Source organism: Ranitomeya imitator, chromosome 4, assembly GCF_032444005.1.
Source record: "Ranitomeya imitator isolate aRanImi1 chromosome 4, aRanImi1.pri, whole genome shotgun sequence".
Lineage (NCBI taxonomy): Eukaryota > Metazoa > Chordata > Amphibia > Anura > Dendrobatidae > Ranitomeya > Ranitomeya imitator.
Genome location: NC_091285.1, coordinates 562,461,621 through 562,533,709, shown reverse-complemented (window position 1 = coordinate 562,533,709; position 72,089 = coordinate 562,461,621).

Below are 72,089 nucleotides of genomic sequence, written 5' to 3'. Positions count from 1 at the left end.
CCACAAGGCCAAACCCTTATTGAAGGCTGGCTGTTTCATTAGGTATTGCACCTGTGCATTTGCTATTTTGTTTGGGTCCACTGCACCCTGCTTGTGCATTTGTATTGAGGCCTGTTTAGACAGGTAAGCATCTTTGCCTGTTTTTGGTGTTTTTTCTTGAATGTGTCCTTTTTTGGTGTTTTTCATGTTAGAGTAGGACTGGCAATACGTAAGGACCCTTGGCGTGGGTTGCCAGCTTCCATATTATGGCCCTAATATCAACTAAGACCTTACATATATTTATATGTTTTTTTGCACGTATATTTTTTGCAGGGTGCAGCTGGGCCCGAATTGTTCTGTACACTGTGGCCTCTGTTCGCACAGGATGTTTTTTAGCACTGGGCAGCCCGCCATAGGGCGTTATTAATAGGCTGTAGCCAGATGCTTTGTATTCCTTGTGTGAACACGCCACATACGGAGTATTTTATCTTAGTGCATTGGTGTACCACAAGGCCAAACCCTTATTGAAGGCTGGCTGTTTCATTAGGTATTGCACCTGTGCATTTGCTATTTTGCTTGGGTCCGCTGCACCCTGCTTGTGCATTTGTATTGAGGCCTGTTTAGACAGGTAAGCATCTTTGCCTGTTTTTGGTGTTTTTTCTTGAATGTGTCCTTTTTTGGTGTTTTCCATATCAGCATGGGTTTATGAGAAATCGCTCCTGTCAAACCAATCTAATCAGTTTTTATGAAGAGGTAAGCTATAGGCTGGACCACGGTGAGTCATTGGACGTGGTATATCTCGATTTTTCCAAAGCGTTTGATACCGTGCCGCACAAGAGGTTGGTACACAAAATGAGAATGCTTGGTCTGGGGGAAATTGTGTGTAAATGGGTTAGTAACTGGCTTAGTGATAGAAAGCAGAGGGTGGTTATAAATGGTATAGTCTCTAACTGGGTCGCTGTGACCAGTGGGGTACCGCAGGGGTCAGTATTGGGACCTGTTCTCTTCAACATATTCATTAATGATCTGGTAGAAGGTTTACACAGTAAAATATCGATACTTGCAGATGATACAAAACTATGTAAAGCAGTTAATACAAGAGAAGATAGTATTCTGCTACAGATGGATCTGGATAAGTTGGAAACTTGGGCTGAAAGGTGGCAGATGAGGTTTAACAATGATAAATGTAAGGTTATACACATGGGAAGAAGGAATCAATGTCACCATTACACACTGAATGGGAAACCACTGGGTAAATCTGACAGGGAGAAGGACTTGGGGATCCTAGTTAATGATAAACTTACCTGGAGCAGCCAGTGCCAGGCAGGAGCTGCCAAGGCAAACAGGATCATGGGGTGCATTAAAAGAGGTCTGGATACACATGATGAGAGCATTATACTGCCTCTGTACAAATCCCTAGTTAGACCGCACATGGAGTACTGTGTCCAGTTTTGGGCACCGGTGCTCAGGAAGGATATAATGGAACTAGAGAGAGTACAAAGGAGGGCAACAAAATTAATAAAGGGGATGGGAGAACTACAATACCCAGATAGATTAGCGAAATTAGGATTATTTAGTCTAGAAAAAAGACGACTGAGGGGCGATCTAATAACCATGTATAAGTATATAAGGGGACAATACAAATATCTCGCTGAGGATCTGTTTATACCAAGGAAGGTGACGGGCACAAGGGGGCATTCTTTGCGTCTGGAGGAGAGAAGGTTTTTCCACCAACATAGAAGAGGATTCTTTACTGTTAGGGCAGTGAGAATCTGGAATTGCTTGCCTGAGGAGGTGGTGATGGCGAACTCAGTCGAGGGGTTCAAGAGAGGCCTGGATGTCTTCCTGGAGCAGAACAATATTGTATCATACAATTAGGTTCTGTAGAAGGACGTAGATCTGGGGATTTATTATGATGGAATATAGGCTGAACTGGATGGACAAATGTCTTTTTTCGGCCTTACTAACTATGTTACTATGTTACTATGTATGTTACTGCTGTGTAACTAGCTCTACATCATTCTTCCTGCCCTCTGTCTGTCTGTCCATCTATCCGATGTAATGCTGCTGCAGTCTTTGTATTTTAGCTTGTGTCTGTAGTGGAGTAGCTGTGTACAGCAGTGTACTGTGCAGTCAGGCTGAGTGTAGCAGACAGTGCTGATGTGCAGAGCTGCCTGTAATCACTGCTCTGTATATGGAGAGCAGCTGTGTACCATACCTCCCAACTTTTCAAGAAGGCAAAGAGGGACAAAGGTGGCGGCACGCACAGCGGCCAATTTTAGGTCACTCTCCTGACCACAACCATTTCACTACTCACACCCATATACACGCCCCAACCACACCCATTTAGCACTGCTGATCATACTGTTTCATAAACAATAATTATAAACAGAAAAAATATGGCCACACAGTGATCCATACTGAATAATGGCCCCACATGATGCTGCGTACAGTATGATGGCCTCACATGATGCTCCAGACAGTATAATGGGCCCACATGATGCTCTATACTGTATAATGGCCTCACATGATGCTGCATACTGTATAATGGCCACACATGATGCTGCATACAGTATAATGGCCCCACATGATGCTGCACACTGTATAATGGCCCCACATGATGCTCTATACTGTATAATGGCCCCACATGATGCTCTATACTGTATAATGGCCCCACATGATGCTGGGTACAGTATAATGGCCCCACATGATGCTGAATACTGTATAATGGCCCCACATGATGCGGTGTACAGTATAATGGCCCCACATGATGCTGCGTACTGTATAATGGCCACACATGATGCTGCATACTGTATAATGGCCCCACATGATGCTGCGTACAGTATAATGGCCCCACATGATGCAGCATACAGTATAATGGCCCCACATGATGCGGTGTACAGTATAATGGCCCCACATGATGCTGGGTACAGTATAATGTCCCCACACGATGCTGCATACAGTATAATGGCCACACATAGTTACCCCACCCCCAACATTGCCCTCACACCCCCATCATTGCCTTCTCCCCCACCCCCATCATTGCTCTCTCCATCACCACAAACACACACATCTACATACATACACACCTACACACACCTCTCACCGTGCACTGCTCTCCCTTGCAGCAGCCGGCAGCTTCCTCTCCCGAAGCACTGAATGATGCCATCCAGCTGCACCATGCCGCTGACTGCTCACATAGCTGCAGCTCCAGTACGCCACTGATAAAGACCTCTCTGTGTCTCCTGCACCAGTCAGTTTCGGAGCGAGGAGCAATATCTGCTCCGATCCGACACAGCTAGCGATCGCGCTAGCAGTTTAAAGCAGCGGTACATTTGGTCTGAGGTGATGCGGGATAAGCAAGATCCCAGCCGTGATAGCGGGACAGAGTCTCAAAATTGGGACTGCAGTGTGCTGCCCTATTTATTTAACTATATACGAGTTGGCGACTCTGGGTTCAGCACCTGTTCACACTCAGTCTGTGTTTGGATGTGCAGGTCAGGTTTTTGAAATGTATTCTCTAGCCTTCTGATCGTGCACTCCCCGCCTCCTAGCTTCAGGTGTTTTAATTATAGTAGGTCCAATACCCCTCCACATAGAGAGAGAATTTGAGTCCAAGAAGAGGTTTTTACATGTACCCATTCAGATGGAGACGTTTATTCTCAGTGAGGTAGGTTAAACGTAGGACCTCGTATAAGAGAGATGCCTTAACGTGGCTACGAGGTACACATAAAATTGGCCATTTTTGTGCGCTAAAAGCTCTCATTTTTCATATTTCTAGTGCAGTAATGCAGTTCAAATTTCGTTTTTTCAAGTTTGCATGTTTTGGCGCTGCAGTGTGCTGCCCTATTTATTTAACTATATACGAGTTGGCGACTCTGGGTTCAGCACCTGTTCACACTCAGTCTATGTTTGGATGTGCAGGTCAGGTTTTTGAAATGTATTCTCTAGCCTTCTGATCGTGCACTCCCCGCCTCCTAGCTTCAGGTGTTTTAATTATAGTAGGTCCAATACCCCTCCACATAGAGAGAGAATTTGAGTCCAAGAAGAGGTTTTTACATGTACCCATTCAGATGGAGACGTTTATTCTCAGTGAGGTAGGTTAAACGTAGGACCTCGTATAAGAGAGATGCCTTAACGTGGCTACGAGGTACACATAAAATTGGCCATTTTTGTGCGCTAAAAGCTCTCATTTTTCATATTTCTAGTGCAGTAATGCAGTTCAAATTTCGTTTTTTCAAGTTTGCATGTTTTGGCGCTGCAGTGTGCTGCCCTATTTATTTAACTATATACGAGTTGGCGACTCTGGGTTCAGCACCTGTTCACACTCAGTCTATGTTTGGATGTGCAGGTCAGGTTTTTGAAATGTATTCTCTAGCCTTCTGATCGTGCACTCCCCGCCTCCTAGCTTCAGGTGTTTTAATTATAGTAGGTCCAATACCCCTCCACATAGAGAGAGAATTTGAGTCCAAGAAGAGGTTTTTACATGTACCCATTCAGATGGAGACGTTTATTCTCAGTGAGGTAGGTTAAACGTAGGACCTCGTATAAGAGAGATGCCTTAACGTGGCTACGAGGTACACATAAAATTGGCCATTTTTGTGCGCTAAAAGCTCTCATTTTTCATATTTCTAGTGCAGTAATGCAGTTCAAATTTCGTTTTTTCAAGTTTGCATGTTTTGGCGCTGCAGTGTGCTGCCCTATTTATTTAACTATATACGAGTTGGCGACTCTGGGTTCAGCACCTGTTCACACTCAGTCTATGTTTGGATGTGCAGGTCAGGTTTTTGAAATGTCAAAATTGGGACTGTCCTGCTGGATCCGGGACGGTTGGGAGTTATGGTGTACAGCAGTGTACTGTGCAGTCAGGCTGAGTGTAGCAGACAGTGCTGATATGCGGAGCTGCCTGTAATCACTGCTCTGTATATGGGGAGTAGCTCTGTACAGCAGTGTACTTTGCCGTCAGGCTGAGTGTAGCAGACATTGCTGATGTGCGTAGCTGCCTGTAATCACTGCTCTATATATGGGGAGTAGATGTGTATGTGAGCATGTTGCGAGATGCAGTAACGGACAGGAGGCAGAGCAAGAACGTTAATTTTTTACTTGAACAGGGAATATTCCCCACAGGGAGGGGGAAGGAGAGGCAGGGTAACGGAGGCAAATAGTATAACAACTATTCATTAAGATCAACTTATCAGTCTGACTGCTTCCTGACTGCAGAGTCTTAGGTTCAAAGGTGGTGTCAACACGGTTAACACGTGTTGAATCCGGTGTCATCCTGTAAGAGTTGATGATCCTGTTCCTGGTAGTGACGAGGAGTCCTTGATGTCTTGCGCGTGCTCCCGGGTCTGGGATTCAGGGTGTAGAGTCAAGAACAGCCAACAATACTGCTGAAGCTTAACGTAGCTCGGCAGAAGTATGCGGGTGAGATAGGGAACAGTTCTCGGTGAGTCACCTGGTATTTCTTAGGCGGCACGCCTACTGACCCACAGCGTTGGGTGTCTTGAGCGGTGGGAGCCAATGGGTAACAGGCAGTTCTCTGGTCACAGTCTCTGTAAGTGGTCACAGGGATTCGATAGCACGGACATGCACTGTCACAGTGCTCAGAGGATGGAGCACCAAACTTTCCCTGCTACACGCTGCGTGTTCCGCCAAGTCTGACTCTCTTTTCACGGGCTCTGCTCTTTTTAGCCTAGCTACGCCCCCTGCTGTCTAGTGCAAAAGTCAGTCTGGGTTTCTAAGCTTTGCCCTAGACAACAAAGGTGACAGTCCCGACAGTTCTGGACCCAGTGCAAGAAAGGTACCTCTGGCCCGATCCCTCTTTTTACTCTCCCTCTCTCCTTTTGCTCGTCATTCCCACCTGCAAGAGTTCTTGCCGTTTGTGTTGACATTCTACTAGTCCTTGAACAATTTTTTTGCCAAATAAATTGGTCCTGATCGTATCTGTTGGGGGGTATCTTGGCTGTGGCCCGTTAGGAGCGCCTTAAATCAGAAGGAGTAGTCGAATCAGGTTTGGTAGTTGAGTCAGGCTGAAAAGATGAGGGCGGGGATTCACCCATTTCCACCAGAGCTACCACTTCAGGAACCTCAGGAACTTCAGTAACTTGTCCCTCTTCTGGATTTACAGGTGACAGATCAGGCGATTCTTCTTTGCAAACAGCAATGGCCAGAGGGAACGTTTCAGGAGCACTTTTCGCCTCTTCAATTTGGACAGGATCTCTCGACAAACAGGGAAGTAACATATTCCAGTGAACTACTTGAGTGGGGGCATTTTCTTCTCCTTCAGGTTGGATTTCATTGACGGACCCTTCCAAGCTGATTCTCCCCTTCACTTGATACGGGGTTTTTCTCACAAGTACTCCAGCTTGTCCCTAGGTCAATTATTTCAGAGCTATCCCTCACAGAGGAGCTGTCTCTAGATGCTCAAGTTCCTGAAACCTGGTCTGCACCAGGCGATGTAGTGTCTGCAGATGATGACGATGTTCTCGGACCCAGATGGACACGCCCGTCTATGGGTAGTCCTCCTCTGGATCCAACTTGTACTTGGCTGTTATACACCCACTCTAACTCAGCTACAAATTTAGGCCACCATGCCATTCGGTCTTCCTCTACTGTTCTTAACAACTGGGTAAGAGTTGGATTGAACCTTTCACATTCTTCATTTCCCTGAGGGTGGCAAGGCATCGTCCGACATTTTTCGATCTGGTACAGGTGGTGCAGTTCTTCCATTACTCGCCCTAGGAAACAGGCACTTTCATTGGAGTGGATTCTCTTTGGACAGCTGTACATTTGAATGAAATTCTTGCAGATGGCATGTGCTGCTGATTCAGCAGTTTGGTCACGTGTCGGAGTCACAACGCGAACTTAGTGAAGTGGTCCGTCATAACTGGACAATCCTCATATTCCTGGTGGGCTGGACCTACCCTCAGATAATCTATCATCAATATTCCAGAGGTGCAGAAGTCACGATGGTCTGTGTGGGAGCTCTCTACTCCTGGGGCTTAGCTAATTTGCAGCTTCTACATCGCTGACATGGCTTTCAAGCGAGGATGGTAAACTAGCTTTTGCAGCCACTGAAAGGTCTTCTCTTGACCGAAGTGAGCTCCTCTTTCGTGTGCTTCTGTAGCTACCTTAGGCAGCAGCGCCTCGGGGATCTCCATCTGCCAGGTGTCACCAGTTCCCGTTGTAACTGAATTTTCCAGTACAATAGCCCATTCTTCAGTTGGAGTCTTTACCACTGCCGAAGGATATGCAGAGTCCCTGGGGACAGGGAGTCTCACTCTCTTTGACTGGGTAATTGTTTCATAGTTACCCACTGTCTCATTTGAGCAAGTTCCCCATCTTCTTGTTGTAACCGGCCCCACTCATCATGGGACCATCCCAGTATGCATTCCCGAGTCACTACCTGTACCTGGTCCTGCATAGCTGCCAACGTCCTGACAGAATCCCGAAACTCAGGGAGCTCTTCAGCCTCCAGCTCTTCGTCACAGTTGGCCCAGGTTTTTCATGTGTCATTCTGGATAAGGCATCGGCGTGAGTATATTCAGCTCCCCTCTTTTAGGTGATCTTATATCAAAACTTCGCCATCCGAGCCACCAAGCACTGCTCCAGGGCCCCAAGTTTCGTGTTTTCCAGGTGGGCCAAGGGTTGTTATCAGTGTGTATCAGAACTTCAGAGCCAGACAAATATTCTGCAAATTTCTCAGTCATGGCCCCACTAATGCAAAGAGCTCCAGTTTGAATGAACTGTAATTGTCTGGATTCCATTCAGAGATGTGTAAGGACTCACTTGCGTAGTTGATCACCTGCTCTTTTCCGTCTTGGATCTGAGACCACACAGCTCCGAGTCCAAGCAGGCTTCCATCAGTGTGGAGAATAAACGGCTGGGAGAAGTCTGCATAGGCAAACACAGGCGCTTCAGTCAGAACTAACTTCAGGGCTCAAAACGCTTTCTCCTGGCCTTCTCCCCATGGAATAGTCCTGTTCTTTGCACCAGATGGAACCCCTTTCAGCAATTCTAGTAGCGGGATCACAATGCGAGTAAAGATTTTTATGAATTGCTGATAATACCCAGTGAGCCCCAGGAAAGCCTGGACATCTTTCACGGTCTTCGGGATAGGCCAATCTTGTTCTGCGGAAATTTTTTCAGGGAACGGTCTCACCCCTTCTGTAGAGACGACATGTCCCAAGTACTCAATCTGAAAAAGAAAAAATAATCTCCAGCATGGATCTTCTAAAAAGTCAATTTATTGAAAACACTTTAAAATGCAAACATTTGCAAAAAAAAGGATGGGGGTCCCAGGTGGTCAACGCCGACGCGTTTCGACCATCAGGTCTTAGTCATGGCATGAAAATGGGACCACATAATAAGTACTCAATCTGGGTGCAAAATAAATGACACTTCTGAGGCTTCACTTTCAAACTGTGTCTCTGAAGACAGCTCAGCACCTGTTCCAGTCTTTGCAGATGTTTCTCAAACGTGGCGGCATACACAATGATATCATCCATATAGCTGAGAGTGGCCTCAAAGTATAAGTCACGTAGACAACTCTCCACAAGTCGTTAGAATGTATCAGGAGCATTAGCCTCACCAAACGGCATCCGGTTGAATGTGTACAAGGCAGCCCATAGGCAGTATAAAAGCCGCCTTCGCTCAGTCGTGCTCAGACATAGGTACTTGCCAAAAGCCACTTGCTAGGTCCATCAATGAGAAGTATTTTGTGCATCCCAATGCAGACAATGATTCCTTAATCCTGGGTAAGGGATATGAATCTCGCACACAGCAGGCATTCAGTTTGCGATAGTCCACACAGAAACCTAAAGTTTCTTCTTTCTTTCGCACCAGCACGATTGAAGCAGCCAACGGGCTCTGACTCTCTCAAATAACACCATTCTGCAACATCTGTGTCAGCATTCCCTTCACCTCTTGGTATATTTGTGATGGGATTTGTTGGTATCGTTCTCTTATGGGTGCAGCATTTCCAGTCAGTATTTCATGGGTGATAGCCGTAGTGCAGCCGAAGTCGTCCTCGTGAAGTGCAAACACATCTTGAGATCGCCTTATTAGAGCTTCCAGCTGTTGGACCTGCTTTGGTGTGAGTTCTCTTAATGCAGCCCGCAATTGCTCCAGAAGATGGCGCCCCTCTCGCAGGTGCTGAGGTTCTCGTGCCGAAGGCGTGTCTACGGTTATGGTCCAAGGGTCTCCCTGTTTCACTGTCAACTGTATGGCTTGTGGTGATATCAGCTCCTCTGGCATGCCCAGAATTTGCGCAATGTCACTCCAAGGTGGGAGCGTGAGATTATCTTCTCTCAGATTAACACATAGCACTGGGACTGTCCCATCATGCACAGTAGCTAACGTCTGCACAACGAGGAGCCCTGGAGGTAGTCTCTCTATACAAGATGGTTCTATCTGTATCTCGACTCCTTCAAGAGGGGTACAAGCTTGGATGGGCAGAGAGCGCATGTTCTGCCATGCAGTAGAACCAGGTTGGCTGCAGCTGGAACAATCACTCACCTTAACATCTTCCCGTCACTAGAGGTTTCTTGAGCTTGGGCCATACGGATTAGCTGCTGGAACACCCTCTTCTGGGGGATGTGAGGCCTCCACTGTTTTAGGAACACATCTGGGGACTCATTGATGAGAAGGCTTCCAAATTTCTTCAATATGCTCATTCCTAGAGTAACAGCATGTCCGTTACCTACGTCTCTGGTGAACAGCACCACTCCCTTTCGGCCCAAGTCTTTGCCACAGACGATGGTTTGCATCCAGACCACCCCTGCGACGGGGATGAGTAAATGATTGGCAATCGTCAACTTTATCACCGGGCCCCATTCAGGCCGCATAGCTTCAGGGAAATGCCTTCAAAAGTATGTTTGAAACATCATGGTCACCGGTGAGCCGCTGTCAACCAAACATCGACCTTCCATTTTGACCCAGACGAGAGGGCACATGGATACTAGACTAGTGGGACTTCTGACCACAAAGAACAAAAAGACAGCACCACAATGGATGGTGAAAAAATAAGAGCTTACATTTATTCTGCCTCCTGTAGCGACGTTTCTTTCAACAGATATTAAGCAAAGGTCTGTTGACCGAAAAGTCGCTACAGGAGGAAGAATAAATGTAAGCTCTTATTTTTTCACCATCCATTGTGGCACTGTCTTTTTGTTCTTTGTGGTCTTGGTACTGTTCAGGATAGGCTCCTTGGTTTTGGACGTGCGCCCTTGTGTCTGCTGAGACCTTCAATCTATAAAGAAAAGGGTGCGGTTTTTACTTTCTTTTGTCTCTAGTGGGACTTCTGATTCTCCTTCTTGACTGTTCAGATTCCAGGCGGCTTCCCCCAGCCTTGGAGCCTCCTAGCTTAACGGACTGCGCTGTAGGGGGCGGCTTTGTCATATACAACTCTGAGCCAAATGTCCAAGCTTACCACAGTCATAGCAAGTAGGGAGTTCTTCTCTAGGGGACGTTCTTACTTCACGACGAGGCTCAGGACCAGTTCTGCCCCAGGCAAGTTTGATGTGCTGGTTTCTTCTTTGAATCAGACAATTCTTCTCATATTCCCTGGATTTCTTTCTACAACTATTCCACTCATCTTGGTTCAGTGGCCATTGTCAGGGATACCTCTCCACTCCGGACCTTTCCCTCCGGGACTGTCACCCCCTGCTCCTGCTTGCGTGTGCGCGCTTCGCTCCCCACTTCAGAAAAAGTCATGCATGGATTTACCCACAAGGCCTGTTTCAGAAGTGCTTACCGCAAGCCTGTCATCAACTGATCTCACAGTACTGTCAGTAGGCCCTATGCCCATGCTGTCTTTTCTAGTAATAGCAGTGTGGATCACCTGTAGTGCATTCATGTACTGGGTCACCGTCTCCCCTCTCCCTTTGCACCCGACAAAATAAACGCATGCGTAACTACCCTTCATCCGTGGGGTCTCTGTGTGTTTCTTGCAGTATCTGTAGTACCTTTTTAAAAGTGTCCCATTCTCGAAAGGGGCTTAGCATAACAGAATCCCTTGCCTCTCCATCTAAAGCCATCATGGCAACCTCCGCCTCTAATGCAGGAGTCATGGGGTGCATCCTCATCATCCCCTGCATCTGCTCAGTCCAGCCCCATAGCATAGTGTTGTTCCCATTAAACTTTGGGAGGTTACTTAACATTGCGCCCAGGGATATACTGGACCTTGCCCCCCACTGCTTGGTCTGCTGCCTCCGTGTTGTTGGACAGCATCCTGCCGACTATGCCAAGTGTGAGCAGGTTGCGGGATGCAGTAACGGACAGGAGGCAGAACAAGGGTTAACATTAATTTTTACTTAAACAGGGAATATCCTAGGCAGGGAGGGGGAAGGAGAGGCAGGGGTATGGCAGGTGGTATGAGCACAAAAGGTATGCTGAGGGAGGTAACAGGGGCAAATAGTACAACAACTGTTCATTGAGATCAACTTATCTGTCTGATGGCTTCCTGACTGCAGAGTCTTAGGGTATGTTTCCATGGTCAGTAAACGCTGCGGGTTTGACGCTGCATACATCCGCAGCGTCAAACCTGCAGTGTCCAGATGTTGCAAACACAAAACCCAGCTGCATTTTAAAAGCAGAAGGGGGATATCACACGGTGGGGGTCCACCCTCAATTCAATTGGCCCCAACTCCAGATGTTACAGCACAGTGGAGGGGAATTCATGAAATCCCATCTCCACTGTGCATTCAGAGACACAGGTGGCAGACCTGTAACGGACATGTGGCGCATCTTTCCAGACCGCAGCATGTCTATTTACGATGCGGAGACGCTCCGTCCCCGCAGCATAAATTTCCCATAAACTAACATTAGATGCAGTAAAACCGTATCTAATTATTAGTCACAAGCATAATAACTGCTTAAACTGCAGTTTGCAGTTCTCGCGATGAGATCAGGTGACCGTGAGAACTGCCGTGCACATGACCGCTGGGGTTACCTCTGATGACTGGGCTGGTTCTCACTATCAGCTGATCATGAGAACTGCCGTCAACATGACCACCGGGCTACCTCCGGTCACTAGGCTGGTTCTCACGGTCAGCTGATCAGCTGATTGTGAGAACTGCAGTGCAGGTAACCACTGGAGCGTTATCTGCAGCAGTCATCTACAAGCTCTGCTGTATCTGGATGTCAGGCATCCAGAAGTAGCAGAGCTGAACTCATAGTGGGACACTCGTTATTAAGGACTACGTCAGAACAGGGAGTATTTGTGTTGGTTTATTATTTTCTTTTTTGCTGGAGATTGAGGGATTTGGGGAATTAGCAGAACAATAAAGATGGAAAAACTGTGTGGTGTTTTATTTCATTAAAAGACTTTATTCTGGCTGCCTCTTTATTTAACATGTAACAACTATAGGATTAGTAATGGATAGGTGTCTTTCTGACACCTCTCCATTACTAATGGGCTTGATGTCACCTTACAATTACAAAGGTGACATTAAGCCCCAACTATTACTCCACTTACCACCACTACAGGTCAAGTGGGAAGAGAGAAGCCAAGTGCCGGAATTGGCGCATCTTAGAGATGCGCCATTTCTTGGCGGCTGTGATCTGGTGTTTGTAGCCGGGGGCAATATCCCTGGTCCCTTCCTAGGCTATTAATATCAGCTCACTGCTGTCTGCCTAGCCTTTGCTGGTTATTAATTATAGGGGGACCCCAAGTCATTTTTTTTAGGTCCCCCTATTTTAGTAGCAAGTAAAAGTTAAGTATACAGCTGTGAGCTGATATTAATAACCTAGGAAGCTCCATTGGTATTACCACCTTGCCAAGCTATAAACATCTGCCCCCAGTTGCTGCCTTTCTCTCTGCTGGTTTGGAAAATTGCGTGGGAACCCACACCATTTTTAAAAAAAAAATTATTTAATTAGTAAAAAAAGGAAAGGACATTACATATTCCTGTGTGGCCGGTGTCACACTTGCAATTGTGATGTGAGTAACTCGCGCGAGTCTCTCACATCAACACCCGGCACTAGGGACCAGAGTGTGCAGCTGCATGTATTTATATGCAGCAGCACATGCCAGTCTGAGTGCCGGTGGTAGTGCCAGGTGTTGATGCGAGACACTCACGCGAGTTTCTGGCATCACACTCACAAGTGTGACCCTGGCCTGTCATGTACTTCACAACTGACACAAGATTCAATATATATAAATTAGTACAAATGCATAGTAAGCTGCACTTCCGCAGTTATTACACATGTGGTTAATAATTAAATGCGGTTTGCCGCCTGTGTGTTTGAATGCATAGTGGAGATGGGATTTCTTGAAATCCCATTATCTATGCTGTAACATCTGGACGCTGCAGTTTGGATGCTGCAGATGTACAAAGAGGCCAACCCAAAGCGTTTACTGACTGTGTGCATGTACCGTATCTGCAAACAGGAAATCACTTTTTTTCCTTCCTAGAAGCAAACTTTCCATAAGCTTTATTTCAAGTGCCAAAAATAGTATGTAATGAAAAAACGCATGCGGAAAAAAATGCATCAAAGATGCATGTAAAAAAACGCATCAAAAATGCAGGTGACTTGCTAGTGACCTCAGATGCAGAATTCACCTGCGGCAAATACTGAGCTAATACTGACCATGGAAACACACCCTTAGGTTCAAACAGTGATGCCAACGCCGTTAGCACGTGTTGAATCCAGTGTCGTCCTGTAGGAGTTGATGATCCCGTTCCTGGCAGTGACAAGGAGTCTTTGATGTCTTGCGCAGGCTCCTGGGTCTGGGATTTGTGGTGTAGAGCAGCCTCCAGTACTGCCGGAGCTTAACGAAGCTCGGCAGAAGTATGCGGGTGAGAGAGGGAACAGTTCTCGGTGTGTGTCACCTGGTATTTCTTAGGTGGCACGCACGCGATATATACTGACCCACAGCATTGAGTGTCTTTTTTTTTTTTTCTTTTTTTTTTAACCAATAAATTTTTATTGAGAAATTACATGTTAAACAGCACATCAGTGAACTTCGGGAAGAGGAGGGGGAGGAAGGGAGGGGAGGGCAGTCAGGGAGGGAAAGGGGACGAGGGAAAAAATCCAGTGCAGAATACATGAAGACCACAGCATAATCAATACACATTACACAATTACAGTGTCAGTTACAGCGAAAAAAGGAAATTAAAGAAATATACGTTTTAAATGAGGGCAAGAGCAGACTGAGAGATGTATGCGGAGGACACCCAGGGGTCCCACCACGAGAGGACCCTAGTTTTCCTCGACAAATCCTGCGCCATAATAACCTCATAGCAGAAGTGTACGTAGATTTTGGCAATCAGTTTGGCTCTGGAGGAGAGGTCCGCGGACTTCCAATGTTTCGCAATACATTGTCTGGCGGCAACTAGGACATTAGAGACCATGGGCCGGAGAGGGGAAGGGAGGTCGATGAGGGAAATACCTCGGACAGCGAGCTGACCACTCAGCGCCAGGGGGAGATGAGTCAAATCGGTAATCAATGCCTCCACCTCACGCCAGAAAGCCCGGATCCGCGGGCATGACCACCAGACATGGGAGGAGGACCCCAGGGAGCCACACCCCTTCCAACAAAGAGAGGAGGAAGACAGGGAGAACTTCGCCAAGCGGGCGTAATATACCAATGCAGCAGAATCTTTTTCACCTGTTCCAAGTGGCCAATACATGAGGTCATAAATTGAAATTTGTCAGTGGAGCCATAGGATATGAGGGCTTTGTAGATAATGGAGATGCCATGGGGCAATACAGTGGCTGGTCTGAAGAACCTATGAGCCGGATCCTCTGTTAAAGGCGGGGGCACCCCGAACGACCGACGGACCTGAGGAAGCTACGAAGCTGGAGATATTGGTAAAAGTCAGAGATATTTAGGGAGAATCTCCCTGAGAGGTCCTCAAATGACAAAAGGCCATCCGATCCAAATAGGTCCGCCGCCCGGAGCACCCCGCGACTCCTCCAGGAGAAAAGAGAAATGTGCCCGATAGCATACTCCAGAGCCTGCAAAGAGACATAATCATACATGAACCCCAGATGGGAGGAGCTAAGCAGTGCCCAGAGTTTAGCAGCATTCCTAACCGAGCGGAGACATGGGCCCACAAGAGGAACCCGAAGTAGCTGAAGTTCTAAGAGTAATTTAAGCGAGTTTTGGGGGGCAAAGTGAGACTCAATACGGAACCAGGGCAAGCAAGAGTTCCCCTCCCACCATATTTTAAGGGGCTCGAGGATCGCCGCCCTATAGTAAGACTGCACCGCAGGGGCACCCAGCCCACCCATAGAGTACGGAAGGGACATAATCTGACGCCTGACCCTATGAGGCTTCTTGTTCCAGATAAACCAATCTATAAGTGATTGGAAAGCTGAAATAAACTTCGAGGGGATAAAAAGGGGGCGGCAGCGGAAGAGGTACATAATTTTAGGCAGGAACAGCATTTTAGCAGTTTGTATACGAGCCATCCATGAGAGGGTCACATTCGATAAATGATCCATGCCTTTCCTGACCTCCGCAAGAGTTTCCTCACAATTTGCGCGAACTATGTTGTCTAACTTAGTTATCCTGATACCTAGGTACGTGAAGCCCAGGGGAGCCCAAATGAACGCGTATTGTGATTGAATTTGGACCTGAAGGGGAGCCAGGAGAAAAAGGGGAAAAATTGTGGATTTAGTCAAATTAAGCTTGTAGTGTGAAACCGCTGAGAACTCAGTTAAGATGGAGGTGATAGCGTTCAACGAGGTTAAAGGTGAGGTGCAGGTCAGTACCACATCGTCGGCATAGAGACCAATCTTGTGTTCAGATCCCCCCACCACAATTCCCTTTATATCCGCACTTTGCCTGACCATCGCAGCCAAGGGCTCCATGACCAGAGCAAAGATGATCGGGGAGAGGGGGCAGCCCTGACGTGTACCATTACGAATGGGGAATGTCCGAGACCCAAAACCCGCCGATCGAACCGACGCACAGGGGTTGGAGTACAATGCCATAACCGCTCTACCAATTTGCCCGGTGAGCCCAAATCTCTCCAGTGTGAGTTCAATATATCCCCAGTGCACCCTGTCGAACGCCTTTTCGGCGTCAAGCGACAAAAATACACTGGGGAGGCTCCCCCTTTCCACCACATCCAAAAGGTCTATCAGGTGCCTGGTGCCATCCCTGGTCTGCCTGCCAGGGACGAACCCAACCTGGTCTGGGTGAATGAGACTAGGGAGAACTGAGAATAGTCTGTTGGCCCAGATTTTTGCATAGATCTTAACGTCACAGTTTAATAGTGCTATCGGACGGAAGTTCCCCGGGGATATTGGGGGTTTCCCTTGTTTGGGGAGAGTCGCAATGGAAGCCTCTAACCCCTCAGCCCTAATACTGCCCGTCGGCAACCAATTATTAAAAAGCCGCAAAAGATAAGGGGAGAGGACAGGAAAGAACTGTGCGTAGTAAAGAAAAGAAAAGCCATCTGGCCCGGGGGAGGAACCCTTATTGGCCTCTCTGACAATCTGTGAGAGTTCAGACTCGACAATGGGAGAGTTTAGGAAAGAGAGCTGCTCCTGGGTGACCGAGGGGAGATTAGCCCTCTCCAAGAACGCCAAAATTGACTCCCGCGAAGGCTGGGGAATCCCTAGGTCAGACCCGAGGTCATAGAGCGAGGAATAATAAGAAGCAAACTCCTCAGCAATCTGAATCGGGTTGCGCACCTGGGAGCCGTCAGGCCTGAGCAAGAATGGGATCTTGGATTGGGCCTCTCTCTTCCTAACACGTCTGGCCAGAACAGCACCCGCTCGATCCCCCATTGTGTAAAATTTCGCTCTAGTTTTCCTCAGGGCCTTCTCAGCTTTATGGAGGAGTAGATTGCGAACATGCATGCGAGCTTTAGAAAGGTCAGAGAGAAGGGCTGGAGTAGGAGATAGTTTGTGGGCAGACTCCAGACGAGATAATTCCTCTAGGGCTGACTGGAGGGCTGCATTGTACTTCCTTTTGGCCTTTGCCGCCAGCTTAATGAAGTGGCCCCTAATTACCGCCTTGTGGGCAAACCAAAGGGTGTCGTCACTTATGTCAGGGGTATCATTAGAGGCAAAAAATTCCCCCAAGGCCACCTCTATACATTGGGAGCTGTATTGGTCAGCAAGGAGAAGGGCGTTGAGACGCCAGTGCGCGGGGGGTCTGATGGCCAGGGGGTCTTTCAGGGTAAGGGACACCGGGGCATGGTCCGACCAGGTAATACCGCCAATGTCTGCTGAGATGCAGTGAGGGAGAGCCATGTCATTCACCAGCACAAAATCAATCCTGCTATAGGAACCGTGTCTGGGAGACAAGAACATGTAGTCTCTCTCGCCGCAGTGCAGATATCTCCAAATATCATGCAGGTTGAAAGAATTAGTTAGGGGACCTGCTTCGCATCTTGACAGGGAGGAGGTGGAACAGTCCAGATCCCTAGACATTGGAGCATTGAAATCACCAGCAATCAATTTGTGACCGTGTTGGATGTCGTGCAAAATTTGGAAAACCCCCTCCAGAAATCTGAGCTGCCCTACATTAGGGGCATAGATCGAGGCAATGGTGTAGGGTGCATTGTTAATAAGGCATAGAACCACAATAAACCTGCCCAGCGGATCCGCTATGGAGCGAACCAGCTGAAAGGAGTTGGCCCTGCTAAAGAAAATGGCTACTCCCGCCTTTTTTGATGGGCCGTTAGCAAAAAACTGGTGCGGGTTTAAACCTGAGTGCATTCTGTGGTTATCACATTCCAGCAGGTATGTTTCCTGAAGACACAAAATATCGTGGCGGGATTTACCCAACTGACGCCACACAACAGACCTCTTGCCCGGGGAGTTGAGACCATTAGCATTAATTGAATACAACGAAATACTCATAATGAGGTCATATAAACAGTTTTGCAATCATCTGGACACCGACAACCTGTGTATGAGAATAGACGACATGTGGCCAGTAAACTAGAGCATACATGTGGGAAGACCGGAGGAAGGGAAGATAAGGACGGGAGGACACAAACAAGACACACGACAAATAACAAATAAACCAGTGGACCGGAGTCCATTCAGGGATACCCTGAGTCCAAAAGGTGAGAATCAGAAAAACAGTTCACCTATGGGGCAAACAAAGGCTGCGGATACACTCAAAAGAGGGTCCAGAGCAGCTAAAAAAAACAAGAAAAAAGAAAACCAAAGTAAATCCGTGCGGGAAAATAGCCAGAAACCGTAGGTGCAGTGGACTCAGACCTCCTCCCAGTCCGGTGTGATGAGGGCCCTGAGGCCTCCGCCGCCTCCAGGCCTAGAAAGGGTCACAGAGACCGGAGATTCAGGAGTTGGGAGTCCCCATTTGGAGAGGGCGGAAGCTGCGTGTGCCGGAGTCAGGCAGGTGGTGATCGATCCATCTTTGCGAATGAGAAGCTTGGTAGGAAATCCCCAGCGATACTGGATACCTTTCTCTCTGAGGATAGTGGTGCAGGGGCCAAAGGCCCTCCGAAGAGCCAAAGTACCCGGGGAGAGATCCGGAAAAACAGAGATGCGCGCAAATCTTTCAGGGAGAGCTGGATTTTTCCTTAGAGCCTGGAGAAAATCCTCCTTCATTTCGTAGAAGTGTATGCGGGCCAGCACGTCTCTTGGGACGGAGGGCCCCAGGCCAGGCGGTTTAGGCATCCTGTGTATACGGTCAATTATGATGTCCATTGGGGCAAACTGAGGGAGAGCTGCAGCCACAAAGTCCTGCAAAAATAGCTGCAAGTCTCCTGCAAGGACAGATTCCTCAATGCCTCTGAGTTTAACGTTATTTCTCCTGGACCTATCTTCCAGGTCCAGGGCTTTAGAGTGGGTTTTAGTGGCCAGGGTTTGCAGGGCCTCATGAGCGTCCCAGAGTTCGTTATGGGAAGAGACCAGCTCCGCCATCTTACGCTCCAGGCGGTCAGTGCGATTACCCAGTTCCACTACCTCCCCTTTTAATTCCGCCAGCATAGTGCGCATATCCTCTTGAATGGAGGTTCTGAGGTCTCCAAGAAGGCCCTTGAGGAGGGCAGCCGTCACCGGACCGTCAGCTGAATCCGACGCCGCAGCGCCTGAATGCGACGCTGCTCCGCCTGAATGCAACACTGCTCCGCCTGGTTGCAACGCTGCACCGCCTGATTGCGACGCCTGAGCGTTGCATTGTGAAGAGCGGGAAGGCCTGGGGGAGGATGGCACCATCTTGGGTTTCGGCGGTGGCTGTGAGGTGGCTGCAAAGAAGTCAGGAATTCTCCTGGAGGGATCACGGGCGCCCACTTTAGCTTTCCCCATACACTCACCACCGCACCGGGAACCGGTACCGATATCGTGGAGGTGAACGAGAGCGCTGAGGAGGTAGATATGGGCCGCTTTAAGGTTCCTGGCTGAGGAGCTCCCGCTCTGTGCGACCTATTCCATCGGCAGACAGGCCACGCCCCCCAGCATTGAGTCTCTTGAGCGGCGGGAGCCAACAGGTAACCACAGGGTTTCGATAGTGCGGACCTGAACTGTCACGGTGCTCAGAAGACGGAGCACGAAACTTTCCCTGCTGCGCGCTGCGTGTTCCCGCCAAGTCTGACTCTCTTTTCGCTAGCTCTGCCCTTTTTAGCCTAGCTATGCCCGCTGCTCTCGAGTGCAAAGGTCGGCCCGGGTTTCTAAGCTTTCCACCGGACAACAAAGGTGTCCCTCTTCTTACAAAGGTGTCCCTCTTCTTACATGTACAGCAGTGTACTGTGCAGTCAGTGCTGATGTGCAGAGCTGCATGTAGCACTGCTCTGTATATGGAGAGTTGCTGGCACTGAGCATTAATAGTGGAGCAGCTCCGAGTGGCTGATCTGATTAGAGGGGGCACACATCTCCCTGGCTCTGCTGCTATCGCTCTGTCTCCCTCCATATAGCAGCACTAAGGTCCTGCCTCAGATTACTGATTATATCAAGAATTCTGCTAACACCTATCATCTCCAGTCATCTCCAGTCATCTTCCTTCTGTCTTCAAAACCTCGAGAGCATTTGCAATTCCACTTGCTGTTTCTACTTATTGAGTTCTCCATGTCTCTCTGCAACTTGTCATAACCTGTAATAAATGCCCTTTTGTGGGGAGTTAAAAATCCACAGGGCACCAGCTCCATATGCAACTACAGGGCAGAGGCTCCATCTTCATCTTCAGCTTTATCATTTTAACTCTTTGCAAGCCACAGCCACTTCTACAGTAAACACTTTCAGTCTCCTGCTTGGACAAAAAGTGCTAAAGTGTCCTCTGCTCAATTCAGGTCTTGACATGACATCTCTGTTGGGTTGTTCTAGTCAGAATTCGGTCCTGAATAATCCAAAACCTGCACATTGTAATTCCACGTAAAGTGTTCTCTTTCTCTATGAATCTGCCAGCATACATTTCTGATCCAGTGCAGAATTCATGGACCTTTTCCACAAGGTTTTGAGATTAAAAAATAAACCTATTCCATTCATTTCACATTACTACTACTGCCTTGTTAATAAGGGACATCAGCTCTCCAGACTTGTCTATTGTATTCATATAAAATCTAGATCATTTTTTTAGACCTCTGCACAGTTCTGTTCCTCTTTTGCTCATCCTTGAAATACATTAGTAATTTCACAAGTGGATGTTCCTCACTGGGAAAGAGGATGCTATTCTTACACCTTTTGACACTGTACAATCAGTGGTGAGGTGACAATATTAGACTATAAAGGTGTTTCTCACAAAATTAGAATATCATCAAAAAGTTAATTTATTTCAGTTCTTCAAAACAAAAAGTGAATATCATATATATTTTTTAGAGTCATTACAAACAGAGTGATCTATTTCAAGTGTTTATTTCTTTCAATGTTGATGATTATGCCTTACAGCCAATGAAAAGCCAAAAGTCATAATCTCAGTAAATTAGAATATTTTATAACACCAGCTTGAAAAATGATTTTAAAATCTGAAATGTTGGCCTACTGAAATGTGTGTTCAGTAAATGCACTCAATGTGGCGTGGCATGGAGGCGATCAACCTGTGGCACTGCTGACGTGTTATGGCAGATCAGGTTGCTTTGATAGCAGCCTTCAGCTCATCTGCATTGTTGGGTCTGGTAGAAAACAAGAGAACTGGAGTAAAAGTCCAAACAATTACGCTTTATTTATACAGAAAATACATAAATCAAAAAGTGATTAAAAAATCCACTACTAGTGTTGAGCGATACCGTCCGATACTTGAAAGTATCGGTATCGGATAGTATCGGCCGATACCCGAAAAATATCGGATATCGCCGATACCGATATCCGATACCAATACAAGTCAATGGGACATCAAGTATCGGAAGGTATTCTCATGGTTCCCAGGGTCTGAAGGAGAGGAAACTCTCCTTCAGGCCCTGGGATCCATAGGGATGTGTAAAATAAAGAATTAAAATAAAAAATATTGATATATTTACCTCTCCGGCGGCCCCTGAACTCAGCGCGGGTAACCGGCAGGCTTCTTTGTTCAAAATCAGCGCTTTTAGGACCTGAGAATCACGTCCCGGCTTCTGATTGGTCGCGGGCCGCCCATGTGACCGCCACGCGACCAATCACAAGCCGCGACGTCACCGCAAGCTATTAGCGCGCTCATTTTTGAAAAATGAGCGCGTTAATGACTTTCAAAGACGTAGCGGCTTGTGATTGGTCGCGGCCACGCGACCAATCACAAGCCGCGATGTCACCGCAAGCTATTAACGCGCTCATTTTTAAAAATGAGCGCGTTAATGGCTTTCAAAGACGTAGCGGCTTGTGATTGGTCGCGTGGCCGCGACCAATCACAAGCCGCGACGTCACCGCAAGCTATTAACGCGCTCATTTTTGAAAAATGAGCGCGTTAATGACTTTCAAAGACGTAGCGGCTTGTGATTGGTCGCGGCCACGCGACCAATCACAAGCCGCGATGTCACCGCAAGCTATTAACGCGCTCATTTTTAAAAATGAGCGCGTTAATAGCTTGCGGTGACGTCGCGGCTTGTGATTGGTCGCGGCCACGCGACCAATCACAAGCTGCTACGTCTTTGAAAGCCATTAACGCGCTCATTTTTAAAAATGAGCGCGTTAATAGCTTGCGGTGACGTCGCGGCTTGTGATTGGTCGCGTCCACGCGACCAATCACAAGCCGCTACGTCTTTGAAAGCCATTAACGCGCTCATTTTTAAAAATGAGCGCATTAATAGCTTGCGGTGACGTCGCGGCTTGTGATTGGTCGCGGCCACGCGACCAATCACAAGCCGCTACGTCTTTGAAAGCCATTAACGCGCTCATTTTTAAAAATGAGCGCGTTAATAGCTTGCGGTGACGTCGCGGCTTGTGATTGGTCGTGGCCACGCGACCAATCACAAGCCGCTACGTCTTTGAAAGCCATTAACGCGCTCATTTTTAAAAATGAGCGCGTTAATAGCTTGCGGTGACGTCGCGGCTTGTGATTGGTCGCGTCCACGCGACCAATCACAAGCCGCTACGTCTTTGAAAGCCATTAACGCGCTCATTTTTAAAAATGAGCGCGTTAATAGCTTGCGGTGACGTCGCGGCTTGTGATTGGTCGCGGCCACGCGACCAATCACAAGCCGCTACGTCTTTGAAAGTCATTAACGCGCTCATTTTTCAAAAATGAGCGCGCTAATAGCTTGCGGTGATATCGCGGCTTGTGATTGGTCACGTGGCGGTCACATGGGCGGCTCGCGACCAATCAGAAGCCGGGACGTGATTCTCAGGTCCTAAAAGCGCTGATTTTGAACAACGAAGCCTGCCGGTTACCCGCGCTGAGTCCAGGGGCCGCCGGAGAGGTAAATATATCAATATTTTTTATTTTAATTCTTTATTTTACACATCTCTATGTATCCGATACCGATACCCGATACCACAAAAGTATCAGATCTCGGTATCGGAATTCCGATACCGCAAGTATCGGCCGATACCCGATACTTGCGGTATCGGAATGCTCAACACTATCCACTACATAGGTAAAGACTAGATGACATGGGAGGGCAAAATGAGAACAAAAAACACCAGATCAAAAAATGTGTATTAAAAGTGGATATGGGAAGCATATACTGAGAAGATTATATTTATACAGTATAATACCAAATAGGTTATCTATAGAATGCGAATAAATCTAACAGTCAACACAGGTTGCCATTTAGTAGCGGGTACAGCACTCGGTGAACAGCCAGATTTTTTAGCAATGACCTTTTGTGGCGTACCCTTCTTGTGGAGTGTGTCAATGACTGCCTTCTGGACATCTGACAAGTCAGCAGTCTTCCCCATGATTGTGGAGCCCACTGAAACCGACTAAGGGGACCTTTTTAAATGCTTAGGATGCCTTTGCATGTGTTTTTGTTAATTATTCTAATGTACTGAGGCCAGGTTCACATTTGCATTTGGGGCTTTGCGGAGGAATGCGCATGTCCTTCGTTAAGCCCTGCCTACTTCTGCATAGTTCTGCATGCATCCTGCGTACCTATCTTTAACATTGGGTACGCAGGACATACGGATGTATGCGGATGTATGCGGATGCATTGTTTTGATGCGCCCACCGTCCGCACAAAATGCAACTTGTGTTCCCATATGGTCAGCGGGCACGTCAAAACAACGCATCCACATACATCCGAATGTCCTGCGCACCCAATGCTAACCTCCTCAAATCCAGAAGTCTTATAATAGAGTTATTTTTGTTATACTACAGTGTACGCAAGGTCTATGGAGGTTAGAGATAGAAAGCTCCAGAATCCGTCATTTCCTCAACCGTCAATCTACTAAAATTCTTGTGCATGCCCTCATCATCTCCCACCTTGACTACTGCAACATCCTTTTCTGTGGCCTCCCTGCTAACACCCTTGCACCTCTCCAGTGCATCCTTAACTCTGCTGCCCGACTAATTCATCTCTCTTCTCGCTACTCCTCTGCTTCCCACCTCTGCAAATCTCTTCACTGGCTCCCATTCCCTCAGCGTATCCAGTTCAAATTACTAATACTGACCTACAAAGCCATCCATAACCTGTCTCCTCCATATATCCAATATCAGATATCCGATATCTTCCCTCACGTAATATCCGGTCCTCCCAAGACCTCCTTCTCTGCTCCACGCTTATTCGCTCCTCACCCAACTGCCTCCAAGACTTCTCCCGAATATCCCCCATCCTCTGGAATTCTTTGCCCCAACACGTCTAACTATCAACCACATTAGGATCCTTCAAACGGAACCTGAAAACCCACCTCTTCAGGAAAGCCTACAGCCTGCATTGACCCCAGTGCCTCCTCACCAATACCGAAGCTACCGCCTCACCAACACCGGAGCTCCTGCAACTCTCAACCTACTGTTTCCATCCCCACCTACCTCTAGAATGTAAGCCCACAATGGCAGGGTCCTCGCCCCTTTGTATCAGTCTGTCATTGTTAGTTTGCTTACTGTAAGTGATATCTGTAATTTGTATGTAACCCCTTCTCATGTACAGCACCATGGAATCAATGGTGCTATATAAATAAATAATAATAATAATACTCAGGATGCATACAGAAGTATGCAGAAGTAGGCGGGGCTTAACGGAGGACGTACGCAGCCCTCCGCAAAGCCCCCAAATGCAAATTTGAACTTAGCCTAAGATAATGACTTTTGGGTTTTCATTAGCTGTAAGCCATAATCATCAACCTCACCAGAAATAAACACTTGAACTAGATCACTCAGTTTGTAATGACTCTATATACTATAAGAGTTTCACTTTTTGTATTAAAGAACTGAAATAAATTAACTTTTTGATGATATTCTAATTTTGTGAGAAGCACTTGTATGTGCCTGCAAACAAAGGCAACCACATTTTCAGTGCACTAAGGTATAGACAGAAATTGAATTCATGACTTCTGTATTGTATCACTGCTATATACTGTTGAATACACTTATACATTTGAGGTTCACTATTTGGTGAGATCACGTGAACCATTTTCCAGAGACATGATGACCTCTTTAGATGAAAGTCTACACTAAGCTCTCATTCAGTTGTAAAGAGGAGGACCTGGCTGCAGGTACCTGCATCATGCTGGGTCTGGAACTGCTGAGGCTGAATTACATGTTGCCCGGGGGAAAAAATAGGGGACAGGACAGGCCCCATGACCCGGGAAGAGTGGGCATGACTAAGACAGGCAGTGAGGAGAAAGCGCGCGAAGAAAGAGAGCTTCCCGCCGGCAGTGGGAGCAGAAGCAGGTGTGCAACGCACTTCGCAGGGTGAAAGGCAGCGCAAAGCTGTCATTCTCTTTCTTTTCTTCTTCATTTTGTCCAGACTCCATGATGACTTTTCACAGCATGTCTATGCAGACTTCCATCTCCTCCGATCTTCTGTACCACATTCCCCACATGATGCTATTAAAAATATCAGTGTCATTATAATGCTTCCGAATAAAAACTATCTGCTGTACACTGAGCCATTGAACAAATTGCCTCTCACTATATTCTGTGCATACACTGTCCCTTTTATGTTACATGTTCTCGACATTAACCTCTCCTTTCCATACTGGGTCCCCTCTTCACACTGTCCTCTCACACTGTGTCCCCCCTATAGGGCCCAGTCTCTATGCTGTGCCCCCTCATCACATTCCCCCTTCTTGGTATGAAGTACTTTTCTGGCTGTGCCCTTACACTGTCCCCCTATGTTATTCCCCACACAAACTACTCAGCTTCTATTCTATAACCACTCACACTTTTCTCTCCTCATACTGTCTCCTCACATATTTACCCTGCCAACAATACTGTCTCCTCATATCTACCTCCTCGCTCTCTATACTCTCTCCTCACACATTCCCCCTGACTCCCAATTCTATCACTGCCTCTGTGACGCCCCAGGGTCCTGGCCATCACAGTGGCATTGCTTTCCCCTCGGGGAGAGTGATGTCACACTTGGAAGTGATGAAGGATATCTTTCACCAGGTAAACGCTACATACAACAAGTTCACACTCCAGACCAGAAGGGGGAGCTCTGAACCTGAATTCAGGGTGAACTCCCCTATAAATACATTCGGGTCTGGAGGGAAAGGAGTGAGTTAGTTCGTCCCAGGCAGCAGACAGTGCAGACTGTCAGGGGACCTGAAGAGAGCAGACAAGCAGTGAGTGCCAGAAAGTCTGAAGGGGCCGTGTAGTCCAAGGTACTACAGCTCCTGGAGGAAGAAGGAAAGCGCAGGAGAATAACACCAAGGAAGGAGAGCTGAGAAGTGGCTACCTCCCTGGCTAGTGCAGATTCCGGTAGCCGGAAGACCGTGGCCTTGCTGAACTCTATAGTGGCATAGCTGAAACTGGCAGTACAGCTGGATTGTACATCACCTGTCCGCATTGATACCCAGGAGACACAGTGATATCTATAGGGCCTGGGTCATGATAGAGACCCTGTAAAAAGGCCCAGTTCACCTGTCATACGGGTTTTATCCTAACCTTTATGGGGGACAGAGAGGAACTGTGAGGACCTTATTGGAAGCTTTAGGCAGTAAGGGACTACAACACCACCGCACTTGGAGGAAGGCTTTGATCTCCACCTGGTGAGGGAGACTCTGGATTTGCTTCCAAGCCAGCCGGACTCTGCCTGTACCTGTTGTCTGGTGCCCTGGACTGCAGTTGCCTGAAGCCTACAGTAAGGGTACCGTCACACATTGGCATTTTGATCGCTACGACGGCACGATTTGTGACGTTCCAGCGATATATCTGTGACGTTCCAGCGATCTCGTTGTGTCTGACACGCTCCTGCGATCAGGGACCCCGCTGAGAATCGTACGTCGTAGCAGATCGTTTGAAACTTTCTTTCGTCGTCTAGTGTCCCGCTGTGGCGGCATGATCGCATGGTGTAACAAAGGTGTGAACGATATTGTATACGATGTGCGCATAGTAACCAACGGCTTCTACATCGCACATACGTCATGAAATTATCGCTCCAGCGTCGTACATTGCAAAGTGTGACAGCAGTCTACGACGCTGGAGCGATATTGTTACGACGCTGGAGCGTCACAGATCGTGCCGTCGTAGCGATCAAAATGCCACTGTGTGACGGTACCCTAAATCAGGTAAAGACATTGCAAACCTGTGTCCTCGTTTTTCATCCCACCACCCACCATCTTCACCATACACTGGGAGCCCTGGGGACCTACTTCACCTGTGGAAGTTATACCATCTAGCTGCTATACCATCACCCCAAAGGATCCCCTTAAGCAGCATTGGTCCCTGCTGACTGAATACCACAGGTGGCATCACAAACTTTATTCATAAAACCCCTAAAATACTTTTCCTTTAATTGAGCGCCCAGGGCCATGGATTGGGCTGCAGCCACCGTGACATCCCCTTCAAGTACCGGACCCGGCACCGAGTACCCCATGGCCCAGGCGGGCGACTTACCTCTGCACCCATCACCCACACCATACTGTGTCTGCACCCATCCCCTCCCTGTGTTTGCATATATTCCCCCCTTGCTCCTCATACTGTGTCTGCACCCATAACCCAACTCAACATACTGTGTCTGCACCCATGCTCACCTCATACTGGGTGCAGACATACAGTGTTTGCGTCACATACTTTATTGTGTAGTATCCACATTTATAAATACCAACAGCACAGACAAGAGTTCATAGGTGTAAACTTGTCGGCATTTGCCCAATGAATGAGACAAATGATGCTCATTGATCAGGTGATTGGATTGTTTATGATGGAACAAAAATCATTGTGCTAAGGAGGATGTCACCCAATGTAAACTGCAAATGTGCTGTTGATAACTTGATACAATATGCTGTGTTTTTCCGGCTCTATACGGTGTACATCTGGCTACATCTGGAGCTGAAAACAGCTAATTAGTAGGGGTGCTGGATGCCCTATCCTAAAGCCCTCATACATGTTAGGTGGCTGTTGGTCAAACAATGGTTCGACCAGTCATTTTGCTGGTAGCTATCTTGGCTGCCTCTCCATACACAGGATCACTCTCTCTGTAGACCACTTCTATATTCTCTATGAAAGAGCAAATGTCAGACATCTCTAATGGCAACTCATCTCAGGGAGAACAATAAGAATGATGTTCCAAAAATGGGACATGCTGGATCCTTAGCTCCCCTAATAGTCAGCTGTTCGGGCTCCCATACACATTAGACTGTGATCCAAACCCATCTTGATCAGCAGGTTCATCCGATATTAGTATAATGTGTATGGGGACCTTAAGAATAGGCTATCAATATCAGTCCTGGATCTCCCTTTTAAGCAGCAGAAAATGGCAAGATGGTTGGTGGGGAAAGGGCACTAGTAGTGATTTTGGAAATGTGGGACCTGGGAACACTGGATTTTGAATGGTTTGATTCTGCTCATTTATGTCTTCTCAGCCTATGCTTTGAAAATGGTAATAATAACCTTAATGATTTGTGAAATAAATTGTTCCACCAAACCGCTGCACAACCAGCTCTACCCTCACCTACTGTATCATCACCTAACCCATCTCTTGTAGACTGTGAGCCCTCGCAGGCAGGGTCATCCCTCCTGTACCAGTCAGTGACTTGTTTTGTTCAAGATTATTGTATGGCGCTATAATAATAAATAATAATAAATGATGAGATGCTGTGTTCTATGTATATAGTGCACCATGTCCTATGCCAAACACTGCTCATTTAGGGGGTTCGCTGACCCACTCTGCCACTGGGTCCCACTGGGGGATCATTTGTTCCTCTGTGGGCCTGTCTGGGCCAGTATAACCTACTTTTATACAGGTTTTTGTCACTTGTGCACATCAAAGTAAAAGAAGGAATGATATGGAGCATCCAAATTTCACGTTCATTACCTCAAAGGATTGTAAGCTTTTTAATACCATGTTCTTTGATGAAAAACACAGATAATGATTTCACTATGATGTTATGTGACTGAAAAGCAGTGTGCCATCCATGCAGGACAGAAGTAGGAAAACAAATCCTCTCTGCCACCCATCATCAGGCAGTGTGGTGGGAACTGCCATACATGATTTCCCTTTCCTTTGGGCATCCAACAAGCTCTCTCATGATAGAGCAGAACAACTGGTGGATGATGAGGATGATGACAGATGGATGGAAATGGCGAATGGTTACCAGAAATAAGGCCCCTATTCATTGAGACTGGCACTTTGTATTCTAATCTTAATGAGGGGCTTGCAGGAATAAGGCTACGTTCTCATGATGAGCTTTTGGTCAATTTTTGATGTTGCAGATTTTCTACTCCCACTAAGTAAAAAGGTTCATTGCATTTTTCGAAAATATGCAGTGTAAAAAACTTACCAAAATCTCATCTTGGGAAAGTAGCCTAAAATGCACCAAATTCATTAAGAGGCTCTCGCCACTCTATGAACTGACACATGTTATCGGTGGCATGTGACTCCACGCACCTCGCACAAAAGGTTATGTAGTGAGAGACTGGAGTAACATTTCTTGCTTAAGAAACACAACCACTTTCCATGATTTCTACAGTCTGTAACGCTCCAGCCCCTCCCCAGCTCTGCCCATTTTTATGGAGCTGTTCAAAAAAGGTGTGAAAACGAAAGTCACAACTCCAGGATGCACAAAAATGTCCGTTTTCTGGCGTAAATTAATTATTTTATGAATGTTTAAGATTTTTTTTTATTGTTAAACCAATTTTTTCAAGCAAAAGGGGAAATAAAAGGAGAGACTTTGTTGAAAGATGTTTTTTAATATTTTTTTATTTTCATATTTTATTGTTGTACTCTGTATGTACATTATTGCTGATTTTTAACCATAGACAGGTTGCTTACACCTCCTACTCTTATGCCATCTTCAATTGCTGTTATGACTTTTAAGGTACCTTCACACATAACGATATTGTTAACGATATCGTTGCTATTTGTGACGTAGCAACGATATCGTTAATGAAATCGTTATGTGTGACAGCGACCAACGATCAGGCCCCTGCTGGGAGATCGTTGGTCGCTGAATAAAGTCCAGAACTTTATTTCGTCGCTGGACTCCTGCTGACATCGCTGGATCGGCGTGTGTGACACCGATCCAGCGATGTCTTCACTGGTAACCAGGGTAAACATCGGGTAACTAAGCGCAGGGCCGCGCTTAGTAACCCGATGTTTACCCTGGTTACCATGCTAAAAGTAAAAAAAAACAAACACTAGATACTTACCTACCGCTGTCTGTCCTCCAGCGCTGTGCTCTGCACTCCTCCTGTACTGGCTGTGAGCCGGAAAGCAGAGCGGTGACGTCACCACTCTGCTTTCCGGCTCACAGACAGTACAGGAGGAGAGCAGAGAAGCAGAGCGCAGCGCTGGAGGACAGACAGCGGTAGGTAAGTATCTAGTGTTTGTTTTTTTTTACTTTTAGCATGGTAACCAGGGTAAACATCGGGTTACTAAATGCGGCCCTGCGCTTAGTTACCCGATGTTTACCCTGGTTACCGGCATCGTTGGTAGCTGGAGAGCGGTCTGTGTGACAGCTCTCCAGCGACCAAACAGCGACGCTGCAGCGATCCGGATCGTTGTCGGTATCGCTGCAGCGTCGCTAAGTGTGAAGGGGCCTTTATGTCTTTTAATTGCATTATCTTCTATTGTTTGTTCCTAATTAGAAGCTGAGAGTGGGCGCAAAGTGCACGGAGGGAAGCAGGTACTGTTATTATATGATGTCTGGTAAGAGGTATGTGCTGAGCTTTCGGGAGTTTGCTCTGTGTACCGACTTGTTTTATCAGACCAGAAAACATTGGCTGCATAATCTGTGTGATGATATCACAAAGATTTGTTTCTAGGTCCAGCCAAGGAAAGGTCACTCTAATAATACCCAAGGTCATTGTGGGGAGCCAGTATGTCTCCCAGTCATTTTTCATTTGGTTGCAGCACTTAATGACAGTTGCAGGCAACTTGGAAGTGGTGTTTCGTGATGTCACCAGCACATGCCAGGAGATTATAAGGGCAGGCAAGGGACAGACTTGTGGATTAAACTGCCGCTGCAAATATTGTTAACTAGTTCACTTCGGCCATAATAGCAGACAGCAGTCTTAGACAGTGCAGGAAGCGGACGAGATGTGCTGCTTAGCAGTTGGATATATGGGATTTTTTTTACTGCAGAATTCAGCTTGATAAATTACAAATAATAACAGGGCTGTCCACAAATTAAAAAATACTGTCTACTTAAGGCCGGCATCACACTTAGGGCTCATACTCATTTGTGCGAGAAACGGACTAGTGTAATCCGAAAAAAAATCGGATTGCACTCGGACCAATGTTATTCAATAGGTGACATCTCATTTGGGAGTTTTTTCTTAGCCGAAATCGGACTGAGGAAAAAAAAATCGCAGCATGCTGCGTATTGTTGCGATTCTCAGACGAGACTCGCCAATGTAAGTCAAAAGGGTGGGAGAAAAAAATCGCACAGCACTCGCACCATGCGAGTGTTGTCCGATTTTTACTCACCGGTGTCCTTTGAAAAGCCGGCAATTCATGCCCGGCATACAGTGAAACCTCACTGACATGTTAAAAATAGAAAAGATAGAATAGATATGTACACATAGAATACATATACGAGAATAAAGTCTTCATCTGTATGGGAAAATGAATCTAAGAGAGGAAAGGCATTGCTAGGTCCTAGAAATGAGAAACGCCTTAACATGGCTGCCAGGTACACATGAATTGGCCAATTTATGCGCTAAGCTTTCTCAATTTTTCATTTTTCTAATGCAGTAATGCAATTCAATGTTCATATTTCATATTTGCATGCTATGGCGCTACAGTGTGCTGCCTTATTTATTTGATTGTATATGAGTTGGTGACTCTAGGTAAGCACCTGTTCACACTTAGTCTATGTTTTGATGTGACGGTCAGTTTTTTGAAACTGTTAAGAAGTCATCCAGATTAACTAGGACATACTGGTACAGGACATCATGAAATATTTAATTAATTAAGTATTGGATCACAGCTGGTGGGTAGCATAATCCAGAAGACATGACATGGTCTTCCATTCATCACCTTCCTTAATGTGGATTGAGGCTAAATTCACACTTGCATACTGGGGCTTTGCGGATGGCTGCGTACTTCCTCTCTGAAGCTCCACCCACTGCTCACTTCTTTCATTTAGGTCCGCGTACTTCTGCATGCCTTCCCGTGCGGTTGGCGGGCGCGTCAAAACGATGCACCCGCATACATCTGCATACATCCGCATGTCCTGCATACCCAATGTTAAAGATAGGTACGCAGGATGCATGCAGAAGTAAGGGGACCTAAATGGAAGAAGTGCGGAAGTGAGCAGAGCTTCAGGGAGGAAGTAAACAGCCATCCGCAAAGCCTCGATACGCAAGTGTGAACCCGGCCTTAGTTACTGTATAAGCTCCATACAGTTTTAATTTGATGAAGATGGTAACACTTTTACTCCTGTCTAAAAGTTCAGAAATGAAGGACAATGGATAAAGGTTTTTCAGCATGATTTTATTCAGACCCTCTTAACGTACGCACAGTCTCAGAGTCCCATCTTTTTCCATTACCAAGAAGGAGCTTGCTCCAGCTGCAACACAGATTTTCTGATGAATCGCTTTTTCTAGATTCTCTTGGAGTTAATGGGTGAGGGGCTGCTGCATTCCCACTCCCTGGCACCCCACAAATAAATGGTGTCCTGATTCTCCTGTGCTATGTGTGTGGTGCGTAATGCAGTCGCCGATTCTTTAACTTCAGGAACCTCTGCACACACATCAGGGGACACTCAATTTGTTTTATAAAATAAAAGTTTACTTAAATGTCCATTTTCATCAAATTGAAGCATGCAATATTGGGCACAAACTTTTCTGTTCTCAAAGTGTATAGCACAGCAGATATTTATATCAGCTGCTCGCTTACCAGGGGGATCCATTTCCTCACTGGCATCTCTGGACCTTCGGATACTCCTTCTGGCTCCGCAGCATCCATGAGTCACATCCAAACTCCCTTATATGATTCCCCGTTCAGCTTCCTCTCATAGGAAGATAATGAGGCACACTTCTCAGTGCCTCCATTGGGCCATAGGTCCTGGACATTCCAGGAATGCCCACTGAATGTGACTGACGGACTCATGCTGCTTATCAGCCCGCAATCTTCGTGCCCCCCAGCCCTCTTGCCTAGAACTGCCGCTATCTCTCTTCTCACTCTAATCTTTCATTCTCACTAAAAAACAGGAAGTCATTCCCTTTTTGTGCCAATAGCTCCCTCCAAATTGTGGACTAGGGCTAAGTACTAACTGTCTCTTTATTTGCCCCCGCAGTTTGTTGCTATGAAAACATAACCTTTCATCTACGTAACTACATACACTATCTTCTAACAGTATGCACTAAACTTCCTATCACTGTCTAATCTGCTCTATGCTGGATCCTAAACCTTAACCTATATTTTCACCTGTGCTTACCCTGCACTTTCCCTAATACCTTCAATGCTTATGAACTCTTGCCATGTGAACACAAAAGAACAGAAGAAAATCATCATAGGTACAAACAGTTTGTCTTTTTTTTGGAAGATAGATTTAATGCGAAGGTGGTCGCTTCTCTTTCACCTATGTCTGAAATTTCCCTGTTTGATCTTGAGTTTGAAACAGTTTATTCGAGAATGGTCCAGTTCACCAAAAAGAGAGGAGAGATCTCCTCAATGGAATATGGCAAATATCTACCAGGAAGTTCATCCTTGATCTGACTAGAGAGGACGGCATAGAAGATAGCCAAAAGTGTGTCATTATTCAAGGCAAATTCTATATACAGGGTACAGACCTGGATGCTATAACATCGCTCAGAATATAAGACGGAGTATTGAATCAGCGGCTGATTCAACACAATGAAATTTGTCTAATGCTCTGTTTAAGGCAGACAGAAAGAATATTAGTGAATACATGCTGATGACACACAGATCTACTTCTCTGGACTAGATATCACCACCCTACTAACCAGAATCCCTCAATGTCTATCCGCTATTTCATCCTTCTTCTCCACTAGATTTCTAAATCTTAACATGGACAAAACAGAATTCATTGTCTTTCCCCCATTTTCCCCAACGAACCTATCCATTACAGTAAACGGCTGCCCACTCTCCCCAGTCCCACAAGCTCGCTGTCTCGGGGTAATCCTTGACACTGATCTCTCCTTCAAATCGCATATCCAAGCCCTTTCTACTTCCTGCCGCCTTCAACTCAAAAATATTTCATGGATCCGTACATTCCTAAACCAAGAATCTGCAAAAACCCTAGTCCATGCCCTCATCATCTTCCGCCTCGACTACTGTAACCTCCTGCTCTGTGGCCTCCCCTCTAACACTCTCGCACTCCTCCAATCTATTCTAAACTCAGCTGCCCGACCAATCCACCTGTCCCCCTGCTATTCCCTGGCCTCTCCCCTCTGTCAATCCATTCACTGGCTCCCCTTTACCCAGAGACTCAAGTACAAAAGCCTAACCATGACATACAAAGCCATCCACAACCTGTCTCCTCCATACATCAGTGACCTTGTCTCCCGGTACTTTCCTGGACGCAACCTCTGATCCACACAAGATCTCCTTCAATACTCCCCTCTTATCTCCTCTTCCCACAATCGCATATAAGATTTCTCTCGCGCATCTCCCCTCCTCTGGAACCCTCTACCACAACACATCAGACTCTCGCCTACCATCGAAACCTTCAAAAAGAACCTGAAGTCCTACCTCTTCCGGCAAGCCTACAACCTGCAGTAACCACTGATCGACCAAACCACTGCATGACCAGCTCTATCCTCACCTACTGTATTCTCACACATCCCTTGTAGATTGTGAGCACTCATGGGCAGGGTCCTCTCTCCTCCTGTACCAGTTGTGACTTGTATTGTTCAAGATTATTGTACCTGTTTTTATTATGTATACCCCTCCTCACATGTAAAGCGCCAATGAATAAATGGCGCTATAATAATAAATAATAATAATACATAATAGAATTGTGCCATTCCCATAATGGTGCAAGGCAAGCCCAAGCATCTCCAGGTAACAAAGAAAAAATATATGTCACTATCAACCACTCAGAAAAAATTGCAGGGGACAAAGTTTAAAGAGTATGGTGCATTGGTTGACAAATCCCTATTAGGCCATAGGATTCCCATCAAAACAAAAATGAATATGGACTCAACTGTAAATATATAGTCAGTCCTGATCTTGAAGTAATCAAATGGTTAATGGAAGAGTTGTATTCTGTGAACAGACTGATGGGTATAATATCAATCAGCAAGTGAATGGTTAACAAAAGTAGTGATTAACTGGCAAATTACTTTTCGAAATGATTACACATTTATGAAATAGCATAATAGTGTGAACATCACCATTATTAGCACAGAAGAGTTTGTTATGCTTACAGCAGACAAATGGTTAACCACACTTTTGAGCAAAGAGGTAAATGCAAATAGATTATAGAAAAGGAGGACATTGGTGAAGAAATTATTAGCAAGCTGAGATGGATGCTGAAGCAAAACGTTTGAAGTATAATCGGTAACTGAATGCAAATCTCACTGAATACCCAGACAGCATTTAAAAGGCTTTGGGTGATTATGTCAAAGGAGATTCCTAAATTACTTGAAAATCTTGGAGTGGACTATAGCAAAGAAGGGCAGCCACAAAGGTGTACAACAAGAGATATATGTTTATATCATATCATGAATAAAAGTACATTTTTAGCAAATAAATTGAACTTCATTAGCTACTTTGGAAACCTATTGAATCTTAAATATTTTTCTCATTTAGCATATCTAAAACGATGTTTATATTTGAACCACTTTTTTAAAATATTATGTTGTCTTGCCATCAAAAAAATCACTCAAAAGTGCTGACCAGTGGAAGACACCTTGTTGCCAAGTGTAATTATTATTATTATTATTTATTTATTTACAGTATATATATATAGCACCATTAATTCCATGGCGCTGTACATGAGAAAGGGGTTACAGTTACATACAGAGTTATAGATATCGTTTACAGTAAACAAATTTACAATGACAGACTGGTACAGAGGGGAGAGGACCCTGTCCTTGCGGACTTACATTCTATGGGATAGTGGGGAAGAGACAGAAGGTCGGGGGTGCAGCAGCTCCGGTGTTGGTGAGGCGGCAGCTCGTGGGGTGGTGAGGCGGTAGCTCTGGTGGTGGTGAGGCGGAAGCTCTGGTGGTGGTGAGGCAGCAGCTCTGGTGGTGGTGAGGCGGCAGAATGGTTATTGCAGGCTGTAGGCTTTCCTGAAGAGATGGGTTTTCAAGTTCCATCTGAAGGATTCGAGGGTGGTGGATAATCGGAGGCATGGAATTACAGAGGGGGATATTCAGGAGAAATCTCAGAGGCAGTTGTGTGAGGAGCGAATAAGTGTGGAGGAGAGTAGGAGTGTAATCCATCTCTAGCGGAAGAGACACCAAAACAGATTACAGAAAGTGGAGACTGGTCTTTTATTTCTGTCCCTGCTGAGCAGGCCAGCTACTGAACAACGGTGGCAGCAATCCATGCTTAGAAGTGAAGGAAAGGACATTGCAGCACCTATAGCACTGGTAGAATGCTGATGCTCATTGAAACATAGTGGATTACAAATTACAAGGCAGGGGAATTAGGACAAATTCTGGACATGTTGGATATTTGCGCCACAAGCAGTTTTTCACTTGTGAGGGATGAGGACAGCAAGACTTTGTTTTTATACAAGTTTTGCAAGAAGGGACAGGAAAGCTTTAAGAACAAAGTTAGGTGAAAACTGTAAAATTATATACAGATACCAAATATACACTTTATACAGAGGATGAGATATATATTGCGTGACAAGGCACTAGGTAAACAGTTAAAGCACAAGTACATTGTCATTCATGGTGCAGATGTCTATTTGGCAAGCATGGTGTTTAGCACATTGTAGAACATTTAACTGTCTGGCCCTTTAGTAAGAAAAAAGAAGTGAATGAAAAATGCAATGCCCTCTATCACTTCAATTACTGAGGAGAACTTCCAGCGTCTGCCGTCATGACTTCATCAGAGTACCTTTGCTTTCTCATTTCTCATTCCTCTCATTTAAAGCAGATATTGAAGACGCTCTTTGCCATAATGCTGATGAAGATGACACTCAAACAACTTTAGCACCCCATTTCAATTACCGACCCCTCTCACTGGCACCAGATCAAAATGTAATTTCATGTCTACATCTCACAGAAGATATTTGTCTTGTATGTCATGTCGAAAATATTGCATTATACTTTCTTCCTGGAAAGCAGAGAAATGTGCTGATGAATGTAAATTCTCCTGCCCAAGGAAGCCACTATCTTACATCCATGTATCTAACGGTCCCTTGACCAAATCAAAGTAGGCCTTTACCTCCAAGCTGAAATGGATGGGAAGAGCATAAAGAGGCAGACCAAACTAAACAGAATTAGTTAATATTTTAAAGAATTTCTTATCTAATGCATGCAAGTTAACTCTCCTCCAGATGAAAGAACACTATCTCCTACCATCCAAGCCAGAGACTCCACCAAAAGGAGATGTCCAAATGCAGACAGATTGGTTCTTGCATCTCAGCAGTGTGGAGCTGATTGCTGGTTGGCTGTATAATCCTGCTTCTCTTCAATGAGAGTCAATGCCCCCTTCTCTAATACATAAAAACGAGATGTGAAAACAATGATTTAGAGAAGAATAAGTCAAGGTGTGAGCCTGTCGGTGTGCTAAGTCAAAAATTCTGCTTTCAAAATCTTATTAGAAAGTCCATCAATTATGTCAATAGAGTTGGATAAAATCGAATTGACTCTGGAGAATACCCAATACAAGATCTCTAACAGGGCTCTCAAGTATCACAGGTAATCAATAGTATTGGTCTTCTCACATGGGCCAAGGAGATCTATTGGCCTCCCAAGACTTTACTGATCAGGTGCCACTGCAACTCTACACCAACTATAGTCATACCCCTAAATCTATGGTTGTCTTGAATATTCCAACATAATAATGATTGTTATCATAATTTCAGCCTGGTGATGTGTAAAACAGAATATTTTATTGACTGGTGTTTTTCGACCTGTGGCTTTCCAGCTATTGGGAAACCACAACTCCCAACATGTGCAGACTGTCAGGGCATGCTGTGAACATGCCAATGTTTTGCATCACTTGCACAATCATACTCATATTTTTTTGCTCTGGATACAAATATCAGAAATTATGTTAACATATTCCAGCATGTAAGATTGTGGTTATTTTTTACAGAAGAGATTATCCCCCCAAATGGTCAGAATAGCCCAGTACAGTGGAGTGACCCGTAAAAATCAGGACTGTTGATACATATGTCCTAGGGTAGAACCCTGTTTGCGAATGTTAACTTTACACACCATATAGTCACCCCACTGCTCTGTGTGTATACACTGGTGCTGTGCTTTTCCATTATGGATTTGTGAACTCAAATTGTGAAATTGAATATGGAAGAATTATCAATATTTACTGGGAAAAATATTTCTGTCTACACCTTAAATTTCTACTAACATTTTAACATTCATTAACCCCCTGAGGAAGCAAGATTATTATATGCGAAACACGCTTTGGGGCTTTTTGAATTTCTGGTGACCTGGCTAGGTGCATTTTATGATGGGTAAGAGTGATTTTTCAACAGTTAGTATATGAATTGAGACGTGCTGGGAATGTATTCCTTATGACTGTGGTGTCTAATACTGCTAAATGTGCATTCCTTATGTCTTGTCCCCTGTGTCCAAATATGTGCTGTTAATCGGCCAGTGTGTTTAATATTTTGTAATATTCCATGATCCCAGGTGCCTATGGGTGATTTCTATGCTATCAGTTGACATTGCGTATAGATTTTCTGACCATTGTGTGTATTATTGTAAACTTCACACCCTACAATGCACCTATTTTACTTTACATTCACAAACTGCTAGGTTGATAGTCTACTGGTTTGTAAACCTATATATCTTTATACATTATTTTTTTGATATGTCAAATAGGTGTATTCTCAATAAAAAGTAATGTTTTTTAAGGCAGTAAAATTCCTTTCCTCTTTTTTAGATTATTAATTATCCCATTTGGACTGGCTTATGTGCCTCTATTTACACTTTTCTGACCGAACGGCCCATTTTTGCACCCATTGGATTTTTTGTTATATCTTAACTTTCTAGTAACATTTTAATATTTCAGTTACAGTGAATATTTTCACTCTTTATTAAGTTTGTGATACTTTTTTCGGTAACACTGTGGAACTTTAAGGTATGATTCAACCTAATGCAAGTGAACATTTATCCGTATTTTTTTTAATTGGTCTTTAGGTCCGAGAGTTCAACTGTTCACTTCTTGCCATATGGTCCATTACCCCCAGCTTTAACAAATCACAACATAATTATATATCTGAGTCTTAATATACGACTGTAATTATGCCTAATAAGTCATATTTGCGAAACAGCTCCCCCTCCCATCCACGCCAAACACTTCCCCACCGCTCGCTGCTTTGTTTCCTTTCCATGAAATAATCCGGTGACTGTAATATCATCACATCCTTGCCTTTATGAGATTTTCAAAGGAGCCACTGTTTATTTTAAGAATTCCCTCTTCTTTATAATCTCTTGGATATTATGTTAACCTTAATCTGTTTTAGCCAAAGTCCTGGCTGCAAAGAAATAAACATTGCGTTCACTAAAAAGAATGTGATATATTCAGACAGACATTTTTTTTTTTTTTACTTAAGCTGGGAAATTGGTTACAACTAGGCCTGCGCTTATTCATGACCACTAATAGGATTAAAGTGTCAGGGGCTCTTTAGAAAATCCAAGTGTATAGTGAGAATATGCTACTGAGTCAGCGGTGTCTAATTTTTTTTTTTCCTTAAAGGATGTAATGACACACCTACAAAGGAGAAAGTTTTGACACCCCCCCCAAGAGGTAACTTGTTGATGATCCATATCTTGAAGAGCTCTGCTTGCACTATCAGACTACACGAAGACGTGAGGGTCGAAACTCAGTCACCAGAAGAATAATCGTGTCACTTGCAAACCCTTGCACTCTTCACGTTTCATTGACTTCACTTTTATTTTAATTGACTATTTGAAAAGCAAAGATGTAGACAAGTAGACAAGCCCCATCTCTGTTGAGATCTGTTTCTTCTTCTCCTACCTCTCAGCATCATTAGATGTTTTCGCTCACTGTACAGAAGGTCAGAGAGTATAAATATAAATTGCATTTTGCATTACTTCTAGATGAGTGAAACTGTCAAAGCAATGATATGAGCTTTCAGTCCCACATTCTGCCACTTCACTCCCATTTTTGGCCAAGAGGTCATGGGCAAATTAAAGATGACAGGCCAGACGGCATGGCCAACAGACTGATATTGTTAGGCTTCCCTGCTATGGCTCAAAATTACAAAGAAAGTGGTCATTGAGTTCTTCCATACCAAGGAATAAGAGTTTAAGAAGAGCAGTGAATTCAGTAGAACATCAGCTGACTTTCTTTTTCCTTTAGCAAAGCATAATATTGTGTTGTACTCAAATGAGGAGTTAATCAGCTCATGTTGTACCTTCCTTTTCGACAAAATGGTAGAAAAACAGAAAAACAAGCCATTCACTGATGCCCAAATGTGATCTCTCTGTGACACTGGCCAAGTTGCGAGATATCCACATGCATCAATGACCAAAGAGGGTTGGATAGGCTTCTTCTTGTCTAAAATTCATTATAAAACAAAATATCCAGCCATATGCAGTATTGCCAAACTGGCTGCATGTCATTCAAGGACATCTGTCCATACCTTTTATATCCCCGTGAGTTGTGTGCGCTCTTAGTCTAGTAAATCAGTAGGGAATGGAGAAACCCAGAAGTTGCCAAGTTGGAGATAATGTCGATAAATAAAATATTGCTTATTGTGATTCTTGAAAAAGATGCTGGAATCTCATACAGGGAGATGATATTAAACAGAATTAAGAGATTAGAAGCAACAAGCACAAACCACTGAAATAGAATAGAACGCCAATATATTTAATAAAAGCAAACCCTCATGTAATTCACCAAAAATGACGATTAAAGATCTTGGACAGAGATGATTACCTCTGAGTTCGGCCTTCTGAATTACTAACACCACCTGTGTACACCTGCTTCAGTTCAAGAATATCATTTTGTGAAGCCCATTGAACTATAAAGCGTATTGTATAAAAGAATAGATTTATATAGTCAGAGAGTTTTGTGTACGTAGAATATTGATTTCACACATATTGCTAAGTGGACCTTCATTCCAGAACTTTTTATATCTATGCCCGTATAATCAAGAATCAACATTTTAGCGGCTTTGGTAAAATGTACTTTTAAAACATAGTGTGAAAAAGCAACACAAAAAAAGAAATCTAACTCAAGTCAATATTTGGTGTAACCGCCCTCTGTCGTCAAAACGGCATCAGTTCATCTAAGTTTTTATCCTCTTGATCTATTGTAATCATCATATTATACAGTACTGCAGGCCTTCACAACATATGGCCCTCGGGGGGCATGCGGCCTGCCCAACAATGTTGTGTAACCCACGGGGCCGCTCCTTCTTCTCATATTCAATTGTATTCTCGTCTTTCAGACACTGAACACTGCGGCGCCAGGACAGGGACAAAGAAAGGTCTCACCAGCCCCGGCCTTGACATGCAGCAGTGTGACGAGGTCAGCACGCTGCTGACGTCATCATAGTTCTGCCAGAGCTGCATAGGCAGAGGAGACATCAGGCTCTGGTAATGGCTCCATGAAGGAGCCGAAGATTAAATGTCATGTTACTTTAGATGAGGGGCCAGGGGAGGAAAGGGTAATGTTACTACATGGCCATATAATGTTGCGATTTGGAACATTTTGGTGCAATTTGGGACATTATGGAGGACATTATAGGGCAATGTGGGACATTACAGGGCAATGTGGGACATTATAAGGCAAAGTGGGACATTATAAGGCAAATTGGGACATTATTAGGCAATTTGGAACATTATGGGGCAATTTAGGACATTAAGATGGACATTATGGGGCAATTAGGGGATATTGTGAAAGAGGGCATAGTATATTATTATTATTATTATTATTATTATTATTATTATTATTAATAAACATTTATATGGTGCCATTCATTCCATAGCGCTTTAAGAAAAAGGGAAATGTGAAAAGGGGCAAATATAGACAAGCACAATAAACATGAGCAATACAAGACACATAAAAGTACAGAAGGAGAGAGGACCCTGCCCGCGAGGGCTTAAAGTCTACAGGGGATGGGTGAGGATACACTAGTATAGCGAGGAGCAGTGGTTTGGGAGACATGGAAAGGGGCAGTGTGGTGGAGATATGGAAAGGGGCAGTATGTGGGGGGACATTATGGAGAGGGGTTGTATAGGGGACATTATGTGGGAGAGATATTATATAGAGGGGCAGTGTGGGAGATATTTTGGAGAGGGGCAGTGTGAGGTAATATTATATGGAGGGTTAGTGTGGGAGGATATTTTGGAGAGGGGCTCTGTGGTGGGGATATTATGCAGCTGGGAAGAATGGGGGACAATTTGGAGAATGGCAGTGTGTGTGGGCAGTGTTTTATAGATGGACAGTGTGGGGGGGATATTTTGGAGAGGCGCAGTGGCATGGTATTATAAAGAGGGACAGTGTAGGTACAATATTTTTAAAAGGGGCGCTGTTGTGTGGATATTTCAGATATGTAAGTGCAGTGTGTATGGGGGGTTATTTTATGCAGGAAGCACAGTGAGGGGAAATTATTTATTCAGTGGCAGAGAATGTGAGATATTTTTATTTATGAAGCAGTATTTTTAATTTTAAGGGCACCATGTCATGATGGGCTGCTGAAGACAGAGAAGAGGCAAGTCTAGAGAGAGATGTCTCTGGACGTGAAATCTCATCCTGCCATCTGTGCTACATGGAGACAAAAGGGATGAGAATTACTTCAATCAGAGAAGATGTCACTTATAAGGTACCTGGATGTAAATGTTTATTTGTGATATCAGTGTTGTTGTTCCTGTATAGTCCACAGTCTGATGATGGCTGGTAACAACAACTCCCAGCATCACCTTACCATTGTTAAGAACATACTGGCAATTGTAAATTCATGCAATACAAATGTATATGGGCCTGATCTGACATTACAATTGATCACTTTGCTAAGCTTGGTTCTGCATTCATGTATTGTTGATATTTCTGGTGCTGCATTCATGTTCTAACAGCGTTTCTAGCACTGCATTCATGTATTGACAGTGGTTCTGGTGCTGCATTCATGTACTGAAGGTTGTTCTGGTGCTGGATTTATGTACTGACAGTGCTTCCGGTGCTCCATTCATGTATTGATGGTGGTCCTGACTTTGTATTCATGTACTGACTGTGGTTCTGATGCTGCATTCATGTGGTGATGGTGGTTCTGATGCTGCATTCACATACTGATGGTGCTCCTGGTGCAGCACTCATATGCTAGCAGTGTTTCTGATCTTGTACACTTGTAGCAATCCATACCATGTTACATGGCTATGTTAAAACTTAAAAAGTTAGAAACTTAAAGATTTGAGATTATGAGGAGCATTTTGTGAGTTTCTGTTCTAAAAATCTCAGATTACATTAGCATGTGTTCACACTCCTTTTTGGGGAAGAGAAACCCTCCTAAACCTACTCAGATACTCAAAATTTGGTTCTGGTGATATATTAATGTATTGATGGTGGGTCTCGTGATGTATTATTTTATAAGTACCCCTGTAAAAAATTAGCAGCCCTTGGCATTGGTTCAATATGGCAAATGTGGCCCTTGGACCAAAAAATGTTGTGTACCCCTGCAGTACAGTATACTTACAATTACTCATTTTGCCCTTCTACCCAGCTAATTCTTCTCTTTTATCTGCTCTATGTAGAAACAGGAAGTCTCTTTTCCCTGCAGTTATCGTTCCCCTTTTCAACTCCTGACCTAGCTGCTTCTTCCGCCTTCTTGCTATGGACTTTTGCAGTGACTTTTGACTTATACAGGGAAAATAAATCTCCTGTTTCTACATTGAGCTTAGAAGTATTCTGCTAGTCTGTTGTAATTCACGCGATGTCATAGACCTAATGGAAAAGAAAATAATTAACTGGGTAGAAGTGCAGAAAAAGTAATTGAAAGTACACAGTGCTAAAAAATATGATGATTGCAAATATATTAAGAGGATACAAGCTTTGATGGGAGTGCTTCTTTAACCCCTTCCCGACCCATGACGCCACGTAGGCGTCATGAAAGTCGGTGCCAATCCGACCCATGACGCCTATGTGGCGTCATGGAAAGATCGCGTCCCTGCAGATCGGGTGAAAGGGTTAACTCCCATTTCACCCGACCTGCAGGGACAGGGGGAGTGGTAGTTTAGCCCAGGGGGGGTGGCTTCACCCCCTCGTGGCTACGATCGCTCTGATTGGCTGTTGAAAGTGAAACTGCCAATCAGAGCGATTTGTAATATTTCACCTATTATAACTGGTGAAATATTACAATCCAGCCATGGCCGATGCTGCAATATCATCGGCCATGGCTGGAAATACTAATGTGGCCCCACCCCACCGATTGCCCCCCCAGCCCCCCGATCTGTCCGGTACACTGCTCCGGCTCCCCTCTGTCCTGTGCTCCGCTCCCCCGTGCTCTTGGCCGCTCCCCCCGTGCTGCAATCACCCCCCCGTGCTCCAATCACCCCCCCCTGCACTCCGATCCACCCCCCTCCGTGCTCCGTTCCACCCCCCCGTGCTCCGTTCCACCCCCCCATGCTCCGTTCTACCCCCCCCCCCCGTGCTCCGTTCCACCCCTCCCGCGCTCCGATTCACCCCCCCATGCTCCGATCCCCCCCGTGCTCCCCCCCCACCCCATCATACTTACCGATCCTGCCGGGGTCCGTCCGTCTTCTCCCCGGGCGCCGCCATCTTCCAAAGTGGCGGGCGCATGCGCAGTGCACCCGCCGAATCTGCCGGCCGGCAGATTCGTTCCAAAGTGCATTTTGATCGCTGAGATATAATCTATCTCAGTGATCAAAATAAAAAAAATAATAAATGACCCCCCCCCTTTGTCACCCCCATAGGTAGGGACAATAAAAAAATAAATAATTTTTTTTTTCCACTAATGTTAGAATAGGGTTAGGGGTAGGGGTAGGGTTAGGGGTAGGGTTAGGGGTAGGGTTAGGGTTAGGGGTAGGGTTAGGGGTAGGGTTAGGGGAAGGGTTAGGGTTAGGGGTAGGGGTAGGGTTAGGGCTAGGGGTAGGGTTAGGGGTAGGGTTAGGGTTAGGGGTAGGGTTAGGGTTAGGGGTAGGGTTAGGGGTAGGGTTAGGGCTAGGGGTAGGGTTAGGGCTAGGGTTAGGGGTAGGGTTAGGAGTAGGGTTAGGGTTAGGGGTAGGGTTAGGGTTAGGGGTAGGGTTAGAGGTAGGGTTAGGGCTAGGGGTAGGGTTAGGGCTAGGGTTAGGGGTAGGGTTAGGGGTAGGGTTAGGGTTAGAGTTTCGGTATGTGCACATGTATTCTGGTCCTCTGCGGATTTTTCCGCTGCGGATTTGATAAATCCGCAGTGCTAAACCGCTGCGGATTTATGGCGGATTTACCGCGGTTTTTCTGCGCATTTCACTGCGGTTTTACAACTGCGATTTTCTATTGGAGCAGTTGTAAAACCGCTGCGGAATCCGCAGAAAGAAGTGACATGCTGCGGAATGTAAACCGCTGCGTTTCCGTGCAGTTTTTCCGCAGCATGTGTACAGCGATTTTTGTTTCCCATATGTTTACATTGAACTGTAAACTCATGGGAAACTGCTGCGGATCCGCAGCGTTTTCCGCAGTGTGTGCACATACCTTTAGAATTAGGCCATGTGCACACGGTGCGGATTTGGCTGCGGATCCGCAGTGGATTGGCCACTGCAGATTCGCAGCAGTGTTCCATCAGGTGTACAGTACCATGTAAACATATGGAAACCAAATCCGCAGTGCCCATGGTGCGGAAAATACCGCACGGAAACGCTGCGTTGTATTTTCCGCAGCATGTCAATTCTTTGTGCGGATTCCGCAGCGTTTTACACCTGTTCCTCAATAGGAATCCGCAGGTGAAATCCGCACAAAAATCACTGGAAATCCGCGGAAAATCCGCAGGTAAAACCCAGTGCCTTTTACCCGCGGATTTTTCAAAAATGATGCTGAAAAATCTCACAGGAATCCGCAACGTGGGCACATAGCCTTAGGGTTAGGGTTGGAATTAGGGTTGTGGTTAGGGTTGGAATTAGGGTTACGGCTACAGTTGGAATTAGAGTTAGGGGTGTGTTGGGGTTAGTGTTGGAGGTAGAATTGAGGGGTTTCCACTGTTTAGGCACATCAGGGGTCTCCAAACGCAAAATGGCGCCACCATTGATTCCAGCCAATCTTGTATTCATAAAGTCAAATGGTGCTCCCTCACTTCCAAGCCCTGACGTGTGCCCAAACAGTGGTTTACCCCCACATATGGGGTATCAGTGTACTCAGGACAAACTGCGCAACAATTACTGGGGTCCAATTTCTCCTGTTACTCTTGTGAAAATAAAAAAATGCTTGCTAAAACATCATTTTTGAGGAAAGAAAAATGATTTATTATTTTCACGGCTCTACGTTGTAAACGTCTGTGAAGCACTTGGGGGTTCAAAGTGCTCACCACATATCTAGATAAGTTCCTTGGGGGGTCTAGTTTCTAAAATGGGGTCACTTGTGGGGGGTTTCTACTGTTTAGGCACACCAGGGGCTCTGCAAACGCAACGTGACGCCCGCAGACCATTCCATCAAAGTCTGCATTTCAAAAGTCCCTACTTCCCTTCTGAGCCCCGACGTGTGCCCAAACAGTGGTTTACCTCCACACATGGGGTATCAGTGTACTCAGGAGAAACTGAACAACAACTTTTGGGGTCCAATTTCTCCTGCAACCCTTGGGAAAATAAGAAATTCTAGGCTAAATAATTATTTTTGAGGAAAGAAAACGTATTTATTATTTTCACGGCTCTGCATTATATACTTCTATGAAGCACTTGGGGGTTCAAAGTGCTCACCACACATCTAGATAAGTTCCTTTCGGGGTCTAGTTTCCAAAATGGGGTCACTTGTGGGGGGTTTGTACTGTTAAGCCATATCAGGGGCTCTGCAAACGCAACGTGACGCCCACAGAGCATTCCATCAAAGTCTGCATTTCAAAACGTCACTACTTCACTTCCGAGCCCCAGCATGTGCCCAAACAGTGGTTTACCCCCACATATGGGGTATCAGCATACTCAGGAGAAACTGGACAACAACTTTTGGGGTCAAATTTCTCCTGATACCCTTGGGAAAATAAAAAATTGCAGGCTAAAAGATCATTTTTGAGAAAATAATTTTTTATTTTCATGGCTCTGCGTTATAAACTTCTGTGAAGCACTTGGGGGTTCAAAGTCCTCACCACACATCTAGATTAGTTCCTTTGGTGGACTAGTTTCCAAAATGGGGTCATTTCTGGGGGATCTCCAATGTTTAGGCACACAGGGGCTCTCCAAACGTGACATGGTGTCCGCTAATGATTGGAGCTAATTTTCCATTTAAAAAGCCAAATGGCGTGCCTTCCCTTCCGAGCCCTGCCGTGCGCCCAAACAGTGGTTTACCCCCACATATGGGGTATCAGCGTACTCAGGACAAACTGGACAACAATATTTGGGGTCCAATTTCTCCTATTACCCTTGGCAAAATAGGAAATTCCAGGCTATAAAATTATTTTTGAGGAAAGAAAAATTATTTTTTATTTTCATGGCTCTGCGTTATAAACTACTGTGAAGCACCTGGGGGTTTAAAGTGCTCAAAATGCATCTAGATAAGTTCCTTCGGGGGTCTAGTTTCCAAAATGGGGTCACTTGTGGGGGAGCTCCAATGTTTAGGCACACAGGGGCTCTCCAAACGCGACATGGTGTCCGCTAACAATTGGAGCTAATTTTCCATTCAAAAAGTCAAATGGCGCGCCTTCCCTTCCGAGCCCTGCCGAGTGCCCAAACAGTGGTTTACCCGCACATATGAGGTATCAGTATACTCAGGAGAAATTGCCCAACAAATTTTAGGATCCATTTTATCCTGTTGCCCATGTGAAAATGAAAAAATTGAGGCTAAAAGAATTTTTTTGTGAAAAAAAAGTACTTTTTCATTTTTACGGATCAATTTGTGAAGCACCTGGGGGTTCAAAGTGCTCACTATGCATCTAGATAAGTTTCCTGGGGCATCTAGTTTCCAAAATGGGGTCACTTGTGGGGGAGCTCCAATTTTTAGGCACACGGGGGCTCTCCAAACGTGACATGGTGTCCGCTAAAGAGTGGAGCCAATTTTTGATTCAAAAAGTCAAATGGCGCTCCTTCCCTTCCAAGCCCTGCCGTGCACCCAAACAGTGGTTTACCCCCACATATGAGGTATCAGCGTACTCAGGACAAATTGGACAACATCTTACGTGGTTCAGTTCCTCCTTTTACCATTGGGAAAATAAAAAAATTGTTGCTAAAAGATAATTTTTGTGACTAAAAAGTTAAATGTTCATTTTTTCCTTTTTCCTTTTTTGCTTCTGCTGCTGTGAAGCACCTGAAGGGTTAATAAACTTCTGGAATGTGGTTTTGAGTACCTTGAGGGGTGCAGTTTTTAGAATGGTGTCACTTTTGGGTATTTTCGGCCATATAGACCCCTCAAACTGACTTCAAATGTGAGGTGGTCCCTAAAAAAATGGTTTTGTAAATTTCGTTGTAAAAATGAGAAATCGCTGGTCAAATTTTAACCCTTATAACTTCCTAGCAAAAAAAATTTTGTTTCCAAAATTGTGCTGATGTAAAGTAAACATGTGGGAAATGTTATTTATTAACTATTTTGTGTCACATAACTCTCTGGTTTAACAGAATAAAAATTCAAAATGTGAAAATTGCGAAATTTTCAAAATTTTCGCCAAATTTCCGTTTTTATCACAAATAAACGCATAATTTATTGACCTAAATTTACCACTAACATGAAGCCCAATATGTCACGAAAAAACATTCTCAGAACCGCTAGGATCCGTTGAAGCGTTCCTGAGTTATTACCTCATAAAGGGACACTGGTCAGAATTGCAAAAAACGGCAAGGTCTTTAAGGTCAAAATAGGCTGGGTCATGAAGGGGTTAAAAAAAAAGTAACTCGGTATTTCTGGAATTGGAATTCTATTCTGGCCTCAAAAATATCAAAACCAGAAGCTTCTGGATTTTTTTTCAACCATATTTTGAGCTAAGGATATAAAAATTAAATTCATAATGTAATTTTCTAATGTCCTTTAACGTTCTGCCAACTCGTACCATTGACTATTTTTTGATAATGCTAAGACATGAGGAAACAACTGTAGCTAGGATGTGTGCTTTCATCAATGATAAAATATGTATGGAGGTTTAAAAATGTTTAAATGGACTCTCCAGGCCTACAATCTTTATAGACTTTCATTAGGATAAGTCATCAATGTTTGATCAGTGAGGTGCTGAAATCAGACCCTTCGATGATCAAACACTAATGGTAGATCATACGAGGAGTCAATTAATGTTTTATGCTTTGAGAAGAATATTGTGGTATTACAGATATTCCATTTCCATTGGCTAGCACCAGTGATATCAATCTGTACCATAACCAGATTGGGTGTCAACAAGTTTCATATAGATTTTTAACATCATATAAATATTTATTGAAGAATTATATGTACCCTTGCTCATTCCTTATCAAATGCTTTGGCTTTGGAAGTTCTATGACTCCACCATTGTGTGGCTTTGCTGCATAACAGAGATGAGCAGATCTGATGAGATTCAAATTCACCAGACACCATGGATTTTACCTGGAAATTAGATTCGCAGCAAATTTATTCTCCTCAATTTGAATGTAACTTATAATGCTCTGGCCTCTAAAAAGTTCACAGGGCATAATAAACATAAGATATGATGCCCACTGTCCCCTGTATGGTGCTAAGCGCATCTTCTTACCACTGCCGCTTACTGAAAACACGGGTATCTTCATGTTAGGCTGGGTTCTCTGGCCACAACTAGTCCCAGGACTTCTCTGTGCATGCGTAAGGACATCCCAGGCCTAGTCGCAGTTGGAAGTTTTGGCCTGGCATGAAGATGCCCAGAATTTCAGCGTACTGAGCAGTTGCGAAGGGGAACCAAAGACCAGTCAGAAGTGAAGGAGCAGCAGAAGTTGCTGCAGAGGTTATTGGTGAGGCGATTATTAGATACCGTATTCTTTTGTTTTTTAACCATTTGCTGGCACTATAGCTCAGCAAAATGCTAGCCGCAACCGGCTACAAATTACAATAAATCTACATTCTGGAGAAAACAAATTTCTAGAATAAATTTGCCCAAATCTATTGCAGAGCATAGAAATGAGTAAGGGTGAATACAATAATGCATGTTATTACAACTGCTCAGCTGCATTTTGTTGGGGACTCCTATAATGGTGCCTTTGGTCATTTTAAATAATATAGTTGGTTAATTGAAAGAAACACACAATAATATAAAGTGATGGGAGCTGTAGCTATTAAAAGTGTCCCTTTATGTACTTGTCCTTCAGTTTTATGAGCAAATGACTGTTAAGCATCTAATTAAATATTACTTGCTATTAAATGTGGTTATTAAATCACACACCTCACATTGGAGTTTGCCTTTACAAACATTTGTGAAAGAATGGGTCCAGCTAAATAGCTTTCTGAATTCAAGTGTGGTAATGTAATAGGATGCCACCATTGGCAACAAACAAGGTCATGAAATTTATATTCTCCTATAAACTATGACTGGTAGTGCTAAAAAGTGGCGATTGTTAGAAACCAATACAACTTAGCCACGAAGTGGAGACCACATAAAGTCCTACAGTAGAGTCCACAACTGCTGAGAAGCATAGTGCATAAATATCACCAAGGCTCTGCTGACTCAATACCTGCCATCTCCCAAACTTCTTCTGCCATTAACATCAGCACAAAAATTGAGCTTTTTATGGCAAGGATTTCAACAGCAAAAAAGTAACAGCATACAAGCCTTACATCACCAATCACAATGTAAAATGGAGTGATATAAAGCATGCAGGCACTATACTCTGGAGCTCTAGAAACATGTTCAGTGGAGTGACAAGTCATACTTCTTTAACTGGTAATCTTACAGATGAGTCTGAGTTTAGGGAATGCCAGGAAAGCGGAAAGTTACTGTAAAGCTTGGTTGAGGAGGGATAATTGTTTGGGGTGGTTTTTCAAATGGATATGTCAGCTTCTTAGTTCCAGTAAAGGGAAACATGAATGCTTCAGCATAGCAAGACATTTGAGACAATTATATGCTTCCAGCTTTCTGGTCCAGTACGACTGTGCCCAAATGATCAAGCTAGGTCCATAAAGGTATGTGTAGCAAGAAAATATGAGCCCTCTGGAAAATTGGTGCAAGATGTGCCATTAATGAGGAGAGACTGTCATTTGCTGGCTAGCCAAAATCAAGCAGAACCAAAGTGTGCTGGAAGATTTGCAGAGGGATGGACCTTGTGGGCTGAACCAGATCAGGTGACCGTCTGTAAGAACTTCCCTGATTTAAAAGCCCAGTGCGCCAAGCCACAAGGAGATTTGGCACCAGGAAAGAGAGCGAGGCAGAAGTGCTCCAGAGACTCCACTGAGACCAACGTAACAGGCCTCAGCGGGAAGTCTGTGCTACCCGCGTGTCATTCACTACCTGGCAAGGTCCGGATCCACCGTAACATATCTCTGAGTATGGCTTACGCTGGACATATCCATAATCTGTGCCCTGCGCTGGTCAAGCCTCCAAGGTCTAACTACACCTGTCAAGAGTTGAGGCCGGGTCCTATCTGCCTTAGAGACTTTTACCGACGGTCAAGCCAAGAAGAGCCGTGCGGTGACTGGGACAGGAGAGGTACATCTGTGAGAGAGGAGGAACAGTACAAGTGAGCAGAGTCGTCACTTCCAGCTATCATCTACGGTACTGGGTTTGGCTGTGACTAGTATAACAGGTTGGGAGGGGGCCGTTTGGTGCGTGGGAGGTTCATTGGGCTATAATAGACTGCTTCAGGAAGAGACTTGTGGCCTAGCGGGAAAACCCAGTGACCCCCGCTAGAGCCAGAGCTTCAAGTGAGAACTCAAGTGGTGTCTCCCAAGACTTGGTGCACCACTAACGTCAATTACTGAGAGACTTTCTAGCTTATTCATGACCTGTTATGCAGTTTAACAATATATTTGCTAATATTTATTTAATATTTACTAACCCTAATTGTTTAGCAGTTATTGTTGTCTAAAATACCAATATATCAACCCCTAGCTGATTCCGCCTTGTGATCTCTGTACGTTGCATTCAGGCACCTGCATTACATATGGCTGAATGAATTTGGTGTAAGAAGTTGACTGGCCAATGTAGAACCCTAACCTCAACTCCATCCAACTTCAATATCTTACCTCACAAATATTCTTGTGGATGAATGGCCAAAAATTCCCACAAACATTTGAAAATTTAGCAGGAAGCCTTCCCAGATGAGTGAACCTGTTTAAAGGGTAATAAGGGTTGGGAGTGGGGCAACTCTATATTAATACTAATGGATTTAGAATGGGATGTCATAAAAGCTCCTGTCGGTGTAATGTATAGAGGACCTAATACTTTTGTCCAGATAGATTACTTACAGTATATGGTCAGCAGTACTTGGTCACCATCAGTAGTTTGGAAAAACTTATGTATCTTTACATCCTCATCTTAGTAGAATTACGAATAATGACAACAGAAGAATCTTTTTGTTATATTATCAAGGTGTTTTACTTCGTCTTAGTGGGAATTTGAAGTGGATCTATCACCAGATTTCACAATTCAAACTACATATATTATTAAATAAATCTATTCGATCGATTAGATCAGATGAGGTCGGTGTACTTCTTAAAAAATCCAGGTGTGAATTTCAGTATAATTCCAAAATTTAAATATGTATTTTATGAGTTCAGCTGTAGAGCAAAATAGCTCAGGGGTCCTGTCAACAACTACTCATCTGGCTTATTCTGCGGAAATCTACAGACTTTTTTTTATTTTAAGTCCTCTCAATGTGTCTAAAAATAAACACCTAAATATACAAAATTCATACACATGTGTTCATTTACCATGTGCATGCCTCATAGGCCCTTGAACTTGCTTGAACTTACCCAACATTTTTGGTCTCCGAATCATGACACATTAAATGTGTATCTTAGAAGCTTACTAATATATACAGAGTCTAGTCAGTGTATCCATTTGAGTGTCCCCAGGCATGTCAAGGAGCTGATTTATTGATATGTAAGAAGTATGGGACTTGCATGGCTCATCTGATATTTATCTTTCATGCATTTGTTATAGCAGAGAGTGGGCTTATAACGTCTGCATACTATTGGCAATAGTGTAACAGCTCAACAAATTTAGCATTACAACAGGCTCTCGCAACAATTCCTGATTGCATTGATTGTGAAGTATTCCCATCCTAATGTGATGTCCATCACTAGAGATGAGCAGATTGATCTGCATGGGATTGAATTCCAGTTGAATTTCCTGAAATTTGCGGTTTCACATAAATTCGAAATTTTTGAGACACAATTTGCGGTTTGCACCAAAAAACTTACCCAGCACTATTTTTCACACTATTGAAGCATCAGAAAGTAGGCTAACATAATTTTGCATTGATGAGAGGGCCTGTCCATAATGACCTGAAGCAAAAGCATGTTATGGATTATCGCATTTTGTACAGTGCTGATAAATACCTGGATCCCAGTGGAGTATAGTTTGTATGACAGAGTCATTTTCCATCTCTGAAGTTACAATGTAGGTTTCTCTCTTCTGTAGAGTGTAAGTTCTTATGGTCAGCAGTGTCCTCTCTCTCGCTCTTCTGTAGAGTGTAAGCTCTTATGGTCCGCAGGATCCTCTCTCTCGCTCTTTTGTAGAGTGTAAGTTCTTATGGTCAGCAGGATCCTCTCTCTTGCTCTTCTGTAGAGTGTAAGTTCTTATGGTCTGCAGATCCTCTCTCTTGCTCTTCTGTAGAGTGTAAGTTCTTATGGTCAGCGGAATCCTCTCTCTCTCGCTCTTCTGTAGAGTGTAAGTTCTAATGGTCAGCAGATCCTCTCTCTCGCTCTTCTGTAGAGTGTAAGTTCTTATGGTCAGCAGGATCCTCGCTCTTCTGTAGAGTGTAAGTTCTTATGGTCAGCAGGATCCTCGCTCTCGCTCTTCTGTAGAGTGTAAGTTCTTATGGTCAGCAGATCCTCTCTCTCGCTTTTCTGTAGAGTGTAAGCTCTTAGGTCAGCAGTGTCCTCTCTCTCGCTCTTCTGTAGAGTGTAAGCTCTTATGGTCAGGAGTGTCCTCTCTCTCACTCTTCTGTTGAGTGTAAGCTCTTATGGTCAGCAGTGTCCTCTCTCTCTTGCTTTTCTGTAGAGTGTAAGTTCTTATGGTCAGCGGAATCCTCTCTCTCGCTCTTCTGTAGAGTGTAAGTTCTAATGGTCAGTAGATCCTCTCTATCGCTCTTCTGTATAGTGTAAGTTCTTATGGTCAGCAGGATCCTCGCTCTTCTGTAGAGTGTAAGTTCTTATGGTCAGCAGTGTCCTCTCTCTCGCTCTTCTGTAGAGTGTTAGCTCTTATGGTCAGCAGGATCCTCTCTCTCGCTCTTCTGTAGAGTGTAAGCTCTTATGGTCAGCAGGATCCTCACTCTTCTGTAGAGTGTAAGTTCTTATGGTCAGCAGTATCCTCACTCTTCTGTAGAGTGTAAGTTCTTATGGTCAGCAGGATCCTCTCTCTTGCTTTTCTGTAGAGTGTAAGTTCTTATGGTCAGCGGAATCCTCTCTCTCGCTCTTCTGTAGAGTGTAAGTTCTAATGGTCAGCAGGATCCTCGCTCTTCTGTAGAGTGTAAGTTCTTATGGTCAGCAGTGTCCTCTCTCTCGCTCTTCTGTAGAGTGTAAGCTCTTATGGTCAGCAGGATCCTCTCTCTCGCTCTTCTGTAGAGTGTAAGCTCTTATGGTCAGCAGGATCCTCACTCTTCTGTAGAGTGTAAGTTCTTATGGTCAGCAGTATCCTCACTCTTCTGTAGAGTGTAAGTTCTTATGGTCAGCAGGATCCTCTCTCGCTCTTCTGCAGAGTGTAAGTTCTTATGGTCAGCAGTGTCCTCTCTCTCACTCTTCTGTAGAGTGTAAGCTCTTATGGTCAGCAGGATCCTCTCTCTCGCTCTTCTGTACAGTGTAAGTTCTTATGATCAGCAGATCCTCTCTCTCGCTCTTCTGTAGAGTGTAAATTCTTATGGTCAGCAGGATCCTCTCTCTCGCTCTTCTGTAGAGTGTAAGTTTTTATGGTCAGCAGATCCTCTCTCTCACTTTTCTGTAGAGTGTAAGCTCTTAGGTCAGCAGTGTCCTCTCTCTCGCTCTTCTGTAGAGTGTAAGCTCTTATGGTCAGGAGTGTCCTCTCTCTCGCTCTTCTGTTGAGTGTAAGCTCTTATGGTCAGCAGTGTCCTCTCTCTCTTGCTTTTCTGTAGAGAGTAAGTTCTTATTGTCAGCGGAATCCTCTCTCTCGCTCTTCTGTAGAGTGTAAGTTCTAATGGTCAGTAGAACCTCTCTCTCGCTCTTCTGTATAGTGTAAGTTCTTATGGTCAGCAGGATCCTCGCTCTTCTGTAGAGTGTAAGTTCTTATGGTCAGCAGTGTCCTCTCTCTCGCTCTTCTGTAGAGTGTAAGCTCTTATGGTCAGCAGGATCCTCTCTCTCGCTCTTCTGTAGAGTGTAAGTTCTTATGGTCAGCAGGATCCTCTCTCGCTCTTCTGCAGAGTGTAAGTTCTTATGGTCAGCAGGATCCTCTCTCTTGCTCTTCTGTAGAGTGTAAGTTCTTATGGTCTGCAGATCCTCTCTCTTGCTCTTCTGTAGAGTGTAAGTTCTTATGGTCAGCGGAATCCTCTCTCTCTCGCTCTTCTGTAGAGTGTAAGTTCTAATGGTCAGCAGATCCTCTCTCTCGCTCTTCTGTAGAGTGTAAGTTCTTATGGTCAGCAGGATCCTCGCTCTTCTGTAGAGTGTAAGTTCTTATGGTCAGCAGGATCCTCTCTCTTCTGTAGAGTGTAAGTTCTTATGGTCAGCAGGATCCTCTCTCTCGCTCTTCTGTAGAGTGTAAGTTCTTATGGTCAGCAGATCCTCTCTCTCGCTTTTCTGTAGAGTGTAAGCTCTTAGGTCAGCAGTGTCCTCTCTCTCGCTCTTCTGTAAAGTGTAAGCTCTTATGGTCAGGAGTGTCCTCTCTCTCGCTCTTCTGTTGAGTGTAAGCTCTTATGGTCAGCAGTGTCCTCTCTCTCTTGCTTTTCTGTAGAGTGTAAGTTCTTATGGTCAGCAGTGTCCTCTCTCTCGCTCTTCTGTAGAGTGTAAGCTCTTATGGTCAGCAGGATCCTCACTCTTCTGTAGAGTGTAAGTTCTTATGGTCAGCAGTATCCTCACTCTTCTGTAGAATGTAAGTTCTTATGGTCAGCAGGATCCTCTCTCGCTCTTCTGTAGAGTGTAAGTTCTTATGGTCAGCAGTGTCCTCTCTCTCACTCTTCTGTAGAGTGTAAGCTCTTATGGTCAGCAGAATCCTCTCTCTCGCTCTTCTGTACAGTGTAAGTTCTTATGATCAGCAGATCCTCTCTCTCGCTCTTCTGTAGAGTGTAAGTTCTTATGGTCAGCAGGATCCTCTCTCTCGCTCTTCTGTAGAGTGTAAGTTCTTATGGTCAGCAGATCCTCTCTCTCACTTTTCTGTAGAGTGTAAGCTCTTAGGTCAGCAGTGTCCTCTCTCTCGCTCTTCTGTAGAGTGTAAGTTCTAATGGTCAGTAGATCCTCTCTCTCGCTCTTCTGTATAGTGTAAGTTCTTATGGTCAGCAGGATCCTCGCTCTTCTGTAGAGTGTAAGTTCTTATGGTCAGCAGTGTCCTCTCTCTCGCTCTTCTGTAAAGTGTAAGCTCTTATGGTCAGCAGGATCCTCTCTCTCGCTCTTCTGTAGAGTGTAAGCTCTTATGGGCAGCAGGATCCTCACTCTTCTGCAGAGTGTAAGTTCTTATGTTCAGCAGGATCATCACTCTTCTGTAGAGTGTAAGTTCTTATGGTCAGCAGGATCCTCTCTCGCTCTTCTGCAGAGTGTAATTCTTATGGTCAGCAATGTCCTCTCTCTCGCTCCTCTGTAGAGTGTAAGCTCTTATGGTCAGCAGGATCCTCTCTCTCGCTCTTCTGTACAGTGTAAGTTCTTATGATCAGCAGATCCTCTCTCTCGCTCCTCTGTAGAGTGTAAGTTCTTATGGTCAGCAAGATCTTTTCTCTTGCTCTTCTGTAGAGTGTAAGCTCTAATGGTCAGCAGATCCTCTCTCTTGCTCTTCTGTAAAGTATAGGTTCTTATGGTCAGCAAGATCCTCGCTCTTCTGTATAGTGTAAGTTCTTATGGTCAGCAGGATCCTCGCTCTTCTGTAGAGTGTAAGTTCTTATGGTCAGCAGGATCCTCGCTCTTCTGTAGAATGTAAGTTGTTATGGTCAGCAGGATCCTCTCTCTTGCTTTTCTGTAGCATGTAAGTTGTTATGGTCAGCATATCCTCTCACTCGCTCTTCTGTAGAGTGTGAGCTCTTATGGTCAGCATTGCCCTCTCTCTCGCTCTTCTGTAGAGTGTAAGCTCTTATGGTCAGGAGTGTCCTCTCTCTCTTGCTCTTCTGTAGAGTGTAAGCTATTATGGTCAGCAGTGTCCTCTCTCTCTTGCTCTTCTGTAGAGTGTAAGCTCTTATGGTCAGTGCGATCCTCTCTCTATTCTGTAGAGTGTAAGCTCTTATGGTCAGCAGTGTCCTTTCTCTCGCTCTTCTGTAGAGTGTAAGCTCTTATGGTCAGCAGAGTTCTCTCTCCCTCGCCTTTAAAGTGTAAGCTTTCGTGGTCACTCTCCTAGCAATTATAAGCTTTCCAGTATTGAGATTCGCAAAAATGCATTCTTTCACCACAAATCAAATTATTTAGGAAAATTCCGTGAACCCCGTCAATTCTTCAATTCGAATTTCCAAAGATTTGCTCATTTTTATCCATCACCTATACTGCAAATGTGTATAAAGTATAAACTGCATTGTGTCCCTACACAATTATTATACTATCCACTTAGCCACTTTTGTGACATGGATCTTGAGCAGGACACTAGTAAAGATAAAGCATGAGCATAGTAGACTTAACAGTTCTCAAAGAAGACATTTCCATTTTTTTTAAACCTTTCCTCTATATATATGACCATCTGGTCTAATGAAGCACATAAAACACAATATGGGAAGAATTTTAGCTCTTACTTTAATTCACATATGCTCAGCTAATTCTAATTCTTTTCATGTCTCCATTACTTTCTTTGCAGTCTTTACTGTGATTCCAGGGATTGAGAGAGAAGACACAACTCCAAGAGCTATAGCGTAACAAGAAATACAGCGGTGTGTCCATCACATGAATAAGACAAACTTCTATCCGCAAGAAGGAAACATTGACATTACTTGCTGAATGACAGCAAAGAGAAATCTCTTAGTTATGACTTGTATTGTTTAAGATTATTGTACTTGTTTTTATTATGTATACCCCTCCTTACATGTAAAGCGCCATGGAATAAATGGCGCTATAATAATAAATAATAATAATAATAATAATAAATCTCGAATAATAAAAGAAACTGATAACGAAAAATTCTATAACTTAACACCTTAAATATTTTTAAAAATAACTGGAAACAATGCACGGTATGTATTTTTCTATGAATACGCTGTATACCGTACATGCGTTTTACAGAATAAAATAAAGAGTAAAAAGAAAAACATTATTTACTGCTGACATTGAGCCTAATCAAAGTCTATGAACTCGTTTTCAGCTGACGTATTACAATTTGACTGTTCTTAATCCGGATCTGAGGCTGATAACATCATAGTATGTAATTCAGTAGCGGAGAAAACTTGCACGTATCACAGTGTTTGTCATGTTGGCATTTCAGCAAATATATAAATACATTAAAATTATGTGGATAAGTAACTGGCAATTCGAAAGAGTAAGTATCAATTCTCCCTGTCAGATTTAATTAAATTGTGCAAAGAAATAAAAAACGCCGTTATGTAACGTTTACATTTGAAAGATTTGCATAGAAGATGGGCAAAATAATTGAATGCCACACATTCAGAAGCCACCCACATACAGAATCTGAAAGAGTAGCAATGAATAAGTGACATATGCTAACAGCTCTCTGGTTTATGGGTAGCATTCTCTTAATGAGGCTTTAAATGCAGATATTGAAAGACTGACAGAGGGTATGGATTTCACGACTGCATCATTAGCTCAAGATTGTACTAAGACACTGTGTTTTATGCCAATGTACTTTTTACGCTGCAGCTGCATCATATGGCAGCTAAATGTTAACAGGTTTGTTATATTTGACTAAGAGGCAGGATTTTGTCTTAAAAAAAGGTGTCAAGGATTTTTTTTTAGTAATGAAATTTAAAAGACAGCTATACCAGAACATATCAAAGTGTATAGTGTATGTAAGTGCAAAAAAGAATAACATAGCTAGTCATTTTATGCAGTGTCGGACTGGGGTGCCAAGGGCCCACCAGAAACCAACTCCATGGCCCCACTTTTCAGCTGCATGCAATTGTGACATTATCCTTACTTGCCAATATATATAAAATGACCTGGGTAGATTATTAAATGAATAAGATGCTGATTTTGTCTGTTCATAGTAAATTGTGCCAAGTACTGCTCATGTAAGAGGGAGGTGGCCCACTCTTGCACAGGGGCCCACCGGAGAATTCTCCTGTTCTCCTGTGGACCAGTCCAAGCCTGATTTTATGTGAATGCCTCAAGGACACTGCTCTCTCCTTTTTCTCCTCCTACCTCTCTGACCATTCCTTCACTGTATCTTTTGCCGGCTCCACTAAGGGTACCGTCACACAGTGCAATTTTGATCGCTACGACGGCACGATTCGTGACGTTCGAGCGATATAGTTACGAGATCGCGGTGTCTGACACGCTCCTGCGATCAGGGACCCCGCTGAGAATCGTACGTCGTAGCAGATCGTTTGAAACTTTCTTTCGTCGTCTAGTGTCCCGCTGTGGCGGCATGATTGCATGGTGTAACATATATCGTATACGATGTGTGCATAGTAACCAACGGCTTCTACATCGCACATACGTCATGAAATTATCGCTCCAGCGTCGTAGATTGCAAAGTGTGACAGCAGTCTACGACGCTGGAGCGATATTGTTACGACGCTGGAGCGTCACGGATCGTACCGTCGTAGCGATGAAAATTGCACTGTGTGACGGTACCCTAACTCTCCTCTTCCCCTTACTGGAGAAGGTTCAGTCCAAGGTCCCTTCTTCTCCTTATACACTGCCCCTATTGGTCAAACAGTCAGTAGATTCGGTTTTCAGTACCATCTCTATGCTGATGACACCCAATTATACACATCGTCTCCTGACATCACCCCTACATTACTACAAATTACCAGTGATTGTCTTTCTGCTGTCTCTAAAATTATGTAATCCCTCTATCTAAAACTAAATCTGTCAAAAACTGAACTCCTTGTGTTGTGATTTTTCAAACTCATGACCCTGGTATCATCTGTTCACACACCCTCCATGCATTTATTAGCCCTCTGTGTCTGTACTGTATATATACTGGCTGGCGACTGGTTTATGCAGCGTTATGTGCATACCCTATTTAGTATATTGTGGTTGTAACATAGTAACATAGTTATTAAGGTTGAAGGAAGACTTTAAGCCCATCTAGTTCAACGCATAGCCTAACCTAACATGCCCTAACATGTTGATCCAGAGGAAGGTTAAAAAAAACCATGTGACAAAGAGTAAGCTCCACATTGGGGAAAAAAATTCCTCCCCGACTCCACATACGGCAATCAGACTAGTTCCCTGGATCAAAGCCCTATCAAGGAATCTAGTATATATAACCTGTAATATTATACTTTTCAACAAAGGTATCCAGTCCCCTCTTAAATTTAAGTAATGAATCACTCATTACAACATCATACGGCAGAGAGTTCCATAGTCTCACTGCTCTTACAGTAAAGAATCCACATCTGTGATTGTGATTAAACCTTCTTTCCTCCAGACGTAGAGCCCCCTTGTCCCTGTCTTAGGTCTATGAATAAAAAGGTCATTAGAAAGGTCTTTGTACTGTCCCCTCATATATTTATACATTGTAATAAAATCACCCCTTAGCCTTCATTTTTCCAAAACTAAATAGCCCCATTGTAATAACCTATCTTGGTATTGCAGACCCCCCAGTCCTCTAATAACCTTGGTCGCTCTTCTCTGCACCCGCTGTAGTTCAGCCATGTCTTTCTTATACACCGGAGACCAGAACTGTGCACAGTATTCTAAGTGTGGTCGAACTAGTGACTTGTATAGAGGTAAAATTATATTCTCCTCATGAGCATCTATGCCTCTTTTAATGCATCCCATTATTTTATTTGCCTTTGTAGCAGCTGCCTGACACTGGCCACTGAATATGAGTTTGTCATCCACCCATACTCCCAGGTCTTTTTCATTGACGGTTTTGCCCAGAGTTTTAGAATTAAGCACATAGTTATACATCTTATTTCTTCTGCCCAAGTGCATGATCTTACATTTATCCCCATTAAAGCTCATTTGCCATTTATCAGCCCAAGCTTCTAATTTACAAAAATCCTCTTGTAATATAAAATTGTCCTCCTCTGTATTGATTACCCTGCAGAGTTTAGTGTCATCTGCAAATATTGAAATTCTACTCTGTATGCCCCCTACAAGGTCATTAATAAATATGTTAAAAAGAAGAGGGCCCAATATTGACCCATGTGGTACCCCACTGCTAACCGCTACCCAGTCCGAGTGTGCTCCATTAATAACCACCCTTTGTTTCCTATCCCTGAGCCAGCTCTTAACCCACTTACACATATTTTCCTCTATCCCCATTGTTCTTAATTTATGTATCAACCTCTGGTGTGGCACCGTATCAAAAGCTTTTGAAAAGTCCATATACACTACGTCCACTGGGTTCCCTTGGTCCAGTCCGGAACTTACCTCTTCATAGAAACTGATCAAATTAGTCTGACATGAACGGTCCCTAGTAAACCCGTGCTGATACTGGGTCATGAGGTTATTCCTCTTCAGATACTCCAGCATAGCATCCCTTAGAATGCCCTCCAAGATTTTACCCACAGTAGAGGTTAAGCTTACTGGCCTATAATTTCCGAATTCAGTTTTTGTCCCCTTTTTGAATATTGGCACCACATTTGCTATACGCCAGTCCTGTGGCACAGACCCTGTTATTATGGAATCTTTAAAGATTAAAAAGAATGATCTATCAATGACTGTACTTAATTCCTGCAGTACTCGGGGATGTATCCCATCCGGGCCTGGGGATTTGTCAATTTTAGTGATTTTTAGACGCCAACGTATTTCCTGCTGTGCTAAGCAGGTGACATTTAATGGGGAATTTTTGTTATCACTGATTATATTGTCTGCCATGGGATTTTCTTGTGTAAATACTGTTGAAAAAAAGTCATTTAACATATTGGCTCTTTCCTCATCCTCATCCACCATTTCACCCAGACTATTTTTAAGGGGTTATCTGTTCCCCAAATAATTGAATCCCCCTCTACCAGCACCTGTCTGGCCTGCCCTGCTCTCCTATTTCCCTCCTTACTGGAGCAGTCACTCCTCTGACTTTCAGAGGACATGCCTGGCTGCAGCAGTGCTACCCCTGTACTGGCACCCCCCTCACCGCCGACTTAGCAAACTTATTGGGGTGTTTCAGATCAGGACTAACCTCCCTGGCACTCTTCCCTCTACCCCGCTTCCTAACTGTCACCAAGCTTTGTGCTCCACTGTCCTGCAGCTCCATCCTTCCATCTCCCACCTCATCTATCCCATTGAGCGTCTGCTCAGTGAGCAGAAGACTCCTTTCCATATTGTCAATGGATCTCAGTGTTGCCAGCTGCACATTTAGATCCAGAATCTGGGCTTCCAAATGCACAATGTGCTCACATCTCGCACAGCAGTATGCACCCTCGACCGGCTGATCAAGGACTGCATACATGTGGCAAGATGTGCACTGGATGGCATTAACAATAGTGGAGCATATTTCCTAATGGGGATTGCACCAGACAGAAAAGGTAAATAAAAATAAATGCAAAGTATCAATAAAACACAGACAGCAATTCAGTAATTCCTCCCTTGGAAACTCCCTGAATCCAAAGTCACTGAATCACAAGTCACCCTTACCGTCGTTCATACTTACGCTCAGGTCACACTCAGCTCATTCACACTCGCCAAGCAGAAGATTTAAAGAGATTTCTTTTTTCCCTTTGCAGCAATCCACCTTGCTGTTCAATACACTTCCAAAAGTACAATACAAGCACATTTTACCATTTACCTTTCGTGTTTCCCCTATTTCCCTCATAGATTGTAAGTTTGAGAGCAGGGCCCTCACTCCCCTTGGTATCTGAGTTGTGTTTATTCTATAATGTTTTCATTGTATGTACAAGTCTCCTTCTAAAATTGTAAAGTGCTGGTTTGCAATATGGCATCCGTGGATCTGATATTAAGAGTCACAACATTTCCAGTCATGGTTAACACAAGGTATACTTTCTCAGGTTTCCTGGCGGGTTAGAGATCTGGGGGGTGTTGGGCTTTTGACATCCTACTTCTTTCTTTACCCTATTCTTTCTTTTTCTCTAATGCTTTTGTTGTCTCTTTCTTTCTTTTTCTCTCCACAATTATATCTTTTATTGACTTTATTCTTTTTCTCTCTCCTCACTTGGGATACTTGTACAAAGTTGTGTACTACAATATGACTATGGATGATTCCTTATATAGATATTGACATAACATTTGTATAGACAAAAAAAAGCGGGAGATTGCTTGTTTATTTGTTTATTTGTCTGTTTGGTTGGTTGCTTATATTCATCAAATGTTCATTGTGTAATATTCCATGATATAATGAAAACTGTTTTGAACTGTTTAATAAAAATATATTGACCACTAAGGGTATGTTCACACGTTCAGGCTTTCCATCCTTTTTTTTTCAGGACAGTTTTTTTTAAAAACTGCAGCTCTTGGCAGAAAATGCAGGTCCTTTTTTTGGTCCTTTTTTTGTCCTTTTTTGATGCGTTTTTTGATGCGTTTTTTTATCCTTTTTTTATGCAGTTTTCTATGCAGAGACTGTGTGTTTCCTAGGAAGCTTTTTAGGGCTAAAATGGCTGAAAATACCCTAACCCTACCCCTAACCCTAACCCTACCCCTAACCCTACCCCTAACCCTAACCCTACCCCTAACCCTACCCCTACCCCTATTCTAACCTTAGTGAAAAAAAAAAAAATTCTTAATTTTTTTATCGTCCCTACCAATGGGGGTGACAAAGTGGGGGGGGTGTCATTTACTATTTTTTTATTTTGATCACTGAGATAGGTTATATCTCAGTGATCAAAATGCACTTTGGAGCGAATCTGCCGGCCGGCAGATTCGGCGGGCGCACTGCGCATGCGCCCGCCATTTTGCAAGATGGCGGCGCCCAGGGAGAAGACGGCCGGACGGACACCGGGACGCCGGGTAAGTATAAGGGGGGGAGATTAGGGCACGGGGGGCATCGGAGCACTGGGGGGGGCATCGGAGCACGGGAGGGGGGCATCGGAGCACGGGGGGCAGGATCGGAGCACGGGGGGCAGCCACACTCCGCCCACGCACTTCCGCCCGCTCCCCCGCACTTCCTGCTGCAGCGGTTCTGCACATCAAATCGCAGTAAAACCCGCAGATATATTTTTGATCTGCGGGTTTTACTGCGATTTTGACCTCACAATGGAGGTCTATGGGTGCAGAACCGCTGCGGTTCAGGAAAAAGAAGTGACATGCTCCTTCTTTTTTGCCGCAGCTATTCTGCGCGGCTTTTTAAACGAAATTATGGATCATGTGCACAGCAGTGACTGTTTTCCATAGGGTTACATTGTTATGTACCCTGCATGGAAAACAGCTGCGGAACCGCAGCGGCAAAACCGCTGCGGTTCCGCAGTAAAAAACGCACTGTGTGAACATGGCCTTAAATTGTAAAGTGCTGTGGAATATGTTGGAGCTGCAAAAATAAAAATTGTTATCGTTATTATAATTACACTGGCTCAAGATATACTGAAGTTAAAGGTGCTGCCTCAAGTAGACAACCACTTTTTACCTATAGCTGACAGTGGTAGGTAATCTATGTTGCGGCCATGGCTGAGCCAAGCAGACTGTTACACCCAGCTGTGGCACACGTGGATTTGTGGTCCCACTCTGCTACAGGGCAGAGCCTACACAGCAAGGGACATAACTAATTGGCAAACTGGGTGTTCACTGGAGCCTCTAGTGGTGAAGTCAGGCTTGTGCGGGAGGTAGCCACCAGATACCACTCCTGAGCAGAACCACACGGTACTGCAGCTACTGACTGGCTCCGAGACCAGGGGATGAAGTTCAGGCACTGGCCACTATGGTACCAGGGGACAAGGTTCAGGCACTGGCCACTCCGGGATTAGGGGAAGAGGATACAGGACTGGCTTCAACAGGACAAAGGGACAACAGATACAGGACTGGCTTCACCGGGATCAGGGTACTACGGACACAGGCTTGGCAACTCCCTAGGGGAGAGGGAGTCTTTTATACAAGATGCCTCACACCTATTGGCTGGGAGCCAGCTTGCAGGTTTACTACTTATCCTAAATGCCTCTCAGCAACAGGCTGAGAACATTTAACATAATACGTGCGCTGCCCCTTAAAGAACAGGGAAGCGAGGGCACACATGTACTAGTTGCACCGCCAGACTGCAGTGCGCATACACAGACCATGAAGTGAGAGGGAATCCGGAGGACACCAGGGACCACGCCGCGGGGCTGAGGAGTTGAGTACCCCGGCGTCTCTGCATGGAGGGGGAATGGGACACCATGAGGGGCCGCCGGCAGCAGCGTTATAATCTACAGCTGCCTGAACTAATGGTAGGCACTAAGCCCAGCACTTTTCTATCCGCTTCTCCACCCAGAGCATCGCTGTGCACAGTCCAAATGTCTCTCTATCACCAACCAGAATTCCCTCAAAGTCAAAAGGTTTTAAAAGGGAGAGGGTCCTTTTACATTAATCCATAGGGAAGGAGATGACTCAGGGTCAACTCCACAAATGCATGAAAGAGAGTGAATTCTTATATATAGGCCATGTTATATATCATATCCAGAGGCAGACACAGACTGAAATGGGCCCCTATCAAGAAGAACATATGAACCCTTTGCAGTACAATGGTTCTTTGCTTGACAAAAGCTGCTTGTTATAAAGTTGGAAGTGGTCACCTTACAGTGGCGTCCAATGGGCCCTAGTGCAAAATTTTTGCATGGGCCATCAGTTCCATGTTGTCCAGATGTATGGGTCTTTGTAGCATTCTAGATCCTATAAAGACATATATGTTCACCCTCAATGTAATAATATCCCCATCATGGCACAATCCTGTAATAAAATCCCACATCCTGGCCCACAGTAATAATGCCCCCCTTCCTGGGCGTCTTTCTGTAATAATTCCCTTGTCCTGGTTCCTTTCGGTATTTATGTCCCTGTCTTGGTGTATTTCTGTAATAATATCCCCTGTTCCGGCCCCTTCCTGTAATAATGTCCCCCATCCTGGGCTTATTTCTGTAATAATGTCCCTCCTCCCAGCCCCTTTTGGTAATAATGTCCACTCTCTTGGCCTTTTTCTGGAGTAATGTCCCCATCCTGGGCTTATTTCTGTAATAATTTCCCCCGTCCTGTTATAATCTCCCCATCCTGTGCCCCTTTCTGGTATAATGTCCCCTGTCCTGGGCACCTTACTGTAATAAAATACCCCATCCTGACCCCTTCCTGTAACAATGTCCACCATTCTGGTATAATGTCCCCAGTCATGGGCCCCTTTATAATGTCCCCTGGCTGAAGGTACACATTAAATAATAAGCTCAGTTAGTGTATGTCGTTGTACTTCTCTCAATTGTGTCCTGAGTGGAGGAAAAAAAGGTGACTTCTCTGACAATTTTAGCAACAGAAGGATGTACAGCACTGTGCAAAAGTTTTAGGCAGGTGTGGAAACAATGTTTTAAAGTAAAAATATTCTCAAAACTAGAAGAGTTAATGGTTTATTTCTATCAATTGACAAAATGCAAAGTGAACAAGCTCAAACCAGTATCAGGGTTTCCCACTTGAGATGAGTGAATTTGTTTGAGTGGAATTGAATTCCATTTGACTTTTCCAAAAATCTGCATTCAGGAGAAAATTGAGTTTTTGTAAGTTGTTCTGCATGAATTCAGCAAAATGACAGCCAGCTGCATCAGGCATCTTAAGCTACTTTCACTCTAGTGTCGGTACGGGCGTACCGACGCAAACTGTGAAAAAAATGAACAACGGGGGCAGCGGATGCAGTTTTACAATGTATCCGCTGCCCCAATTTAAGGTCCGGGGAGGAGGGGGCGGAGTTCCGGCCACGCATGCGTGGTCGGAAATGGCGGACACGACGCACAAAAAAAGTTACATGCAACTTTTTTTGTGCCGACGGTCCGCCAAAACACAACGCATCCATCGCACGACGGATGCAACGTGTGGCAATACGTCGCAATGCATCGCTAATGCAAGTCTATGGAGAAAAAACGCATCCTGCGGGCAACTTTGCAGGATGCGTTTTTTCTCCAAAACGACGCATTGCAACGTCTGTCACATGATGCTAGTGTGAAAGTAGCCTTACTACACAGTAGAGGGTAGGAAAAAAGGTTAAAACGAAACATACAAACCCTACCGCTCACCTTCCAGCCATTCATGCCACTCCTTGTCCGCACTTCGGTTCTCCATGCTTGCGCATACACAGTGACTTCAAGGGTCTTGTTTCATCTGGAAGTCTTGGTCTAGTGAGAACACCGGACTGGAGATGCTGAGCAAGCAAAGCGCTGAAGATCATACAGTGGCAGGGAGCAGCGGTTGGCAGCCGGAGAGGTGAGCTGTGCGGTTAGTGTGAGTTTGTTTTTTTATCTTCTTATGTTTATTATGCTCTGATTTCTGGAGAGGCAACATTCAATTCGCAGAGTTTCTCAACTGCGAATCGAAATACTTGGTAAAACCTGTACGAATTCTAATTCTAATTTTATCAGATTTGCCCATCTCTAGTTACCAACATTTGCCTTCAAAACAGCATCAAATCTTCTACGTACACTAGCACACAATTTTTAAAGGAACTTGGCAGGGAGGTTGTTCCAAACATCTTAGAGAACAAACCACAGATCTTCTGTATATGTAGGCTTGTGAAAATCTTTCTGTCTCTTCTTGTAATCCCTCACAGACTTGATGAAGTTAAGAACAAGGCTCTATGCGGGCCATATCATCACTTAGAGGACTCATTGTTCTTCTTTATGCTGAAGACACTTCAGTTCTTAATAACATTGACTATATGTTTGGTTTCATGGTCCTGCTGGAGAATAAATTTGGAGCCATTCAGAAGCCTTCATGATGGCATTACATGATGAATAAGTATCTGATTGCATTTTTCAGCATTGAGTGCACTATTAATCCTGACAAAATTCTCAACTCCATTTGCTGAAATGAAGCTCCAAGCTTACAAGACCCTTCAACATATATGTTTTTGTGCATAGTTAAGCCACTTCGCCTTGTTTCCATGTTGAAGGTATGGTTTTTTGGGGCGTAATTCTTGATGAACACCACTTCTGGCCAGACTTCTCCATACAATAGATGGATGTAGCTGGGTTACTGTAAGGTCTTTGCTGATGATCTGTCACCTGTTGACCTGTTCTAGACCTGTCCTCTGCCTTCAACACAGTTGACCACTCCCTCCACTACAGTTAGTCTCTTCCCTTGGTATCAAAGCCTTTGCCCTCTCCTGGATCTACTCATACCTTACTAGATGCTTTGACTGAAGTACATTTCTTACACTGGCACACACCAGCTGAACGATGGGCCAATATCATTAAGAACCACACACATTTTACTGGTGTGCTGCTTTCAAAACAGTAGTCTTTATGAATCTGAGCTGAAGTTTGGAAATGAGCTGGGAAAAGGGAGAACAATCATCTGGGCAATGATTACCCTGGCTCAGATAGATTGAGAAGCCTCTCCCTATACAGAAATAAGTGGGAGAATGGGGAGAATCCAGAAGCCAGGGAGCTTGTCCATCTTTCATGCAGCCTATTGTTATGGGTACTAAGAATCACCTTGCAGGTTCCCTTTAAACAAAATACTGTAACAAGGATAAAAAAAATGTCAAGTAGAATAATCAAAATCACTGGATTGCAGGAAAAAAAAGCCTGCTTGTTCCATTTAGGGGGAATAATTACAAACACAAAAGAGGTTATGTATGACCATACATTGCATGCTTTTAACTTTCTTAGAGAAAGAACATTAGAAATTGAATTTTTGTGAGGAATTTATTACATAGATAGATAGATAGATAGATAGATAGATAGATAGATAGATAGATAGATAGATAGATAAAAAAGAAAGTACATCAGCACTCTATATAAGCCAAGATATATGCAAACACTGAAATCATTGAATCTAAACTGTGTTATTACCAAGTAAGATGTACTTACAAAAATGAAGGTTCTGGGCGCATAAATTAGCCAATTCATGTATGCCCATCAACCACGACAAGGTGACCTCCCTCTGATGGGTCCTATTTCTACTCTAAATACCTTTTTTGAGCTGTAAGCCTAGTTAAATGCACAAACATGTCTCTCCAAGGCCAGGAGCCTACAATTCAAAAGGATAAGTAGAACTGATGAAAATTACCTGCTGGTCAATGGGAGGAATGCAGAGTCAGGCTGGAGGCAGTCACACCTGCAATAGTAAAATATATTATTTTCGATCGATAGCAAGAAAGAAAGAAAGAAAGAAAGATATCCTTACACTCATCTCATGCACTGCACAGGCAGTCATGATGTCATGACTAGGGTTGAGCGACTTTTACTTTTATAGGATCGGGTCGGGTTTCACGAAACCCGACTTTTTCAAAAGTCGGGTCGAGTGAAATCGGCCGATCCTATAAAAAAGTCGGGGTCGGCCGAAACACGAAACCCAATGCAGTGCATTGGGTTTCCAATGGTTCCCAGGGTCTGAAAAAGAGGAAACTCTCCTTCAGGCCCTGCGATCCATATCAATGTGTAAAATAAAGAATAAAAATAAAAAATATTGCTATACTCACCCTCTGACGCGCCCTGCTTCTTTCCGGAAGCCTTCTTTCCTAAGAATCAGCGCTTGAAGGACCTTCGGTGACGTCGCGGCTTGTGATCGGTCGCGCGAGCGGTCACATGGGCAGTCGCGCGACCAATCACAAGCTGCGACGTCATCTAAGGCCCTTCACGCACTGATTCTTAGGAAGGAAGGCTGCCGGTTAGTACCAGGGCGCGTCAGAGGGTGAGTATACCAATATTTTTTATTTTAATTCTTTATTTTACACTTAAATATGGATTCCGATACCGATTTCCGATATTGCAAACATATCGGAACTCGGTATCGGAATTCCGATACCAGATTCAGAAGATCGCCGACCTTATGGCCGACCCCACACAGGGGTCGGGTTGGGTTTCATGAAACCCGACTTTGCCAAAAGTCGGCGACTTCTGAAAATGGCCGACCCGTTTTGCTCAACCCTAGTCATGACGCCATTGACCTCCAGTGCGACTGCGCAGAACCTTAATGAGTGCCATGACTCAAAGAATTCCAAGGCAGAGTGAGAGGAAGGAAGTTTCTAGAGCAAGCAGCAGGGGATCGAAAGTTGTAGCGAGGACCACATGGTAGCGGTGAATAGTGACGGGGCCAGAGAGATGAGTGGTGAGGTAAGTAATAAGATGTTTGTAAAATCTGAGTGGAATTAAGTTCCACTCAAATTTTTTCTCTCATCTATAAGAAAGATAGATAGACTTGAGAAAGGTTTTGTGCTAGGATCAAAATGTCACCACATGAGCTAATAAAAGTACACTTTTTTGCACAATATTTTCATTGGAGTGCTGCCTTTTTATTCTTTGTTGTATTCCAGACCTGGAGGGTGAGAATAGATAACAGATAGATAGATAATAGTGATGAGCGACTGTACTCGTTGCTCGGGTGGTCTCTGAGTATTTGTAACTGCTCGGAGATTTAGTTTTTGTTGACGCAACTGCATGATTTATGGCTGCTAGACAGCCTGAGTACATGTGGGGGTTTTCTGGTGGCTAGGGAATCCCCACATGTATTCAAGCTGTCTATCTACTGTAAATCCTGCAGCTAAGGCAACGAAAACTAAATCTCCGAGCAGTTACAAATACTCGGAGACCACCCGAGCGTGCTCAGGAAAACCCGAGCAAGGAGTACACTCGCTCATCACTAATAGATAATAGATAGATAGATAATAGACTGATAGATAATAGATAGATAATAGATAGATATAGATATAGATAGATAAATAATAGATAGAGATAGTTTGATAACTAATTAGCATACCTATTCAAAATTATTTTATTGCTTGTCAACTGCACAGTAGCTAGCCTTCCTAAAAATGTCAGGTCTGAGCAAGTTAGATGCAGCCTCATTAGAAAATGGCATGCATGCGAGACAGAACCCGATTTCTCCACCGTAATTGACTGAATGACACTAAAATAAAATTGCAATCAGCTATCTGGGTCATCTTCAATCAAGCCATGTCCCAATCAGAGAAGTCAGGTTCAAACTCACATTTTTAAAGAAATGCTACACTTGTCTTTGACTACATGTTCTGCATCCCCTTTTCCTTAATCATAATGCACAGGAAATACTTTTAGACTAATAATTGCTGTAAAGTTATTCTTCTATCTCAGCTTCATAGATAAAAAGACACCTGACACTTATCATGTAACCACTGAAAAATGAGAGCAATTTCTCGCCTGCACCTTCCCTCGCTTTAATTATATAAGTCTGAGGCGACCATACACATTAGATACCGGTCATTCATACTATCGGGTCCTGTCCTCTCAATAATGGGCAATTCAGCATGCTATTTCTCTAAGGGTATGTTTCCACGTTCAGGAAACGTAGCGTCCAGATGTTACAGCATAGTGGAGGGGATTTCATGGAATCCTGTCTCCACTATGCATTAAAAGACGCATGCGGCAGACCCGCGGAAACGCACATGCGGCACGTCTTGTAAGAACGCAGCAAGTCCTTACATTGCAGAAAAAATACAAGGACAACGCAGGTGACCTGCCAGTGACC